Source organism: Triticum aestivum, chromosome 2D (genome assembly GCF_018294505.1).
Source record: "Triticum aestivum cultivar Chinese Spring chromosome 2D, IWGSC CS RefSeq v2.1, whole genome shotgun sequence".
Classification (NCBI taxonomy): domain Eukaryota; kingdom Viridiplantae; phylum Streptophyta; class Magnoliopsida; order Poales; family Poaceae; genus Triticum; species Triticum aestivum.
The window spans coordinates 18624053-18695290 of record NC_057799.1 but is presented as its reverse complement, the minus strand read 5'-3'; the positions used below and the strand labels follow the sequence as shown (position 1 = coordinate 18695290).

Here is a 71238-nt window from a genome sequence, read left to right as displayed (position 1 = left end):
GTCGGCGAGAGGACGCCGCTGACCGACGCGGACCACGAGCTCAACGACGTGACCGTGCTGGCGTTGAAAATCTTGCAGCATTGCTTAAACAACGGGGCAAAATGAGCAAGTAGCACGAGGCCTTCTTCTACCTCCGGAAGAAAATGATCGTCTTTCCGGAATCCGGACAGCAAAATTTGTGATGTGCAACAAATATAATAATAACTTGCAAAATTTCCAATGGAGATTGTAGAACGATGTGGTCTTATCAGTATTTATTTATTTATTTTAAAAATGACGCTGAAGATTTTCTCTGATTCACAAGAGTTCATTCAGATCAGGCGAGGAAGGTTACCCTTTGATTTTCACTGACAATTAGCTTTTTGATTGAGGGTTCAGTGATTCTCCAGCTACATGTCTTGCGTACGTGGTACCTTTCTCTGAATCTCCTTTTCATTATGTAACCTCTCTGGCCTTTACAAAAAAGACGTTCTCATAACTAAATGTCTTTCTTGTGATTCTGATAGGCCCACCTACGACACATGCATGTACACCATGTTTCTCTACTGTAATTTAATGTTATATTTAGATGTTACAAAAAAATCATTTACATGTTACACAAAAGAGTTCAGGGTTCACTCAGAGAAATAATTACTTTGCAGGTATACATTTCCTGAAAGAGACTGATGTGCTCGGAGCGCACTTTCAGTGCACGGCGGCATTGGCGTACTTTATCCATGGCGTGCCCTATATGCATCGTGATTGGTCCAATGGGCACCATGCTCTAATATATCAGCAATACGCGAGGTATATATACAGCATGGAGGTGGTACGTTTAACTCACTTTACGGTCCAACTGCCCCCCTTCGTCGGGTACTTGTTCCACGGTTGCTCGTACCCGATGTGAAACCTGGCACATGTCTGCTTTGCATGCGGCGTGTGATATGGCCCAACCAAGACCTGCTACATGTTTTGGGACGCGCATTTGTTGGTTTGGACCTATTCTTGGCTAGCAGCTAAAAAATCACATACTGCGCGGGGAGGGGGGGGGGGATACATCTGGATATGTTTCCTTCTGGCATGAGAAATTGAGTTCGTCGACATGGAGGGTCAGCTAAGGTGAAGTGTTAAGAACTTATTTGTTCTTGGTTGGATTTTGTTTTTTTCTATCCTGATTTCTATTTCCAATACTTAGATCGACAGGCGACGAGACAACGCAGCCCCCGAAGCACACCAAGTCGTGGGCGTCTCCGCCACCCTCGCCGCCCGACCGGAGCCAATTGCTACACCTAGGAGCCCACCCCGACAGCAAAAGCCTAGGTACAGAGCCACCAAACTACGCTATATACACAACCCACACATGGATCTGGCCCCCCTCACCTCACGACGCCGACGAGAGCGGCGGAAGCTAGGGGACCCGACGAGATCGACGGCGGGAGCCCAGGCGCTGAGGTCGCCAAAACGGAGAGTTAAATGGTGCATGCATCAGCCAGCCCATTAATTGAATATGTACGAAAAGAATGCATGGAATTTCTTGTGTAGGAAAACATTCAAATCCTCCTGACCTGTGTGGTGACTAGTGCTATTGTGCTAATGACGATTAGCACTGGTGGAATGTGCATGAGGTGGAAATTAAAACCGAGTCATAAAGTGCCGCATTGTATGCCAAAACCTTACTCTTCGCTAATGACTATTACAACTTGCATTGTGTTGATGAAAAAAACATGGATCTGTCTTAAACTGTACATTGAGAGTTTCATAAAACTTGATTACTGCCTTCAGACTCATTAAGCGTGGTTCACCATGACGAATTGTACATTAAGAGTTTGAAAAAGAAATTGCATCGCCTAGTCTGCAAACAAAAAAGAAATTTATTGCATGCTCGAGTGACAAGACGGCCGAGCGTGGTAGGACAGGCTAACAAGGGACAAACTGTGCTGAGTGTGGTGCTTGTTGCAACCAGTTCCAGATTTCGTCATACTAAGGGGATGGATCGGGGAACATTTGCTACTACTAGTGAACGAATCCAGGACCAAACAATGTGCTTTACCCGTGATATACCGCATGCTGTAAAAGAACCGCTACGCTAGCTGTTATACATTGGTTCATAATTGCGCTATGGTGATCCACATACAAACGAGTGGTGCCGATAAGCATACCACTGGACGCCGTGCACCAAAGGAGCTTTTCGCTGATGTGCTGAACTTTCCGGAATTCCGATTGGTCGCTAATATAACCTTTTATCCTTTTGTTGAAATGTTCGAAGGAATTTCCCTTATTTTAGGTTTTCAACTTGAGGGTCATACTTTTGGAGTGGAGCCATCCACATATATAATATTATTCTCAAAAATTCATTATGAGGTAAAATCATTATATACATAATGTTTCCTGTATTTTTTATGTGAGTAGGGCCAGCTTATTGTATGATTAATAAGACATTTTTGTGCAGTCCACCATTTATTTTATTATGTCTGTATAGACAAGATGTTTTTTTGTTATTTGGCCTCACAAATGTTCTTTCTTGAACAGCAACCAGCAGAGAACATGAACAACGATAGTGATGAGAAAGGAAGGAGCCGAGTATGCCACACACTGATACGATGGTTTCCCTTGTGTTCTCTTTGGTAACCCACTTTGTCACTGACTCAAATTGTTTACTGGTGAGCTAACAAGACGGTATTGTGTCTTCCCTCTTTCTTTGTAAGTGAATGATTTCAGGTTCTTGGGCATTATTCAACTGCTATACTTGTGGAAAAAATGTACTAAACTTGTGAGATGGATTGATTAAACATTTTGTGCTAAAAAAAGGTTAAACAATTGACAATGTAATATTTTTGCAACATATGCATGAGGGTAATATTTGTGCCCTGTTGAAATGCACGAGCAATTATCTGGGATGATGGAACTTAACAAATTGTCAAATTTGGAGGGAACACCAGATAGATTTGGAGCGGGCTGACAACAAAGTGAAGTAATAATAATAGACTGACCGAAGAGCTGAAATTGAGGAGCTCGTGATAGATCCATTTGTTGGCCCGTGGCAACGCACGGGCGTTCTACTAGTTTTCATTAATAGATCTATTTCCCCTCAATCTCTGAATAATTCTTTGGGGTGTGCTACGCGTCGGCCGGCGGATCTTTTTAAAAGATCCGTCGGGTTCTGAGCCGTCAAATCTGACATGATCTCGCGGCCGAGCGTCTTCCTCGCTTTTATAACAGAAGTCGTGTTGTGAGAACCCTTTTGCAACATAGGTCTTGTTGCATAAACATCGTAGCGTAGCACAACACTAGCACACTTGCGGGAACTGTTGTTATGGCGGCACCAGCGGTTGTGACTGAGCTCGAGGAGGCAACAACCATGGATGCTTGTCCACGCCGGTGCTCCCTCGGGAGGGCGGGGCGACGGCAGACGCTGCTCCCCGTGGATGCGGACGCCAGTGCTCCCGATACGGCGGACGCGACTTGAGGACTTGGGGCGGCTACAGATGGAACATGCGTCCTGCGAGGATGAGAGCTCGGAGAAAGAGAGGAAAATGGCTGGGAGAAGACAACGGAGGTTTTTGAAGATAAGGTAAGGGGCACATGGCTGGTTGGGGCTAGTAAAAACATATGTGAACGTGTGCGGTAGGATCAGATGGGATCCAATGCTGTGTGGGCGGCGGAACACTGTCCGTGATCGGTGAATGGTTTCTCTAATTGTTTTTACCATTTATTAATTACATTTGTCAAAATTTTATTGTGGATATGGCTACGTCTCAGTCGACTGAACCAAGTCTCAGTCAAGTGATATAGTGATATAGTACAAGGAGAAAAAGAAAAAAAATGAAGATTTTTCCTTTTTTGCATGAATCTTCATGCAAGATCAAAAGAATATAGTATCGATTGAGATGTAACAAAGTCTCAGTCGACGGAGTACTTAGCGAAACTGTTTTATTATACATTCAATTTTGTTCAATGTGATTGTAACAACTAAAAGAGTTTCACTTTGATGCATGAGCAACGAATGGAAACGTTTGAAACCATAAACACAAATTTATAGCGCCAGCATCTAATTACTCCTTATACTCTTGTTATATATAGTTCGAGTCGGACAGAGAAACAAATCAGACGACCATGGCCCCTCTCCGAGCTCTCTCCTCCGTCCTCCTCCTGCTCCTCGTGCAGCACGCGCGCACAGCGAGGGCGAGCACGCTGGAGGACACGTGCAGGCTCGTCGGCACCGGGGGGGCGCAGGACTACGACTTTTGCGTGAAGACGCTGGGGGCGGACCCGGCGAGCGCGACGGCTGACGAGCTCGGCCTGGCCGTCATCGCGTTGAGGATGGCCAGGGCGACCGCCAAGGCCACCGGCGACCACATCGCCCAGCTGCAGGCCGCCGAGACGTCGCCCCGGTGGCGCCTGGGGCTGGACGAGTGCGCCAAGGATTACGCCTGGACCGTGAGCCGGCTGGGGCGCGCCGCCAAGGACTTCGCCACGGGCGGGGACGAGGACAGGCTGACGGAGGTGACCGCCTTGCTGGAGGTTCGTGGCACGCCGGTGCGCTGTGACAAGATGTTCGCCTTCTGGGCCGGCGAGAGCTCGCCGCTGACCGACGCGGACCGCGAGCTGGACGGTGTGATCGAGCTGGCGTTTAATATCTTGTGGCATGCCGTAAACAATGGGGCAAAATGAGCAAGTAGCAGAGGCCTTCTTCTACCTCCGGAAGAAAAATGATCATCTTTTCCAGCAGTGAAATATGTGATGTGCAACAATATAATGAGTAATAATAAATAACTTGACAATTTCCAATGGAGATTGTAGAAAGCTGTGGTGTTATCAGTATTTATTTATTTCAAAAATGAAGCGGAATATTTCTCTGATTCACAAGAGTTCAGATCAGGCGAGGAAGGTTTACCGTTCGAGTCGCAAAAATGGCAATCCTACTCTTACTCTAGACCTTTCACTTCCAGTTGATCTCAACCAAAATTCTACTGCTTGGCCTGTCTGAACTGAAGCATCTAAAAACACGGAGGAGGCCTGAAGAGATCTTTACATACAGCTCAATCAGACGGAGAGCTGCCCCTCCGCTGGCTCGGCGACCTTAGGCTTCGGCTTGGGCTTCTCGACGACGATCGCTTGCGTGGTGAGGACCATTCCGGACACCGAGGCAGCGTTCTGGAGCGCGCATCTCGTCACCTTGGCGGGGTCGATGACGCCCGACTCGATCAGGTTCTCGTACTTGTCGGTCATCGCGTTGTAACCCATCTCCCACTCGCTCTCCCTGATCTTCTCGATCACGACCTCCCCTTCCACTCCGGCGTTGTTGGCGATCAGTGACGCCGGTGCTTGCAATGCCTGAAGAATCGACAAATTAATGTAAGTACTGTACACAGGTGTTATTCCACATTTCTAGAGATATACAATCCCGACAAGTACTAAAGTATTGTGGCTCACATCCTTAGCCTGAAACCTTATTCAGTCAGAACATCAACTTTTAACATGTCTAACTATCCTAAATGATTGTCCTTGGTTGCATTCTCTATCAGTATAGACAAGCATGTGTGGAACATACCATTATCAGGTTAGTTTTCTGGTAAATGCAATTTCTACCATCAGTTTCCATGAAAGAGATCAATGTAGTTCAGTCCATCAACATATCGATATGTAAGCAAGTTACCTTTTGAATGATGTCAGCACCAAGGCGCTCATCATGGTCTTCGATGGTTTCTTTGATCGCGGGGACGTAAGTAGACAGGTGCACATACGCCGCACCACCACCGGGAACAATGCCCTCCTCGATGGCTGCGAAAGTGGCATTCTTCGCGTCCTCAATCCGCAGCTGACGGTCCTCGAGCTCTGTCTCGGTTGTTGCTCCAACCTTGATGACGGCCACACCACCAGAAAGCTTGGCAATCCTCTCAGCCAATTTCTCAGAGTCATAGATGGAATCAGTTTCAGAAAGCTCCTTCTTTAGCTGTGCAACCCTCGCCTGGATCTCGTCTTTGCTAGCCGCATCTGCTATGAGGGTAGTTGTAGTCTGATGGATTGTGATTTTCCTTGCTGTCCCAAGTTGATCTACTGTTGCATTCTCAACCAACAGACCAAGATCCTTCGCTAGGTACTCAGCGCCTGAAAGTAGTTGTAGGATAAGTAAATGTTTAAGAAATCGGGAAAGATAACAAGATTAAAAAAAAGGGCACTCCTTGTAAACAAACTAAGAACGAAAAGAACGTCAGTACTGGTTGCAGGACGAACCTGTCACGATGGCAATATCCTGAAGGACAGCCTTCCGCCGCTCACCAAAACTTGGGGCTTTGATCGCCGCAACATTAATAATACCTCTGAGCTTGTTAACAACAAGAGTCGCCAAAGCTTCACCAGTAATGTCCTCAGCTACAATAAACAGCGGGCATCTCAACTGTGTAGTCTGCTCCAGAAGTGGAATGATTTCCTTTATGCTTGTGATCTTCTGATCAGTTATAAGAACTCTAGCGTTCTCAAACTCCACAATAGATTTCTCAAGGTTTGTCACAAATTGAGGGGAAATGTAGCCTCGGTCAATCTGCGCCAAAATTTAAGAAAGCTTCAGGAAGAGAGAGAATGTGACAGCATATATGCATTGATAACACGTCTAAACATGTGAAACTGCTATTTGATATAAAGGAGATGAAAATACAGGCTGAATTTTCAACAAACCTCCATTCCTTCTTCAACATCAACAGTAGTCTCAAAAGATGAAGATGACTCGATCGAAAGGACACCATCTGGGCCCACTTTGTCAATGGCATCAGCAATCATGGCTCCGATAAGTTCATCGTTACCAGCAGAGATAGAGGCAACAGCTGTAATACAGATCAGAATCCAAGTTAGGAACCTATTATCTGAATCATCAAACAAAGGCAACAGCCGCACTAAAGCACAAACGTCAAATTAGGCGCCTATTATCTTCTGAATCCTCTTTTTTTTTAAACTCAAGCCTCACTTTTAGAAAGACTACCTTGTTGTCACAAGGCTAAGCTATGTACAATAAGAAATACAATGTAGACCATGAGAGAAACAACTATCACCTTTGATATCACCACTGCCCTTGACTGGTCTAGCTTTTCTTTCAAGCTCTTCGATCAGACCCTGGACAGTTTTGTCTATTCCTTTCTTAAGCGATACAGGGTTTGCACCAGAAGTTACACTCAAAATGCCCAGCTTGATGATTTCTCGAGCAAGGACACAAGCAGTCGTAGTCCCATCACCAGCAGAATCATTGGTCTTACTAGCAACCTTCAATCATGAACAAGTGGACAACATGCATTAGGAATTGTGATTGCTGGAATAACATAAGAATATAATATACATCTTAATAAAAAGCAAGTCACCTCACGAATCAGAGCTGCACCAGCATTTTCCATTGGGTTAGCTAGCTCAATAGCACGGGCAATGGTAACACCATCGTTCACCACTTTGGGGTTGCCATACTCATCCAGCACTACGTTCCTCCCTGTAAAACGTTCAAAGATTAGAGCTTGCATGACAAAGATCTGCAATTTAACACCAACATTTCTTCTTTCGTTTCAGAAAATGAAAAAAAAATCATTGCCTCCGCATTGATAAATGCACACAGCCTCAGGTTTCATACAAAGTCAATTGCCAATTGGCAAACAAAAATTAAGTAGCTAGTTAATTTCTTTTTATTCAGTATGAAAAAATTGTACTATTGGTATTTATGCAAATAATACGAAATGTGCGTGTGTCTGTGTGTTCGGTGTTGTTTGGTCTTGTATTGCTTAGTAATCTTATAACAAGTCCTAGATTCTATATAACACTCTTGTGCAAACTATTGTCCTGGACTTTGATATGGTACGGCAATTTGGTACAGTGTGAAAGAAATCTAGAAAGACAGGTTGTGTTCAATCTTGGTACGCCTTAGAGTCTAAAACTGTTTCTAGATTGTACGATTGTTGATTAGAATTCCTTAACTATGCATGTTTCAATTCGATCCATGCTTGTGACATATTTTGTACAGTACTCTGTTTTAATTCAGAGTCTTGCAGTCCAGTAAGCATTATGCACCATCACCACCAAGGGGACAGTGTCAAACCCCAAAATTACAATGTTCTTTGCTTCATGCTATTTTGTGGCTCTGTTAACTCAAAATTGGGTCACACAACAGACCGCGGCGCGCAGAAGATGCCGATTATGAAATGAAAAATTAGCTAGCACGTAGTCAGGTTTGGCAGCAGATACTGAACATGTGGAACTTTCTGACAACCTTATCATGAAGCTAGCTAGGGGACACCACAGTAACACGGAAAAGCTAGTGGTTCAGGAATGAAAGGCGAGCTGCAATTAGATAGGCGGCTGAGCATCACCTCGCGGGCCGAGGGTGACGCCGACGGCGCTGGCGAGCTTCTCGACGCCGGCCTGGAGCGCGGCGCGGGACTTCTGGTCGAAGGCGATTTCCTTGGCGTCCGCGCGCACCACCAGCCGCGACGAGCGGCCGTTCTTGGACCTCCTCAGCCTCCCCTGCTCATTACACCCAACAGCACATGTCACAACCTTTACCAATTTCACATCAACCCGGGGAGAAAAATGGGGACAAATTCGAGCGGGCAATCACAACTTCGCAAGAACACACAATTCATGGAAAAAACACATGCGGAAATTCGGCCAACGAGGCCGCAGATTGAGGGGCGAGCAGGGGAATGCGGGACGGTGTGGAGGGACGGCGCGTGAGAGAGGGGCGGGCGGGGGTTACCTGGGAGGAGAAGGAGCGGAGGAGGGAGGCGGTGGAGATGGCGTTGGCCGACGCCATTGGGGGCGGGGGCGAGCTGAGCTGAGGTGAGGTGAGGTGAGGATAAGGTGGAGGCAGGGGAGGAGGAGGGACTTGATGAGGCAGAACGGTGAGGGAGGGGGTTTAGGGATGAGGTTGCGTGGCTTTATATGGGGATGGAGGACAGGGTTTGGAGGCAGAGGGGTTGAGGCGTCTCGCGAACGTTCAACATATTTTTTTGTTACATAGGAGTATTTAGGGGGCTTTTGGCATGGGCAAAGGTGAAAATGGTGTGGATTTGAATTTTGTATTCTAAGATGTAGATTATGGAATTGATTGTATGCATGAGCGCAATATATTCGAATTTGGGTTGGTCGATTCATGGGAGAAGGAAGGAGGAGATGAGGAGCGGCACTGAGGCCGCGAACGGGGGCGCTGGGGCAAGCGTAGCGATGCCTGGGGGCACGCTGGCAAGGCCTTGTCCAAGAACGAACCATGGTCAGAGACGATGCAGCTCGCAGCGATGTCTCAGGCGGAGGCGGGTCGGAGCTTCACGATTCAATTGCGGGCTATCCGGAGAAATATAGTGCGCGCGAGCTTTAGGGGGATGGTCGAGGGAGACGAATGCACGACGATGGGTGGAGCTGAGGGAAGGGTGGGGCCACAAGGCTAGTGCAGGAGGGGCGGTGGCCACAAGTGACAAAGGCAGGTGGATCGACCGGTGGCAGTAGGGGAAACTGAAGAAAGGAGATAAGCATTAGACTAGTTGCCGCAGACAAGGGCACATGAGTCGTTGGATTTCCGTCACGGGGCTGACAAATCAACTGACCACCAATTATTTTTCAAACAACTTGCGACCAGCCGGTCCCCTACATGAGATATATGCATGATCAACATTCGAATAAAGTTTGATACTATAGTTATAGATAAGCATGCGAGATCAACATTTGAATAAACTAATTCTAGATTATTCGAATAAGCAATAACCTTTTGTTTGGCTCATATAGGACCTAAGAAGCAAAAAAGAGAACCCTAGCATTCAGTTCCATTTTTGATTACTTGTTTGATTTCACTATAATTTCTTTTATGATGACTTTTATGTATGTGTTGCATATTGATTAAGTCAGTCATCGGTTCATAATTTGCTTTGGGTTGGTTCATATTAATATTTTCTATAGGCAAAATAATGTATTGAGAAATGTGTTCTCTCTTTCCCCTCTCTGTTCACTCGCTTTCCCCACCACCCGAATAGCGTTCTCTTCTTGCCTAGAAGGAATGTTACCCCTGACCACCCAAAATACCGTTCTCTTCTTGCCTAGAATCAATAGTAGGCATATATTTAGCCAATTTTATGCATAACTAGCATTTTTGCAATGAAAAATAGACCCTTACCTTTTGTGATTTGGCACTCACACTGACATGAAAATTCTGACATATGTTTATTCATCACTTATTATGTACTTTGTCATGTTCATAGAGTGATGTGGCCTCTCCAAGGCTCTTCTCCTCTTCAAAGTCCGCATTTAGCTCGTGTACATGTACTACTCTAAAATTTTGTAGTGATATTAGGGTTTCTAAGATCAAGCATAATGATTTTTCATAAGTTAAATCTAAAGTTCGATGTCTCTTGGAAATTTAAAATGTTATCATTTGTAAAGAGATGATGTGGATGTTAACCTTGTAGAAACTTTTAGTATAACTTACAAATATTACCAAATTATTTTATGTTCTTCGTATTAAACTTTAGCTTGTTCCTTCTTCATCATCGATTAAAAGAACTGATTTGTTGAAAACTGAGTAATATTTGAAACAAACTGATACAAACAAAATTGATGGGGTTTGCTATGTGATGGAACCATTTGGTTTGATGTTTGATTTCTATTTCGTGAGAAAGGCTTTCTCTAGTAGCATAAACAAGGGAAGCATAAAAAATGTCGACCCGGGGGGTGGCGGTGAATATGTGACTACATGTTTTAATCTTTTCTCAATTAATTTTATGAACTGAAGAATTATAAGTTATCTATAGGTGTAAAAAAAGATACATCCTATATCAGAAGCAACCTATCAAGCTAAATTACACTCTAAGCACAAATAATATGTATGGGGGGGGATAACCAAATAGACACATATATTATGATGTATCCCGAAGTTCAGGTCCTTAGAAGAATGCTAGTCTTCGTTGGAGCAGCAAAGGCCCAACATAGCACCTACCAACACAAAAGTCTCACTGTATTCTCCTCGAGCTCCGGTCAATCAAGCATAAGCTCAACCACTAAGGTGACATCCAACATTCACAAACTTGGAGGCAATCCACAAACTTGGAGGCAATCCACAACTTGGAAGCTCACTTTGTGACACCCGACTGCCTAGGAGTGGCCAACCTCTAAGCAGGGATGGCGCCAGCTATCTCGCAAGGTTTGGCAGCTGCCATACCCAATACTTTCTGCAAGTACGCCTTAGTATACATACTAGTACATGCATAACTTTGAACCGGTAGGATTCAAGCATGATGCATTGGTCTGTACTTGTGAGTTGTAACTTGACTGGACGCTGAACTAAACCCTCATGAAGCTGTAATTCTATGTGGAGGTGACAATAGTTAGCGAGCGGCGAGCAGCGACCGCCAGCTGGTGAGTTAGGTCGGACAGTGAAGATGTGGGAACGACTGAGATGCACATGGAAGGTGCCAAAGAAGAAGAGGAAGTGCATAATAAAATATAATCAAAATTAAAATTTAACTTCGGCTTTGAAGCAAATTTGGTTGACGTTGATTAAAATAAGCACCACTATTCTAGTGATCTCCTGTTACAGTGTTACTAAAAACTAATCGATTAGTTTTAGGTTATACACCACAAAATAATATATATCTAGTATTTAGTAACCTAGGTGAGCTTGGATAACAGACCATTTTTGTAGGAGAAAACCTATGTAGTCGCACTATTAAGACCTAGGTGACCCTCTAGCCCTAAGATCAAGCAACCTAGGTGAGCTTGGATGTTGGCCCAATTCTTGGAATCAGCCATGGTCATTCAAGTGTACATCTAGACCATTTTGGTTTGCAACCTGTGATACTCCAGCCCTCACTAAACATGAACTTGACTAAGGATTTGTTCCCAATGAATTATGCTTAGATCTTTTGGGCCATGAGGGTGACAAGATGAGCATGGATAACATTGAGCAAGCAACTTCCCCATCATTGTCTGTCTTAATAGTGCCACTTCCCCATTGACTCAAAGACGATGCCACAAGATCATTATTAAAGATAGATAACTAATAAATAAATCATGTGAAAACACTATTTTCCTTCGGTGGGTGGGGGCATTGACGCTCACAACCTTCGCACCGGAGGACCAAAGTATAGTTAGCACTTACCACATATATTAGTCCCTTATTTTGTCGTCATCAAAATTAAAATCCACTTAGGGGCATATATGCTCTTTCAATGAGAAAGTGTATAAACCAGAATCCACATAATAGAAGATATTATAAGACTCCGAAACACCATATAAAGAAGATTATGCATTTGTCGGGTTCATATGATTTTTTGTCAATATATATACTTTCCTATCATAGTGCTATGCATAATTAGATGAATAATTTCACCAATTGATAAAGAAAATGTGAATATTGTATGAATGTCACTAGGTATAGTGAAACTCTAGACATACCACAATTTTGTGTGAGGAATGAGGTTTATTTTCATGGAATAGTGGGTTGCATTAGTACATTGGACCAACTCGGCACAAAAATGTTCAGAACAATCAAACAAAAATTACACATATGGCACTTACAGAAATTACTTGTATAATGTGAGCTTTGAAAACTTTTTTGGCAATGGAGGTTCGAAAACGTAGTCCTAAATATCGTTCAATATCCCCACTTTAGTATTTCCAAGTCACACTCTTATCCATTTGCAATATTATGCACGTGATGTGACTTTTTTTGATAAAGTAAATGCTTAAATACTCATGTATATACAATGTTCATGTTTTATTAGTGTCTATTTGATATCTATTTGCAATATCCTATACATGTTGGGACTTTGTTAAGCCAAATAACTCAACCAAAAGTGGGAGTAGTAGTTTATTGTTTCAGAGAAGAGTATGTGTTTATTTGTAAGTAAGCCCAACTTTTTTGAGAAGTAAGTTTAACACAAATTCTATTAAAATGACATATTTGTAGTTGAACTTTTTCCCTGTAAGGTATCAAATCCTATATACAACTACAAATCACACTTTTCGATTTGGTTGTATCATTTGTTTAGCGCACCTTTTATGTTCTTCTCTTAGTGACTACCAAGAATGTAGTGCAAACATGCACATCCCTGGTTCCCTACTATAGATGGCTCCAGAGGACGACCTCTAGGTTGGAGACCAACAACATGACTCCATCTAGACTATAATGTTAATGGTACAAGATAAATACGCTTTTGCATCCATGTGCTTGCGTTGCCACTGTACACATGCTAAGCAAGTTCATCTAACACATCCAAAAGCATGAGAAAAATATTGTTTTACTTTGTCAATTACATTCTTACCTTGAAAACTTTTGACGAAGAAAAGAGTATGAAGAACATTTAGTTGTGTACACTATAAGCCATAATAAACTTAAGTATATGTTACTTGAGCATATTACAACCATAAGAACATTTTAATTCATCACGTGCCAGTCATTGTTGGATTTCATGTCAGTATGAAACATTGTTTGAAATCTTACATGCACACCTCAAGAGCAAATACATGATCAATCTCTATTAGCAAACGAATTATAGCGCATTCAAAATAAAAATCAAAGAGTACCTACGAGACATTAAATACAATTAAGAGGCTATGAATATATGCGTAATTATACACTCCAAAAAAATACACTTCCGTGATGATACGTGTTTATCACAGTAGGTCACATTTTCTGTCATGCATGTACATCCATGACAAATTTATGACAGAATCAAGATAGTCATACCTGTGCTGTCGTAGAAGTGTTCCATGACATTACCAAAATTATCATCACGGAAGTGTCCACTTCCATGACGATAAATCGCGCGTCACAGAAGTGCTTTCGTCAAGGGTGACCGACACGTGGCATCCACCGTAACGGAACGCCGTTAAGCTATCGGGTCCGGTTTTGGATCCGATAACCCGTTAACAGCCCCGACCAATGGGGATTTTCCACGTGTAAAATCATCATTGGCTGAAGGAAACACGTGTCGGCTCATCGTTGGGACAGATGTCATCCCCTCATTGGACCCAAAGCGCCTATGATACGTCGACACGTGGAACGGCCCAACATAGGCCCATTCCTGTGAAAAGGCCGGCCCGTTTGACTTGGTCAAAAGGTGGCGGGCCGGCCCACGGCAAGCCTGTTAATGGCCTGCTCGCATATAGCCCATTTACAGCCCACTAACCCAGGGCCCGTTTACGGCCTATCCGAATTAGGCCCAGTAGCGTCATCTGGGCCGTCCAATATAATTCCAGCCCGTTTTAACTTCCGGCCCATGTATGGCCCGTGACGTCTTTCGGCCCGTATGAGGCCCTTATTACTCTCGGCCCATTAACGGCCCGTGGTAAAACTGGCCCGTAATGAACAGTGTATCACTTTATACCCATTAACGGCACATGGTGAAATTGGCCCGTAATGAACAGTGTATCACTTTATACCCATTATTCCGTTGGGCCGTTTCCAGCCCATGTTATCTTTCGGCCTTCTCGGGGCCCATTTATTCTTGGGCTCATTTCCACATTCCTTTACTTACGGCCCGTTACTGTCATTTTCTGCTTGTGGGCCAAATTCAGCCCGTGGTTACAGTCGGCCCGTTTGTGGCCCGTTAATACGTCGGGCCGTTTTCATAGCGTCATCAAAATACGGCCGATTAACGACGGCCCGTTATGGTCGGCCCATGAACGGACGATTTCAAGTCTAGCCCATTTACGGCCATAATGTGGTCTGTTATTGGCCCATGTTTGGCCAACCGATCATAAGCCCGTAGAAGGCCCATTGATGATACGACCCATAGAAGGCCCATTGTGTCTACAGCCCGTATAAGGCTCATTGTTTCTACGCTACGTAGAAGGCTCATTGTTTCTACGGCCCTTAGAAGGCCCATTGTTTCTACGGCCCGTAGGAGGCCCATGTTAACTACAGCCGGTGGGCATCAAAGTTCGCCACCAGTGAAAATATAGGGAACACCCTACACTATACAAAAATGGCTTGCTGTTTTCTTCAGCTGGTGGCTGCATGTTAAAAACAAATTTTGTATCGCACCAAAAGAAATTACAACTATAAAACAAAAGGAAGGTTGGCATAAAAGTTAACAGTCTAGCAGATAAATGCACCACCAGAAGTTCAGAAGCTCAGTTCATTTGACCTGACTGTTATGTTTTCATGCTGTATTGTCCGATGGAGCACCATAACCTTCGCCTTCAGTTCTCCTTGAAGGAAATATGCCCTAGAGGCAATAATAAAGTTATTATTTATTTCCTTATTTCATGATAAATATTTATTATTCATGCTAGAATTGTATTAACCGGAAACATAATACATGTGTGAGTACATAGACAAACAGAGTGTCACTAGTATGCCTCTACTTGACTAGCTCGTTGATCAAAGATGGTTATGTTTCCTAGCCATAGACATGAGTTTTCATTTGATTAACGGGGTCACATCATTAGGACAATGATGTGATTGGCTTGACCCATTCCGTTAGCTTAGCACACGATCGTTTAGTACTCTGCTATTGCTTTCTTCATGACTTATACATGTTCCTATGACTATGAGATTATGCAACTCCCGTTTACCGGAGGAACACTTTGTGTGCTACCAAACGTCACAACGTAACTGGGTGATTATAAAGGTGCTCTATAGGTGTCTCCGAAGGTACTTGTTGGGTTGGCGTATTTCGAGATTAGGATTTGTCACTCCAATTGTCGGAGACGTATCTCTGGGCCCACTCAATAATGCACATCACTATAAGCTTTGCAAGCATTGTAACTAATGAGTTAGTTGCGGGATGATGTATTACGGAACGAGTAAAGAGACTTGCCGGTAACGAGATTGAACTAGGTATTGAGATACCGACGATCGAATCTCGGGCAAGTAACATACCGATGACAAAGGGAACAACGTATGTTGTTATGCGGTTTGACCGATAAAGATCTTCGTAGAATATGTGGGAGCCAATATGAGCATCCAGGTTCCGCTATTGGTTATTGACCGGAGACGTGTCTCGGTCATGTCTACATAGTTCTCGAACCCGTAGGGTCCGCACGCTTAAAGCTCGATGACGGTTATATTATGAGTTTATGTGTTTTGATGTACCGAAGGTAGTTCGGAGTCCCGGATGAGATCGGGGACATGACGAGGAGTCTCGAAATGGTCGAGACGTAAAGATCGATATATTGGATGACTATATTCGGACATCGGAAAGGTTCCGAGTGATTCGGGTATTTTTTTTGGAGTACCGGGGAGTTACGGGAATACGAGAAAGAAGTACTGGGTCTTAATGGGCCTTAGTGGGAAGGAGAGGCAGCAGCCAGGAGGTGGCGCGCGCCCCTCCCAAGCCCAGTCCGAATTGGACAAGGGGTTTGGGGCGCGGCCCCCCTCTCCCTTCCTTCTCCTCTTCCCCCCTTTCCCCCTTCTCCTAGTTGGACTAGGAAAGGAGGAAACCTACTCCAACTAGGAGTAGGAATCCTACTCCCTTGGCACGCCCCTCCTAGGGCCGGCCTCCTCCTCCCTTGCTCCTTTATATACAGGGGCAGGGGGGCACCCCATAGAGACAACAATTGATCCTTTGGATCTCTTAGCCGTGTGCGGTGCCCCCCTCCACCATAGTCCACCTCGATAATATCGTAGCGGTGCTTAGGCGAAGCCATGCGTCGGTAGAACATCATCATCGTCACCACGCCGTCGTGCTGACGGAACTCTCCCTCGAAGCTTTGCTGGATCGAAGCTCGCGGGACGTCATCGAGCTGAACGTGTGCTGAACTCGGAGGTGCCGTGCGTTCGGTACTTGGATCGGTCGGATCGTGAAGACGTACGACTACATCAACCGTGTTGTGCTAACGCTTCCGCTTTCGGTCTACGAGGGTACGTGGACACACTCTCCCCTCTCGTTGCTATGCATCACCATGATCCTGTGTGTGCGTAGGAATTTTTTTGAAATTACTACGTTCCCCAACACTCCTAGGCTCCTGAACAACATAGCAAATGTCTGATAGTCTGGTTTTAAAACCATGCATATCTTGACAACATCGAACAATGTCTCTCCTTGTTTCACAAAGGGTCTTTGTTAGGGAATGGACTTGTGTCTGGAGCGCAGATACAATATTGTTTTGAGCTTGCATATCTTGATCATGAGGCAGTTTGGACGAGATTGCCTTAACAACCAAGCCAGTATTACGCAGGAACGTGCTTTTGGCACTGTTAGTGGACATGTACTGACCCACTGCAGCAAGAGCTGACATTGCGGTTATAGTTGCCTCACCACCTTCAGAAGGTGGCGGTTCCACCATTTTTTCCATAGCTCGCTGAAAAGTTGTGGTTTTACATTAGTAGTACACCAGAACAGAAGATATTAAGGAGGCAGCAAAACCAAACAAAATAGCTTTGGTCTATATACAAAACTTATTCTGGTGAACCCATGTAAAATAATAGTTGTATTTTATTGCAAAGTACATAATAAACCAGGTTCCAAACATATGACCATGTACCATCGCTAATGTATTGTCTATTTCTTCACATTATATTGAGGGCTAAGGATAAAGAGACGAAGTTTATAATACGGTAAGCATAGTATGACATCATTCATATCACAAAACAACTGAGAACAGACAAACTGGCAATTGTAACATTGTGTGGGCAAGTCCAGCACGGAACTAGATTACAGGTCAAGATCAAAGGAACATCACTCCTCTCTTTTAAACCTTGTGAGGTGCAATGATACGCTAAGACAATTGTGTATAAAATTGAAAAGAGTAATAGACATTGGCTGCAAACCATGCAATTCAAGGCACAAGTCAGAGTAAGTAGTAGTTAAAAGGCATGATGATTAAGGACTTACAACAGCGGCTTTGACTGGTGTAGTCATGCCCTTCTTCTTGCTGGTGTGACAGTCCTTGAAGATTTTGACAGCATTTGGTCAGGTACTTTTTGGTCCTTGCGGGCTTTCCTCTGCATTTGGAACAAGTCAATATATATTTGATAATATGGTACAACGAAAAGAGTGAAACAACAGCTAATTACAAGAGCCTCGCAGTGTGCAATATAGCTACGAGATCTTGTCGTCTGTTGGAATTTCACTTTCGTACGGTTGGCCTTGTTCTTTGAATAGTTCACCTACAAGAAGATAGATTTGTGTGGCACATGCGTAAATAGGACTTCAACATGTGATCTGATCACATATATATAATGTACCTGATACTTCAGATCGGACCAGTGTTTAACGAGGCCTCTCCAGTCTTCATCAGATATATTTTCCACTGGAGATGTTTGGGCAAGTTCATTGTTAGCCTTGCCTTCAAAGTGAGTTTTTCTCAAGTTATACCGATACTGTCGCAGAGCAGACTTGAAAACATGGGTGCAAGCATGTCTGGTTGCATCATCTTGGCTATCCAACTTGAACCTCATTTGTTGAAAATTATGGGAGTCTCATTATAAGCAACCTAGAAAGTATTGGACAGAGCAAGACGATATTACTAGTCTCATTATCAGCGATGTAGGGCTGTTTTACGAGACCCTGAGTTCTCGGAAGAGGCATTCAATGCCTTCAGCTTGACTGATGCGTACATCTGAGCTGCTCGAGACGGGCTTAGTAGAGCCACAAAGCAGCATTTAACAGACGTGCGGGTAAGTTTTCTTTGTCCGAATAGGATAGCCATATGCCAATAGCCCCCGGGACTGAAAGCAGTTGGTACAACTGATTTAAGGACCGTTGTATCACCAGGTTCTTACAGAGAAGAACAACCTGCTAACCCAAGAGCTGGAACAGTGTCAGGCGCAGCTAAATGCTGCTACCGCCGAACTGGAAAACTTCAAGAAGCTGTCCACTGGTAACGTTCCCCTCCATCAAGGAACAATAATTGTATACCAACTATGCTAATACTGCCACTGATCGCATAATAGGGTCGCCTGATCAACTTGAAAAGAAGTTGAAGATCGCCCAAGAGGGAGAAAGAGAGGCAAAGAGGCAACACGCTGCAGGCGAGCGTGTGCTGACCCGCGTCAGGGACGAGAAAAACAAGCTACAGGATTCCAACACTACGTTGGGTGAAGAGCTGAAAGATGTGCGGGCCCAGCTATCCGACTCCGTGAAGGAGAACAAGAAGCTGCGGGGCGGCATATTCAGTATGTTTCCAAACTTTTTTTTTGTTTTAAGCAGTTCAGAGATAAATGGAACTGATATAGCTATGTTTGCAGGTATATTGACGGGCCGTCCTGAAGAGGAGGTGTCCGGATCATCAAGTGATCTGCTGCAAAGACTGTCACAAGTGCACGAGCATGCTCGGCTGGCCATGCGGAGTGTTGCCAAGGCCTTATGGCCATTCGCCTCCCCTCCAGGAAGTATGGAGGAGCTTGTAGAGCTGTTCAAGGGAGCGCGGCGGCGTATCCGATTATGGAAGATATCGGCCTGCCGAGAGGGTGCGCGAGAGGCCTGGGCCATGGTGAAAACGCGATATACCAATCTGAATCCTAATCACATGGCCCGGGTTCGACCGTTAGGGCCAAATGGGGAAGAAATTCCCGTTAGTTTAGTATATGACCAAGTAGAGGTGGCCGCCAAATATTCCCAACAGGATTGTAAGTTAGACTGCCTGTTAGATGCTATAGAGGAGGAAGTGTTTGAGTCCAAGTGACTATGTACTTTCCTCACCATGTGGAATTCTAGCTAATTGTATATCATTTGTCATGGCAGACCTTTTCGCTTCAACCTCCGGACCCGAAGGTGCGGAGTGTTTCCGAATACCGTCACGGCCGAATAGGCCGGGGTATGCGTGGAAAACTAAGCGTAGGGGTCGTAGTTGCTTGAACAGATAAGTTGTATCCGGCTAGTTATGTTATATTACATTGAGATTGTAAGAAACATCTTCCAGGGAGAATAGTTCCGTTAAGGGTTCCTTTCCCTGGGTGTGCATGCATTAGTAGACATGTCCGAATTGTGATGTGAAAATCACAGTGTGTATAGCTTTTGGGGGTTCACAATAGAGTGAGTGCAAAAAACATTTTTCATCCACCGACCGAAAATTCCCTTAGAACGCTAGCTTTCGGCTTCACCCAATCTGAGGTACACATCCGGATGACCCGACAGTAACAATCGCAGAGGTGCTCCCTTTACCACCTAGCCAAACAATCGGGAACGTAGGGGTAAGCACAGGAGCCAGGCAACCCAGCTTGGCCAAAACTTAAGTCATATCGATGCATATAATGGTGAAGAAAAGACATACGCGAAAAACGCGTATGTGTGATGAGCTTGACGCTCGAAAAATAATATTAACAAGCTTTTGTTAAAGAAGCCCCCAGGTATAATGGATGTACATATGTAAAGATGTGTACGTCAGCGGTGTTTGGTCGAGCCGTATGAGAGCTTTAAAGCGAAAAAAATAAAGGTGGAAAAGAGAGAAAAAGTAATGGAAACAAAAGGGGAGAAGGGGACGAACAAAGAATTCAGCGCTAGGCATAAAACCTTCAGAGTCTGGCCGCGTTCCAGGGGTTCGGCTCTAGGCGATTGTCTGATGCATCACGAAGACGGTACGCTCCGCCGGTAAGAACTTCGTCGATTATGAAGGGACCCTCCCATTTGGGCTTGAGTTTGTCCTTTTCTTCTTCGGCAAGCGTAGAACAAGTTCGCCAACGTTGTAAGTCTTGGCCCGTACTTCTCTGCTTTGATATCTTCGAGCCTGTTGTTGATAAAATGCGGAACGGGCTTTGGCGACGTCGCGCTCCTCCTCCAAGGCATCTAGGCTGTCCTGCCGATCCAACTCGGCCTCTTTCTCTTCATACATACGCACTCGAGGTGAGTCATGTATAATATCGCAGGGCAACACAACCTCTGCACCATACACCATGAAGAAAGGTGTGTATCCGGTAGTACGGTTGGGCGTGGTCCGCAGCCCCCAGAGTACGGAGTCGAGCTCCTCAACCCAGTGCTTGTCTGATTCTTTCAAAGACCGCACTAGCCTGGGTTTGATGCCGCTCATAATAAGACCATTGGCTCGTTCGACTTGACCATTTGTTTGCGGGTGGTAGAGAGAGGCGTAATCGAGCTTAATGCCCAGATTAGCACACCAGGTTTTTACCTCATCGGCTGTGAAATTGGAACGTTGTCGGTGATGATGCTGTGCGGGACACCATAACGGTGCACCACGTTGGATATAAATGCGATCACCGGTCCGGACTCAGCCGTTTAACTGGTCTAGCCTCTATCCACTTGGTGAATTTATCCACCATGACCAGCAGATATTTTTTTTATGGCTTCCCCCTTTAAGGGGTCCAACCATGTCCAAGCCCCAGACCGCAAAGGGCCATGTAATGGGGATTGTTCGTAGGGCGGTTGGGGGCATATGGCTTTGGTTGGCGAAGAGTTGGCATCCCACGTAGCGCTTGACAAGGTCATGCGCGTCCGCTCGGGCCGTAGGCCAATAAAATCTTGTCCGGAACGCCTTGCTGACAAGTGCCCTGGCTGCGGCGTGGTGCCCACCGAGACCGGCATGAATTTCTGCCAAAAGTTGCCGCCCCTCCTCCTCGGAGATACACCTTTGAAGGACTCCGGTAGTGCTTTTCTTGTAGAGCTCCCCTTCGTGAACTTTATAGGCCTTCGAACGCCGGACAATGCGGCGAGCCTCGTTCTGATCTTCTGGGAGCTCCTTCCTATCAAGGTAGGCCAAGAATGGTTCGGTCCACGGGGCAATGACTGCCATAATGAGGTGGGCCGATGGTGTTATTTCGGTGGCTGAGCCTCCGATAATATCGACGTGTTCGCTATCTATATTTGTGTTCGGAACGGGACTGTCGTTGCTGTCTCCCCCTTGCCACACCACGGATGGCTTAAAGAGCCTTTCGAGGAAGATGTTAGGTGGGACGGGGTCGTGCTTAGCGCTGATGCGAGCAAGGACGTCTGCCGCCTGATTACTTTCGCGGGCGACGTGATGAAATTCGAGCCCCTCGAACCGAGCCGACATTTTTAAGACGGCGTTGCGATAAGCTGCCATCTTTGGATCTTTGGCATCAAAGTCTCCATTAATTCGGGATATTGCGAGGTTTGAGTCCCCGCGCACCTCCAGGCGTTGTATGCCCATTGATACGGCCATCCGAAGGCCATGTAGCAAGGCCTCGTATTCGACTGCGTTGTTGGAGTCTGTGAATAATATTTGGAGTACGTACTGGACGATATCTCCCGTGGGTGACGTTAATATGACGCCCACTCCTAGCCCCGCCAACATTTTGGAGCCATCGAAATGCATAACCCAGTTGGAATACGCGTCGTACTCTTTAGGGAGTTCGGCCTCTATCCATTCGGTGACGAAGTCAGCCAGTACTTGGGAATTTGATGGCTCGATGTGGTTTGTACGTGATGTTGAATGGAAGTAGCTCAATGGCCCATTTGGCAATCCGGCTTGTGGCATCCCGGTTGTTTATTATATCATTGAGGGGCACTTTGGAAGCCACCGTGATCGAACACTCCTGAAAGTAGTGTCGTAACTTTCGAGATGCCATGAAGACTGCATATGCTATCTATTGATAGTGAGGGTACCGGGATTTGCATGGTGTGAGGACGGTCGATACATAGTATACCGGCTTTCGAAGCGGAAATTTGTGTCCGTCCTGTTCTCGCTCGATGACGAGTATGACGCTCACCACCTGGTGTGTTGCCGATATATATAGGAGCATTGGTTCACCGACATTTGGCGCGGCCAGGATTGGATTGCTTGCCAGAAGGGCTTTTATTTCTTCCAGTCCGGCCGTCGCCGCGTCTGTCCACTTGAAGTTATCGGAGTGCCGCAGGAGGCGATACAGTGGCAGCGCCTTTTCCCCCAACCTGGAGATAAAGCGGCTCAAGGCTGCCACACACCCAGCGAGTTTTTGGACCTGTTTAAGTTCGTTGGCGTAGCCAATTGTGACAGAGCTTGGATTTTGGCGGGATTTGCTTCGATCCCTCTGTTGGAAACGATGAAGCCCAACAGTTTTCCGGCGGGGACGCCGAAGACGCACTTTTTCGGGTTAAGCTTGATGTCGTATGTGCGGAGGTTGTCGAATGTGAGACGGAAATCGTCTATTAGTGTTTCGACGTGTCTGGTTTTGATGACGACGTCGTCCACGTAAGCCTCCACTGTCTTGCCGATTTGTTTCTCGAGGCATGTTTGGATCGTACGCTGGTAGGTGGCGCCGGCGTTCTTGAGCCCAAAAGGCATGGTATTGAAGCAAAACGGCCCATATGGCGTAATGAATGCTGTTGCAGCTTGATCGGACTCCTTCATTTTGATTTGATGGTATCCGGAATATGCATCAAGGAAGCACAGCGAGTCATGTCCTGCGGTAGCGTCCATGATTTGATCAATGCGAGGGAGGGGGAAGGGATCCTTAGGCAAGCCTTGTTAAGGTCTTTGAAATCGACGCACAGGCGCCAGGATTTATCCTTCTTTGGTACCATTACCAGGTTTGCCAGCCTGTCCGGATGTTTAATATCTCTAATGAATCCGGCCTCGATGAGTTTGGCCAGGTCTTCCCCCATAGCTTGTCGTTTGGGTTCGGAAAAGCGCCGCGGTGTTTGTTTGACCGGTTTGTATCCCTTCAGTATGTTGAGGCTGTTCGGCCAGCTCGCGCGGGATTCCTGGCATATCTGAGGGGTGCCAGGCGAATATAGCCCAGTTTTCGTGCAAGAATTCTCGTAGTGAGGCATCGACTGTGGGACTGAGCTGCGCTCCGATAGATGTTGTCTTCTTCGGGTCTGTTGGGTGGACCTGAAATTTGACTATTTCTTCTGCTGGCTTGAAGGAAGTGGATTTGGGTCGTTTGTCTAGGACCACGTCATCCCTGTCCACCGTGGAGCGCAGTGCGGTTAATTCTTCGGCCGCGAGGGCCTCAGATGCCTCGAGGGCTAGGGATGCGGTTTTGTTTTCGGCACGGAGTGCTATGTCCGGATCACTGGCGAGAGTGATTATGCCATTGGGCCCGGGCATCTTGAGTTTCATGTACCTGTAATGAGGTATAGCTTGGAAGCGTGTAAATGCATCTCGCCCTAAGAGGGCGTGATATCCGCTGTTGAAAGGGGCCACTTGGAAGGTTATCTCTTCGGACCGATAATTCTCCAGCGTGCCGAATACAACGTCAAGTGTGATTTTTCCCGCACACCGCGCCTCCCGACTGGGAATGATTCCTCAGAAGGTCGTACTGCTTTTCTCGATGCGGCTCCTGTCTATTTCCATTTTGCGGAGAGTATCTTCATAGATGAGGTTTAGTCCGCTGCCGCCGTCCATGAGAACCTTGGTGAGCCGAAAGCCGTCCACGATTGGGTTGAGGACCAAGGCGGCTGGTGCTCGGACTGTCCTGTATTTTGGTTTGTCACCCGCGTTGAAAGTTATGGCCGTGTCGTTCCAAGGGTTTATTGCTGCGATTTGGCAGACTTTGGCGAGTTCGCGGAGTGCCCTTTTGCGCCTATTGTTTGAGGCGAATGTCTCGAAGACCGTCAGTACTTCGGGGTTGTCGTTTTTTGGGGGGGTGTTGTTCTGGTGTATTCTTGGTGAGGATATCCTCGCCGCTCTTGGCCACTTGCCGGAGTATCCAACATGCTCTAAGGCTATGGGTTGGAGCGTTATCCGGTGTTGTGTGTATTTTGCATGGCCCATCGAGCCATCCCTCCAGAACGGTTCCGCGCCCCATAATGGGTTTTGATTTCTTTGTTGTTCAGTCAGACGTCCCGAGAGGGTGTGTCCTTTTTGTTCGGACGAGGGGCCATGTATCGGCCGGTGGTTCCCAACGAGCTGCCTGAGTTTTCCAGGCGCTTTCCATTGCACAGTACCTTTGTATGATGGTTGCTAAGTCAGCAAATTTCAGTATGCGGCGGCGATTGATGGCGTTAAGGATTCCTTCGTCCGCGCAATTTTTGCAGAACGCTGATATTGCGTCCTCGTCATGGCAATCTTTTACCTTGTCCTTGACAAGGAGGAATCTGGCCCAGAAGTGGTGGACCGTTTTCTGGGACTGCTGCTTTATGCTCATGAGAGCGTCTATGTCCGGGTGGGTGGGTGGAATTAAATCTGAACCCTGACCTGACCGATTATCCGGAGTCTGGAGAGCCTCCAGACTTGTCAGTTCAGGCCCCGGAGTATCTTCTGATTGTTTAGGACTGCCGTCCGATTCTATGTTCGGAAGGCCGGCCGCATCCTTTCGCTGGTGGGTATCCGGTTCTTCCTGGTCGGCGATCCGGAAACAGTCTATCTTCGTCATAGAAGAAGACTCACCGTCCTGCTCCTCGACTACCGCTATCTGATGGGTGACCGGTGGAGTTTTGATTTCTCCTTGAACGGTTTTAGGCCCGATCCGATCGTAATCTATGGCGATTCTCAAAGCGGCGATGCGATCCAGGAGCTCGTTTAAGGACGAAAACTCTGCCGGATCCATCTGCTTGGAGTGTTCGGAGTTGATGCGAAGGGGTTTTTCGATGGCCCGAGAGGTCATCGTCGGCTCGACAGCCGAACGGGCGATCATGGTGAAGCCGCCCAGCCGGAGGATCTGGCCTGGGGTCAGGACTCCCCCAGAGGTGATGTCGTCTTTAAGGACAAGGCGAGCCATCGAACCTTTTGTCGACGGCACAGTGGAACTCTCAATGAAAGCACCAATGTCGGTGTCAAAACCGGCGGATCTCGGGTAGGGGGTCCCGAACTGTGCATCTAGGATCGATGGTAACAGGAGACGAGGGACACGATGTTTACCCAGGTTCGGGCCCTCTCTATGGAGGTAATACCCTACTTACTGCTTGATTGATCTTGATGAATATGAGTGTTACAAGAGTTGATCTATCACGAGATCGTAATGGCTAAACCCTAGAAGCCTAGCCTATGAGAATATGGTAATGAGTCTCCCTATCCGGACTACGCTCTCCGATTTATATAGACACGGGAGAGATCTAGGGTTACATGGGGTCGGTTACGTCAGAGGGAATCTACATAGTCGGTTGCCAAGCTTGCCTTCCACGCCAAGTAGAGTCCAATCCGGACACGGGTACAATCTTCGGTCTTCATGTCTTCACAGCCCATCAGTCCGGCCCACGGATAACAGGCCGGACGCCCGAGGACCCCTTAGTCGAGGACTCCCTCACCCTCCACGGGGTGGTCCTGTTCATCCAGCCCTCCACGGGGTCCTGTTCATCAGCCCCAACCGGCTCGATCGATCGGGATACTGTTCATCTAGAGGTAACACCACGGGGTCCTGTTCATCCACCCCCACCGGGAACTGTTCATCCAACCCCCCCCGCAACGCTCACTGTTCATCCAGAGGCAGCATCGATCGGCTTCAGTTAGCAGCAGTAGCGAAGGAATCACAATCGGGTTCAGTTAACAACCATCGATCGATCGCTCGGGTTCAGTAACGCGTAGCCTGCAGTGCAATCGCTCGGGTTCAGTTAGAGCCCAACGCCTCGCACACACATGCGTACGTACGAGAGAAACGCGCATCGCTCGGCCCCCGACCACCCACCGTAACCGGGGACTCCCCAATATTTTCCGCGCCCTCGCTTCTACCACGGTTTTTTCCGTCATGGACGGCCCAAAGAATGTCATGCAGCTGCATCTCCGGCCCGCCCAGGACGAAAAGCCCATTTTCTGTTATGATTTTTTGTCATAGAAGTAGGACCCCACCACATCTATGATGATACCGGATTTTGTCACAATTATCGTCATAGAAGTGTCATAAGTATGACATAATTTTTTTTCATTCGGCCCAAAAAGTCACGGATGTGTCTTTTTTTTGTAGTGATAGGATGGCATAAAAGTTTACTACAACCAATAGCTGGATAATCATGAATTCGAATGAAGAGAAAGATTACTAAGAACCCAACTTAGCCTATTTTTTTAGTTGATCTAGATAACCTATATTTAAATATTTTAATTTGCATGTGTTTCTTACCTTGAAAACTTTTGATGAAGAAAATAGTATGAAGAACATTTAGTTGTGTATACTACAAGCTACAATAAACTCTATACATGTTACCTGAGTATATTACAACCACAAGAAAATTATAATCCATCACATGTGAGTCATTGCAAGATTCTATGTCAGTATGAAACATCGTGTGAAATCTTACATGCACACGTCAAGAGCAAATACATGAGCAATTTCTGTTAGCAAAAGAATTATAACGCATTCAAAATAAAACCAAAGAGTACTTATGAGACATTAAATACAATTAAGGGGCTATAGATATACGCCTCATTATAGGATGATATAAAAATTGACTAGAACCATTAGATGGATACTCATGAATTCGAATAAAAACCAGACTACTAAGGAAAAACCATCCCAATCTTAATCCATTTTTTGTAATCGATCTATACAATCTATATTTAAAATAGGAGGTCATAATTACATGCTCCCTCCATTCACTATTATGAGACGTTCTAAATTTTTTTTGAGAGATGTATGTAGACGCTTTTAGTGTCTTTGTTCACTTATTTCAGCCCGTATGCGGTCCAGATTGAAATATCCAAAACATCTTATAATTCTGAAGGAAGAGAGTACTCACAAAGGCAAAATAACAGTATCATTTTTAGGTATAAATAAATTTGTTTTTACCTTTTTTAGGGACATAAATTTGTTTTTACTTGAAAAATAGAGTTTGTTCTAGGGAAGAGATTTATCTTGAGATGGAAAATGGAAATGAAACAAGTGAAACGGCCCAACCCACCACCCCCACCCCCAAGAGGCCGAGGGCCTTCCATCCTATAAAACCACCCCGTAGCCCCACCACGGCCGCGCACCCCACCACCGCTCGCCGGCCCCACCATCCAGAACCCACCCCACCCCACCCCCACCCCCCAAATCCAATGATGTCCACCGCACCCTCGGAACTCGTCCTCTACAACCTCGTCCCCGCCCAAACCCTAAACCCCAGCCCCTCCCCCGCCGCCGCCGCCGGCGGCCTCCCCTCCCCCCTCGCCGCCGATGGCTCCTCCGCCTCGGCCGCCGCGCGCCGGGCGCGCCCGCGCCGTTCATCGGACCGCCACGCCAAGGTCGCCGGCCGCGGCCGCCGGGTCCGCATCCCGGCCATGGTCGCCGCCCGCGTCTTCCAGCTCACCCGCGAGCTCGGCCACCGCACCGACGGCGAGACCATCGAGTGGCTGCTCCGCCAGGCCGAGCCTTCCATCATCGCCGCCACCGGCACCGGCGTCACCCCGCAGGAGGCGCCCCCCGCCGCCGTCCCCGTCGCCCCGTTCGTGCAGGTGCCCTACTACACCGCGCTCCTCATGCAGCCGCCCAGCGCCGACGAGCCGCCCCTCGCGTCCGCGCCGCCCGCCGGCGAGGAGAACAAGTAATTGGCACAGGGGAGGCTAGGGTTAGGGGCTTGTTAGTCTTAGAGTGTTGAGGGGCCTATTGGGCTCTGTAGTATCAGTCTCCCCCTCCGGAATAATTGAATCTTATTGCCACGGCACGGGTTAGGCCTTTATATGATTGGTGATTCGAGTGATCAGGGGAGGGGGATTCAGATCGTAGAATTATTATTAGTGGCTTTAAAAAAGACAGATTTCTGTCTGTGTCTGTTGAGCGAGTGCTCTTGATGTTGGAAACAATGTCCAAGTTCTTGTGAATGGTTTGGTGCTCATTTTAATTTAAATGGTGCTTAGCCTTTTATGGCAATGTCCTGTTTTCTGCATGTTTTTGGCGGTAGTTGGCCTTCTGATGAATACCTGATCTGACTGCAGCAGAAGTTTGGCATAATACTTCCTTCATGCTTATTATCAGATCAACCTGTGATAGTTGAAATTGGAGATCAACCTGTGACAGACGAGATTGCTGTTGGTTGGATTGATCATTATAACTGTTTGCTTAATTGTGTCTGTTCCGAACTCACGCAAATAGCGAAGGAATGCGTTTTTCTTCACACGAATCTGCATGTCGGTTTGTAGTCAGGTCATATGTTCAATGTGGTTGTGTACCGTTGCATTTGGAAGGCCAGGACAGTGTTGAATATACCATGCATGCTTTGCCTATTTTTGGTAGCACGGAAGTCAGGTAAGACATTTTTTTTTTTTTCCGGTAGTTAACAAACTTTTTGTAATCCACTTTATGGTTAGCTCAAGGATCAGGTTTCTTTAGATACTTTAGAATTTAGAATACTACCACCATGAGTTTTGTCTTTCATTTGCTGATGTTTAAGCTTATTTTCTGTTTTAAGTTTTGCCATGATGAGAACTCAAAATGATGGTCATATCTGACCAACAGCAATGTAGGATTGCACTCAATGTGCCCCTGAAGCCCAGTCAGTTTTGTGACCCAAATGCTTGGAAAAGATCATGCACTTCTACTAACTAATATGGCTGCGAATCCAGGTATGAATGTACTGCTATTTTACTTTTTTGGAAGTGCTTTTTGGCACGATGTTTTATGCTATATTATCATGCTGCAGACCGCGTGTAGTATGCTGTACTCCCTCTGTTCCAAAATATAAGCAAGGTCTATTATTTTTTTCAGAATCTGTTCTAAAATTGAAGTGTATTAATTTTTTTACTATAAACTTGGTCCAACATAGAAAAGGTTGACTTCTGAAATAATTAATATGCCTTGTATTTTGGAACAGAGGGGAGTATTGTTATAATTTTACCCAGAAGTTATCAGTTTACCCACAAGTTAAAATCATTGATAACAGAAACATATACATATCCATATTTGTACTGAATGACAAGTCATGGAATTGCATGTATCTGATATGAACAGAGTTGAAACTGAAAATCTCACATATTATAGCAAGGACCTATTTAGAGCTGATACTATTTTTAGCCATGGCTGTAGTTGATATGGTCCCTTAGATCGTAACAGGGGGATCATAACAGTGTACATACTGCCCAGAGGACAGCTTTATCAAACTAGCTTCTTTAGGGGAGGGGAGACTAAACTACCAAAGTTGAGACAGAATATACAGGACTCAATCTCCATAGATTAATTTTTTCTCGAAATACACCAGAATGCGTAATCCTTTTCTTGTTTTTTTTCATCGTTTTCTTCGTAGTTGTAGTCCCTTGATGTAAAGCGTGTATAAAAAAAACTAGCAAACTTTTTCTGAAATTCGAGTTGTTAATTGAATATTGTTTGTCACTGCTCCAAGATATTGCATACGATTGTTTTCTGTCAGGAATGTTTCCATAACTAGCAATGACCATATATAACCTAGCAAACTACAGAAAACATCTTGTGAAATTCGATTGGTTTGCCAATGCTCCATTTTGTAATGTTGCTTAAGAGGACATTTTGTGTTATTTTGGAGAACACTTGAGCTGTTTTAAGCTCAAGTAATTGGCACAGGGGAAGCTAGGGTTAGGGGCTTGTTAGTCATAGAGTGTTGAGGGGCCTATTGGGCTCTGTAGTATCAGTCTTCCCCTCCGGAATAATTGAATCTTATTGCCACGGCATGGGTTAGGGCCTTTAGATGATGGGCGATTCGAGTGATCAGGGGAGGGGGATTGGGATCGTAGAATTATTAGTGGCTTAAAAGGGCAGATTTCTGTCAGTGTTGGTTGAGCGAGTGCTATTGATGTTGGAAACAATGTCCAAGTTCCTGTGGATGGTTTGGTGCTCATTTTAATTTAAATGGTGCTTAGCCTTTATGGCAATGTTCTATTTTCTGCATTATTTTTGTTGGCATTTGGTTTTGGTTCTGCAGCTGAAGTTTGGCATAATACTTCTTTGTGATATCAGAGAAACCAGTGATAGTCGAAGTTGGAAATCAAATGGCTTGTTTGCTGTTAGTGTGATTGGTGGTTGTAACTGTTGGCTTAATTGTGTCTTTCGTACCCCAAATGCAAATAGTAAAGGAAATGTTTTTTCATGGCGCAAATGTGCATGGCTGTTAGCAGTCAGGTCATATATTCCACGTGGTTGCATATTGTTCCATTTGGAAGGCGATGACAGTATATGCATGCTTGCCTATTTTTGGCAGCATGGAAGTCAGACAAGATATTTCTGTTTTTCCATTAGTTAACAAACTTTTCCTAAGATACTTTATGGTCAGCTCAAGGATCAGGTTTCTGTAGGTACTTCGAAATATATCTATGTCCATGAATTTTGTCTTTCATTTTGCTGATGTTTAAGTTATATTTTCTGTTGAACTTTTTACAAGAGAACTCCAAAAGATGGTCATATTTATTTCTGTCTGAACACATTTCAGATCAACAGCATTGTAGGATTGCACTCAGTGTGCCCCTGAAGCCCAGTCAGTTCTGTGACCCAAATGCTTGGACGAGATCATGCACTTTTCGCTAACTAATATGGCTGTATGAGTTCAGGTATGGACGTACTGCTATTTTACTTTTTTGGAAGTACTTCCTTGGTGCGATGTGGTATGTTGCATTATCATGCTGCAGACCAAGTGCAGTATGAAGTACTCCTTACGTTCCATATGTGGTGTTTTATTTTTTTCATATAAACTTAGTCAAATATAGCAAAGTCTGACTTATGAAAATAATTAATACACCTTATATTTTGGAACAGAGGGAGTATTGTTACAGTTTTACCCAGAAGTTACAATAATTGATGACAAAAACAGATACATACCTTTATTTCTTTAGTGAATGACAATTCATGATATTACATATATCTGATATGAACAGAGGTCAAACTGAAAATCATACATAAGCAAGGACCTATTTAGAGTTTTATATTATTCTTAGTCACGTCTGTAGTACTCCCTCCGTTCCTAAATATTTGTCTTTCTAGAGATTTCAAATGGTCACCACATACGGATGTATATAGACATATTTTAGAGTGTAGATTCACTCATTTTGTTCCGTATGTAGTCACCATTTGAAACCTCTAGAAAGACAAATATTTAGGAACGGAGGGAGTACATGATTAGGAAAACTCATGTAAAGCTGACTGTTTGGTCCAGGTGGTATGGTCCTTAAATCGTAACAGGGGATCATAACAGGGTAAATACCCGGAGAATAGCTGTGTCAAAAATCTATGCATCACCGATACGGGGTTATGGATATGAGTATGGGGACACGTGATATGACATTTAAAAAAACAGTCATTTGGGGATACAGCAGGGTATATAAGTATTCAGAAAATGGATCTGAATATCTAGCGAACGTCAGATTTTTAGGCATGGCAAACGAAAGTTTTTCATGGCAAATTATGTTTGCCGAGGAAGGCAAGTTTAGTTGGTGAGCATGGCAAATCCGCCTCAGTTCATTTATTTGCTAGGAAATTACCGTGCTTGCAAACTAAATTTGCCAACCTCGCGCCAATATAAATTGCCATGTAAAATGTTTGATTTACCATGTCCAAAATTTTGATGTCAGATTTTTAGGATTTGCGTAGAAAAATAAACATCAGGTAATAAAGATTTAATGATAATTTTTAGATTTTTTTTTGAGGGACTGATAATTTTTAGATGGGAGATTTTTTAGTTAGTGTCGTGGGGAGAGCTGGGCTTGCGGGAAATGACGGTGGCGTGCCGGCGACCAGAGAAGTTCTAGGTGCTGGCGAATGGGTCTCTGGAGGCTGACTCTCGAGTCCCCACCACGTCCACAACGTATCTAAGCCGTATCCCGATTTGTTCCCCTTTTTTAAATTCAAAACACATGGAATACTGCAGGATACGTGTATTCCAACGTATCCGCACGTATCCCCGTACCCCTCCCCCCTTGGGTACTAGGACGCCAATTCGGCTAAATCTGACGTATCAGTGCTTCTTACATAAAACTAATATACTGAAGTTGACGCAGAATATATACCAATTTCCATAGTTTATTTTTTCTTAACATGCACCAAATGCGTGTCGTTTTGTATCAGAAGAATAATGCCAAAAGGCACAAAGATTTACAAGGGTGAACCTGCAAAACCAAAAAGATCCTAACAGCCTATGCTAGCCAATAACCTACTCCCTCCGTCCCATAATGTAAGATGTTTTTTTCCACTACACTAGTGGCAAAAAACGTCTTACATTATGGGATGGAGGGAGTAAAAGTTAGCCACAGCAAACTATTAAGAAGAATAAACAGCTACCGCTAAACTACTGCAGGTCAGTGGCAGGCTCCTGAGGGCTTTGTCACCTGGCCCAATGGTTTTTAATTGCTTAGTGAACATAGAGTAGTGTGCTAGCGCACTATATTGATGAGATTCCAATGCCTCGTATACAGGACCAAATCTTAATCATACCCCTAAGCGATAGAACTAATCTGTTTTTTTATATCTAGTAGATACAACAACAAAATGTGCTAAATAACTGATACGAAGGATGTCCTAGGAAGGTGTCTGCTGCTTAGGCTTCATGTCACCTCCTTAGGCTTGGTCTGTTCCCAATGGTGGCTACATTACAGCAAAAACTGTAGTTAGCAGAGATGGCTGCACAGCCTCAACATAAGGTGGTTCTGCTTTCAGTCGGCAGCTACGCATATGCTCTGGAATTCTCTTTGTACCTTGTGGTATTGTTAGGCTAATTCTGGTATCATGATCTGTCATCAATGTGAAACTTCCTTGATCATCCTCATTGTTGTACCTTGTGGTATTGTTAGGCTAATTCTGGTATCATGATCTGTCATCAATGTGGAACTTCCTTATCATCCTCACTGTTGGAGGATCTGGCGCATGCTCACCGACTCTGTTGTCAATTGAGCCCAGGCCTGGCACACTCCATTTTGAATATCAATAGAGCAGTAAAAAAATGATGGCAGATCGGCAGTTACTGGCAAACTAGTATTTTGCGTCATGGCAGTAACTTGGGAGCTGGTGAAGTAGTTTGTTTAGGGGAGTTTTTCTAAAGCTTTGTAATCCCTTCTCTAGTTATTTTTCATCACTTTCCTAGCTGTACACCCTGGATGTCTGTGGGAGCGTCTCTAAGTGACCGTGACCCTGGTGACTTCCGTTCTGTCAGTTTAAACTGGTGCCCCTGTTGTACCGTTACTTTGCTTACTTTATAAGGCAGGGCTTTAAGCTTGATAAAAAAGCCCAGCAAACATTTCCTGAAATTCAGTTGGGTTAATTGATGTTGTTTTCAACTGCTCCAAGATATTGCATATGAATGTTTTCTTCCAGGACCGGCTGCATAACAAGCAATGGCAATAAAAAAACTAGCAAACGACAGGAACACATCTCATGAAATTTGATTGGTTTGGCAATGCTCCATTTTGTAATGTTGCTCAATAGGACGTTTTGTATTTCTTTCTAATGTTGCTCTGTTTTAAACTTCCTGGTTGTTTTCCTGGTTATTTTGTAATGTTTGGTTAATTGAATGTTGTTGTGCTATTCTGGAGAACACTCTAGCTCTGTAAACTTTCTGGTCGTCGTATCTTTTTGCCAAAGGATGTTGTTAATCTCATGAGATTTATGATTATTTTGTGTAAAAAAATTCTGTATACAATGTAATTTAGGAAAAGATGTAATCAATCATTCAGAACTTCATTTCCTTCCTTTTTGTAACATAATCTTCTACTGCAGTGTTATGGAGAAACGCTTTGCTTCTCGCATTTCTGGAGCATGACAATGCTTTGCAGGTTTCATTCATGTGATAATTGGTTATTTTTAGACGAACACTAGTGTTTTACTTGCGTTTAACATATATGTAACTTCTGAAAGCTAATATTTTCTCGGTTCTACTGTTTCGCTGAGACCTTTGTTATTAAAGATTTTGTATGTAGAAATGAGATATCTAAATGTTCGTGCTAATGTGGACCCACTCTTTGGCTGATTCATGCTGTGGCAATATATTTTCAGAGAAACCCTTAAGATGCTGGTGATGACGATCCGGTTGTCGAGACGATAGTGATGATGTTCTAGTTCTGCTACTACAATAACATCGCTGCAACTCTAAGAATATTGGTTTACCAAGTCACCTGCCAAGGCAGCAGTTCGGTGATCGAAGTTTGTTTGCCTGTGAGGTCGCAAGGAGGGGAGGTGCAGGTTTGTATATAAAGCTACTTTCAATATAAGTGAATGAATGCAGTTGTGTGTTCTGGCACAGAACTGAAGTAGTTCTTGTCAACATTTAAGCCAAACATAGAGTATTATTGCTTGTTTTTCCTGCACAATGATACTCCAGAATGTAAGGGATTGAAGAAGCACCTTCATTGAACTGATTTCGTTTGATGAAATATCTAACTGAATCAAATGACACATGTCTGACTTCTGATTTCTTTTTCGTCAGTCCTTCACTTTCTTTGTAGATACTGTGCATCTTTTCATTAAGCAAGCGAATTTATGGCAGTTCTGCCACGCGGTTGCTTTTTAGATTACAAAAGATGAAGTGGGTAAGTGCCTGACCAAAAATACACCTAACGAACGCACACAAATCATGACTAGAGCAGGAGCTGATGACAATCGATGAATAATCAAGTCATAAATGTGCGGCATGGTCCATTCTCTTTTCTGCCCACATACATAACAAAAATGGATCGACTGAGCTGCCAGTCTATGAGGCTTGATGTTTTCATGGAGACAACAGAGTCATTTAGCAAGAAAGGCACACCATTGGCCGGTGTTAGGCATGCGAGGTATTTGGATAAGGAAATCCAGCTGCATATAAAGGAGCGTAGTTAGTATATGCTGTTTTTCTTCCTCGGTTGTCTCCGCTACAGCTAAGCTCCTGCCTCTTGCGCCTTCACTCTCTGCCACGGGTGTCCTAGTACCTGCATCATCCAGTCTTCGCGGGAATACGCCCTGGCCATGGAACATGACCTGGGCCCTTGATTGGGGTCGATGAACCTGGGACGGTGGCCATGGTGTCAACTCACATATTTCTGGCTACTATGAGCTTGCCTCCATTTGATAACAGTAATGACACATTTGGTTTATAATAATTTCATAGGATTGAAATCCTTCAGAAATTAAGTCTATGAATTTCTTTATGAAAATTTCCTTTCCTTCATAGTTTGGAGGATTCTAAAAATGCGCTCAGGTAAAATTGGAAACATTTTTCTGTGAGTAGATACTTATTTCAGCAGTCTTATCTTCTGATTTTGTGGACTTTTGGTTCGTTGAATCATGTCCAAACTCTGTTAATTAGTGATGTTAGGGAGATATATTTTGACTGTATATTAGATATTTTTTACAAGTCCAAGACAAACTGTGTCTATCTCTCCTACCATCTCTCTCCAATCAAGACACTATTCCCTGCAAATCTTATGTAGGGCATCAAAACCGTAACTAAAGTGCAATTTATGTTTTCCCATTTTAGTAGAATCCACAAGACATAACAATGAATTTCCATTTATTTTCTATTTCTGTGTTTGGCCAATATATTTGATCTATACATGATTAAAGATTTTGCTGAGACCTTTGTTTATTAGTGATTTTGTATTTTGAAACGAGATACCTAAATGTTCAGGCTAATGTTTACGCCATTCTTTGGCTGATACATGCTGTGGCAATATATTTTCAGAGAAACCCTTGAGATGCCGGTGAAGAAGATTCGGTTGCGGAGATGATAGTGATGATTTTCTAGTCCCGCTCCTGCAAGAAAAACGGGTGCTACTCTTAAGATTTTAGTTTTATCATGTCACCTGCCAAGCCAGCAGTTTGGTGATCAAAGCCTGTTTGCCTGTTTTGGTCGACAGGAGGGGAGCTGCAGGTTTGTATAAGGTACTTTTAGTACAACTGAATGAGTGCAGTTGTGTGTTCTGGCATTGAATTGGTAGTTCTTGTCAACTCTTGAGCAAAAATGTAGACTATTATTGCCTTTTCCCCTGCCCAATGGTACTTTTAGAAGGCAGGGGATTGAAGTGGTAGCTTGATTGAACTCATTTCATTGGTTGAAGTAACTCACTGAATCAAATGGCACATGTCTGACCTCTGATTTCTTTTCTTCAGTCTTGCGCTTCCTTTTTAGATACTCTGCGCATCTTTTCAGTCCGTGTTCTCCCACGTGGAGGTTTTTTGCATTACGAAAGATGAAGAGAGAATGAGCCCAACATCACACAAAAAACCGCGACGAGAGCAGAACTTGCATCCGAGGTGAAATAAGATGCTCATTACAGAGATGATGAAACCCTGGCCAACTTTATCAGCACACGTTTCCTTTTTTTGTGTGCAAAATTCCTATTAGTATACTTCCAATGTTTACATTTTCTAACACCTTGATCAATGGACGGCTAAGTTTATATTCTCGTCTTACTTCCTAGGAGGTCTCCTTTCTTAAAAGCCCATTTCTTCCATTTCATTTACTTTCGAACGGAGTGGTGAAGATGAAGTAGAGCAGTAGGTGAATCATTGAATAATTGTGTATAATCAAGTCAGAAATGTACAGCAGGGTTCAGTCTGTTTCTGCTCACAATACATAACAAACATTGGTGGACTGAGTAACCAGTCTATCAGGAGTGGTGTTTTTCATGGAGATGCCACAATCATTTAGCAAGAAGGCCACTCCTTTGGCTATTGTTAGGCATGTGAGGTATTTTTGGGATCTTTTCCGTAACAATGATATCCAGCTGAGTAGCTGTAGGATTAAAAAAAACACGCACACCTATAAAATGGGAAGTCAGGTAACTAGGTAGGGTTCAAAGATCACTATGATGACCTATAACACATATATCCTGTATGTAGAAAACAATACTGGTGACTGTTTCTCTTGTTTCTGTGGGTTTCTATATGTAGAAATGATGTAATTTAAAGCTGTGGGTTTCTGTGTTCTACTGTTACATTGGTGACAGTTTCTCTTGTTTTTTGTTGGCATTTACAGAAAATTTTGCCAACACGGGATGCTTAAATGTTCATGCTAATGTGGATGCCATTCAGTCTATTTTTCTTTTGACCGATTCATGCTGTGTGATATATTTTTCAGGTGAACCCTTGAGATGTTGGCAATGGAAGATCTGGTTGTCGAGGTGATGGTGATTATGTTTTAGTTCTTATCCGGCAAGAATATCATGGCAGTTCTAAGATTTTTGGTTAACCAAGTCGCCTGCCAAGCCAACAGTTTGGTGGTCGAAGTCTGTTTGCCTCTGAAGGTCGCCAGGACAGGAGCTGCAGGTTTGTATAACATAGTTTCAGTATAACTGAATGAGTGAGGTTGTGTTCTGACATCAAATTGAAAGGAGGCCTTGTCAACATGTAAGCTAAATGTAGACTATTATTGTTTTTTTCCTGCACAATTGGTACTTTAGAGGATACGGGTTTGAAGGGGCAGCTTCATTGAACTGTTCTCGTTTGATGAATTTTGAACCCAATAGCGCATGTCTGATCTCTGAATTCGGAGAAAGTGAGGAAACTTTTCATTAAGCAGGAAAGTAAGAGAACTTATGGCAGTTCCGCCACGTGGTGCCTTTTTTATTTACGAAATAGGAAAGAGAAACACTACTAGAGAAACCTTATACACAGAATCTTAGCAGCAGCATGGTTTAAAAACAAACGCTACTGCTAATTAGCAGTAGCGAGCTTCAGGAAACCGCGCTACTAATAGCCCAGTAGCAGTATATAGTAGTAGCGCCCTTCTTCTGGATGCGCTACTGCTAAAGTAGTTAGTAGCAGCGTTTTTCTTCAAAACTCGCTGCTGCTAAGTATTACCCCCTTGCAATTAATTAACTAATTAAGTTTAGTCCCATACTGCTAAGTGAACAAGGTGTTTACCATCTTAAATATGTTACTTCTCAAACTATCTCGAGCACTTGGTCTTCATTGAACTATATGTTTAGGATTTGTGCCTGCAATATGAATCCTCGCGCCTGTGCTTATACAGGTACGGTGAGGATTCATGTTGACTATTTAGATTCTACACAAAAAGATCAATGATGATCAATGTATATTTTTGATGTTTTTACATGCTTAGACTTAGCAGTAGCGTTTTTTTAGGACAAAGCGCTACTGATATTGGGCTTAGCAGTAGCGCGCTCCCTGTACCCGAGCTACTGCTAAAGCAAAACAAAACACGTGGCCCGGCCGGCCCCTCGCACGCTCATCTCTCAATCGTCCGCCTCCGCCCGATGCCGGCAGCTGCGGTTAGGGTTTCTCCTCCGCCACCGCCGCCGCAGGTAATGCTCCTCCCCCCTCTCGCCGCCCCTCCGCTGCTCCTCCACCCTCTCGCCGCCCACTTTGTCGCTGCCCGCGAGCTCTGGCCGGGCGCCTTTGGCCGACCGCCCTCGATCCCCTCGTCGGCCGCTGTCGTCGCCCCCTCTCGTAGGAAAGTCACCGGCCTTCCCCTCGTCAGCACCCCCGACCGAGGTCACCATGCCATCCCCCCTCCTTGACAGCACCCCCCGAGGGCTGCCCTACCTAGATGCAGCGAGGGCTTACGAATTTCATATGGATAACTAGATGCTTTTGTTTTTCGGTAATAAGTTATTTTTTGCAAAATGTAGGTGCCAATTTAGTTGAAATGCTTTAGTAGGTGGTATCATGATCTGCTAGATATTGGTTTTGATACAAGTATTTAGTTTGCAAGTGCTAAGTTAATCCCAATTAAATTTGTCACTTGTTTTTTTAATCAGTTATCTTAGGCAATAGGGGCCAAATTAGATGAAATGTGTCTTGGTAGGTGATACCTTGATTTGGTAGATAACTTATTACAGATCTTAGGATTATACCTTTGGTAGGGTCCAAATAGTTTTTTCGGCAATAGGTGCCACTGAAATGCTTTCATAGGTGATACCTTGTCATCTTGTGTGTTACTAGATCTTAGGATTATAATTGTCCATCAAATTGCTTCTCGCGGAAGAATCTCTTCATCAAATTGAGAGCTTGTTGTTTACTTTTTGGGATCGGGTTCCACTATGAAAATATAACTGAAGAAGAACCAAAAATATCACATGCTACTGTTTTCTTTCCTGTGAAGTGGATCGTTAATCCTTTGCTCATATTGCTTTAGGAAAATGGCGCCACCACCACCACCACCATGTCGACTTTGCAAGTCAAGGTGCGCCAGCAGCCTTGCAACTGGCAAGCTGTTCGGCATTTATTTCCAGCTGAGTTTTCGTCATGCGGCGGTAGGAAATTAGATGAAATGTAACAACTATTTTATTTTTAGTGTTGGCATTACTGCAATGTTTCATTTTTCTTTTTTACACAGATCGTCCCATGCAATGTGAGGTTGAAATTCAACAAGCTGACAGGAGACACTGTGACATTTGAGGCTCTTGGGGGGCCGTACACTATGGAGGTCGAGAAAGGACGCAATATGTCGCAGATTGGAGGAGATGGATGGGCCCGTTTCCTCGCCCGCATGCGTCTTACTGGTGGTGAGTTGATCAGCTTCTCCTTCAGAGCAGAAAGACCCAAGCTGGCTGTCATTTATATCAACCTGGTGGAAGATGATGAAGATGACAAAGATGACAAAGATGATGAAGATAATGAGGACCCACTCGATGAAGATGATGAGAACCCACTTCATGAAGCCATCATAGCTCAAAGAATGAGGCTGAGCGAGAAGGAGGTGTGCAACCTATGGGACATAGTTCTGCCACGTGATGACTTTGTCGGGGTGCCATTCGTGACCCGCCTGACAAGTACCATGGTCGATCGGCATGAAATGATATGTTATACTGACTGTAGTAATTTGATGATATATACATGCTTTATTGTTATACTTACAAATGCAAATTATCCGATGATATGCTTAGTGAATCCGATGATACTCTTAGTGTAGAGTCCAATGATATGCTGTGTGGAATCTAGTCGATGATATGCTTTAGTGTAGAGTCTGATCACATGCTTATTAGTGTAGAATCCAAGAAACTATTAATAGTGTAGATAATTCATATATACTTATTAGTAGAATTAATGCTTAATTAGTACAAATGTGTAGTACTGTGTCTTTTGATAGTGTAGAAATCTATACTTAATAAAAATATATTTGCAAGAGTATGTGCGAGGCTATTTATTAATTGATATGTTTTTCTTATTTAGAAATTGCCAAAGAACCTATCTGTGAGTTGTGGTATCGAGCCTGATGAAGAAGGCTCAGCTGGACTATGCCTTACCGCAAGGGGCTCCGTCACCACCTGTACTTACCGCATGGACACAGACGGTCGCACACACTTAAACTCGGTTGGGTCGAAGAGATTCCTCGTTGGCAAGAATCTTCGTGTTGGACAGACCATCCTAATTACTATCAGGAACACCCACCGCCCAGGCTTGAGGATGATGATCGTCGTCGATATCATCTAAAACTACATATGTGTGTGGCTATATCATCTAGAACTACATATGATGATCGTCGTCGATATCATGTAGAACTACATATGATGATCGTCGTCGATATCATCTAGAACTACATATGATGATTGTCGTCGATATCACCTAGTATTGCTTGAGGATGCATGTTGAGTATATATGAAATTGTTATCTAGTACTCCCTCCGTTCCAAATTACTCGTCGTGGTTTTAGTTCAAATTTGAACTAACTAGTTCAAATTTGAACTAAAACCACGACGAGTAATTTGGAACTGAGGGAGTACTACCTAGTACCTATAATGCTTTATGAAATTGATATCTAGTAGTACCTAGTATCTGGAAATTGCAATTTATTGAAGCTGAAACGGGGTAGGAAGCCAGGGGGAAATGATGAAAGATATAGCAGTAGCGCGGGCTAGGAAATCGCTACAGCTAATTAATAGTAGCGCGTTCCGGAAAAGCGCTGCTGATATAGTCAATAGTAGTAGCGCGGGTACAAACCGCGCTACTACTAACAGTTAGCTGTAACGCCGTAGTAGTAGCGCGGCTGCCCGCGCTGCTGATAGCCTCAAAACCCGCGCTACTACTAGGGTTTCCCCTAGTAGTGAAAAAGCCAACCCAAAAATACACCTAACCAGCACACAAAAATCGTGACTGGAGCAGGAGATGATAACACGTCATAACTGAATTTGTTCATCTTTGGATTTAAGTGGCTAGGGAGCGCCGCACTGCCATATATAGTAACTGCATGTCCTTGTGTCCAGCTGTCTATGTTAAAAAAGAAAATTGTTTGGTCACATTCCATAGCGCACATGGCTGCCGATTGAATCAGTCTAAATCATGTCCTCAGTTGCATTTATTTCGGGGTTTAATAAGTTGTAAAAGCCATAACTTTTGATTCAAGAATCGAAATCTAGTTCCGTTTTCATTGTCAAGTTTCCGACGACGAGTTCTTTAAAACTAGATCTCATATGAGTAGGTTTCATCAAACTTTATTTCGAGGGTAACTTTGGTGCAATGGAGGCAACTCTAGTGCTGTAAGGAAGCAACTTCTTTATTTTGGCCTAGTTGGACTGATTATTAGGTTGATTTGCGTAAAACCGAGAAAGATCATTCAAAACACAAGACATCTTTAGTGCTACATACAAAACAAAGCGCAAGCCCGACTCCTTCCCCTCCCGAGGCGCTCCCGCGGGCGCCCCCGGGAGGCACCCTAGCGCCGCCGCCCCCAGGCCTTCTCCCCGACCTCCCCTCCCTCGCCGTCGCCGATGGCGTCACCGACCAAAGGCCGCTTCGCGTAGGCGGCGTCGGGGTGGTTTCTCCCGTGTGCGGGTGGCAGGCGTCGCGGGGCGCCTTCCACTGCTCGGCGGCGTCGGGCCCCGGACTGGCCCCTGCTCTGACTCCCTCCTCCTGACGACTTGTGGCCCTCCGGCGCTGCTTCCTCCCTTCCCCCTCTAGCAACGACTAGGGGGGTTCCTAGGGACGTGCTGGCGGTGGATCTGGGAGTCCCTTCCCAGATCCAGTTGACGTGGCGATTGGTGGTGGCAGGGGTGGTCGGCGGCCATGATACGGTGGCGGTGATGCGGCTGGTGTCCTGGTGCTCTGGTGTGGTGTGGCGGGGTTCCGGGTGGATCTGGACAGGGCGTGGATGCGTAGGTACGATGGTGGTGGTTGGCGCCCCAGAGGCTTCTGTTGCTATGGTGGCTGGTGGATGGCGTGGGTTGGGGCAGCGGCTTGGCATGGTGGCTGTTCTGGCCGTGGGCGAAGGTGGCGCGGTGAGCTCGCGCGTGGCCTCCCTGCATCATGTCGCAACACGGTAGCTTGGCGCCTTCGGCTGCGACGACAGTCGACTTCTCCAATGTCGTCTCATCTGCAGGCGGACCGTTTCGGCCTCTACATCCTCTCCTCGTTGTGCATGTGCTGTCTTCGCCGGAGGGCTGATCCTCTCCCAGTCATCGTCCACCGTTGAGGGACGATTCCCCCGCCAGGAGGGCCACGGAATCATCCTTGCCTCCCTTCGGTTGGTGGTATGCCACCGGGGAGCTCGTCCTTCGGCCGGGAGCGGCAGGGCGGGGCGTTGGTGGCCAGACCTGGCCGTCCTGGAGGTGGGTCTCGGTACTGTAGGGGGATGCATAGGGGTGAGAAAAGAGGATCATTTCCACCCGTCTCTTTGCTTGTCATAGCTGCGCATCTCAAGTGGGGGCGGTGTCGGGGTCTTGGATTCCAGGGCGGCGGCCTTGGTGGTGGTTGCAGCGGTGCTCGTGGGCGGAGCTCGCGACTAGGGTGTGGACGGGCTGCCATGGTCGTGCGGGCGACATGGTGGTTTGTGTGCGGCGGCCGGTGACGGTGGTGCGGGTGTACTCCGTCTGGGAGATGCAGAGGGCGGGCTGGGGCGAAAACCTATTCTAGCTATGCCAGGTCGACGGCGGCGGCACCTATGGTGTCGTTCCCTTCTTGAAGGCGCGTTGCGGCTCTTCTTCGTCTTCCTTGTTGCTCCGGGGAAACCCCGATCCCTAGATCAGGCGATGGCGGCATCTTGGTGTCATGTCCTTCCTGAAGGCGCTGTCTTGGAGCTCCCGGTTCGCCATGCCGTGCTTCTCCATGTAGTTGTTCTTATCACCCCTGTCGTGCCTTGTGTGTGTGCGTTGTGGTGCCGAGTGGGGTGTGTTGAGTTGTATGATGATTGGTCGTTGCTTTATATATAAAGCGGGGCGCGAGCCTTTTTCGGCTACATACAAAACAACTTCACTGCACTATGTGTATCCGTGAGCTTTGCTAACATCATTCTAACTTGCGTATCATGGCTGCTCAATTGCCTGTTGTTGATGCTTAGTTGCCTCCGGTTGATATTCAATTGCCTATAAATGCTATAAATTGCCTATAATTGATGCCTAGTTGCCTGCTATTGGTAATTAGTTGCCTACAATTGCTTCTCAGTTGCCTAACTTTGCAAAAATAGTTTCCTACAATATTATGAAGTTGTTTATCATTGTTTTTCTAAGTTACCTACAAACACACTAAAGTGGCCAAGAGTCACCATCACGTTGCCTACCATAACTAGCAATAGCAGACACAAAAGCATCATCGGTAGACGACATCATAGTATTATAGGCAATTTAGAAACAACGACGTACGAGTATGAACAATAGGCAACTTAGAAGTACCGGTGAGGAAGTAAGGAGAATGTGAGTAAATAGCATAAAACTACCACTTTTCGCGCTATGGTTCCAAAAACCTACCAGATTTTTATTTATCGCTGATAACTACCAGAATTGGAGTCGGTTGTTCCAAAAAACCCAAATGACCGTATGTTTTACAATTGATTGCAATTCTGACATGTCGGGCCCGCACGTAAGAGCTCTGATCGTTTGACCGTTTGTTGACCGTTATGTGGCATAAAAGCAATCAGGTCCCTGCCAAAAAATAAAAAACCAATCGGGTCCCTGTACTTAATCAAAGAAAGCAATCGGGTCCCTATGGAGGTCGTCCTGCAGCTCACGCACCCGCGTAGTGACCTCGTCGGACTCCCTCCGGCCGCTCCCAAGCCCGGCGACGCTCGCCCTCCGGCCGCTCCCGCGCCCGACGACGCTCGGCCTCCGACCGCTCTCCGTGCCCGGCGAGCGCTCCCTCCAGCAGCTCCCTGTGCCCGGCCGTGCTCCAGGCGAGCCGCGGCCACAGCCGCAGCCGCGAGCCGCTGGAGCAGCCGCAGCCTCTCTTTGCGTTCGGGCCGCCATGGCCAGGAACTCAGGCTGCCGCGCCCAGGAGCTTCAGCCGCCGCATTCCTCAAGGCGGCTTGGTCCTCCGAGCAACCTTGCAACGCCCGTAGCCGCCGCGGAGCAGCTCGACGGGCTCGGTTCCCATGCCCAACGCCGGCAATCTCCTCGCCGGCTGCGTAGAGGGCAGCAGCAACAACGGAGGCGGGGCTCCACGGGCGCCAACTGTGTGGCCGACGGCCATGGCTGTGACGGAGTTCCAGAGAGAGGAGAAGAAGAAGGAGAAGGGAGGCAGAGAGGAGGAGGAGAAAATGAGGAGACACTGACATGTGGGCCCTACATGACAGTTAACGGTCAAACAAACGGTCAAAGGGACTGTTTGTTTAGCTGTGGGCCCGACATGTCATAATCGTAATCAATTGTAAAACACACGGTCATTTGGGTTTTTTGAAACAACTAACGTCGATTCTGGTAGTTATGAGCGACAAACAAAAATCCGGTAGTTTTTTAAAACCCTAACGCGAAAAGTGGTAGTTTTATGCTATTCACTCGGAGAATGTTAAACAAAATTAATGAGGACACAAAATGTAGTGAAGTTGCTTGCTTTTAGCTCTAAAGTTGCCTCTTGTCGAAGGAAAGTTTCTTACGGAGGTGATGTGATATACTCTACCTTTGTTTCAAAGTTTTTTTTGTATTCTTAGTTAGTTGCTTATTGTTGCTAATTAGTTACTTTTAGGAGTGAAGTTGCTTCTGTTTAGCACTAAAGTTGCCTCATCTAGAATCAAAGTTGCTTTTGAAAAAAAAATCAAAAAAACATATTCATGTGGGGTTTAGTTTGGAAGAGCTCGTCGCGACCTGACTAGCCTACTCATGTGTGTTTTCCATCATTAAATCTGACGATTTTAATGTTTTTTGTAGGCAACTCGACCGAAAATTAAGAACTTGCATAGGTTTATGGGAAATTGTCTGATCCGCCCCCTATGAAACTTCTCATTACCCCCTATGCAACTTCTCATCTAACACCCGTGACCTGGCTAGCCAATAAGCGCGGCTAAATAGCGTTAGCAACTTAGGTCCAAAGTCGCCTATGTATGAAACTAAGTTATATGCAACTAAGGATGATGTTAAGCTACTAGCTAGTCATGGTAGCCACCTTAGGACACTGTTAGCCTACTTTAAAAACTAAGTTGCCTACAATACTATGAACTTAGAGGCGAAGCTTGTTATGATAGATTACTTGCTAGTTATGGTAGGAAACTTAAAGGGTGAAGCTAGTTAACTTGGTAGTCATGGTAGTCAACTTCAAGGTGATTTTCGTTGATAGGCGATCATATCACGCAGACTAATAAGAAATTGTTTTTTATAGCACTAAAGTTGCCTCTGCAGCATCCAAAGTTGCTTTAAAAAACGTTTGTCGAAACATACCCATATGTGATCTAGTTTTGAAGAACTCATCGCGACAAACATAATGGTGAAAACGGATTTGAAATTCGACGCTTGAGTCAAAAGTTACGGATTTTAAAAAATTTTGAAGCCTCAAATAAATGCATGTACGTGGGATGTTGCTGAATAGTGGGGCGGAGAGAAATGTGAAGACACGACGGGATTAGCCGATTAGATGCTTTTCCTCTTTTGCCAGATATCGTCTTTTGAAAGGTAGGAGACTAGTAGCAATACAATCGCATTAAGAATACTGAGATCCAACGGCTTGGACGGGGTGCTCGCTGCAACCAAATAGTGCAGCTGCACCAACAAGCATTTAGGAATAAATGCACGTGGAACATTTCTGACTGATTTTATGATAGCGTACGTGGTCATGGGGAGGTGGTGGGAGGGGAACCAGTGCCTTCTCATTCTAGTACTGTCTTTAGGTCTAGGTGATCTTTTTTGTTAAAAAAGGAAGGTCTGCCCGTTTAGACGAATAAGCGCTCATGCGCTCCCTAGCCATGTCCTTCTTTCTATACTCGCAGCGACAACTTGCATGCAAGGTGAAATAAGACGCTCATTACAGAAAATTTATTTGGGAAGTATAGAACAATGAGTTAACAGAGATACTGTTAGCAATTGCTTCACCTTTATCAATTCCGATCTCTCATAAACGATAACACATATCTGATATCGAAGTACATGCCAGAGTACTTAGAGCACAAAGCATGCTCACTTAAAGAAGTCGTGGCACTAGCCAGGGCTCAAACGTACCAATAATCTCACATGTGTCAAGTATGAAAAACATGAAAATTACGTCTGCTATATGGTTTCATTAGAATCCCTGGAGTTAGCTAGTCGCAGGGCAAGTTCTTTTAGGCGGCCTATAAAATAAGCCGCCTCTTTCCAGCTTAAAAAATAAGTCGCCTCCGAAATTTGTCGACACTTTTCTAGGGAGCAACTAGTTAACGAGCGCTCCTTCAGAAGCCTCGCAACGATCATTTGCAGTGGGGCTGAGAGCGTGTCACTAGGCGCGCTCTCAGCCGCCTTCACGTGTCGCACCCTGGGTCCTTCCTCCGAATTTTTTATTTTTCGCATGCGTTTTCGGCTTTTGAGATGATTTTTTTCAACTTTTCGGTTTTTCACTGGTCTTCTTAGGTTTTTTTAAAAAAATTCAGAATTATTTTTGCACGAAAAAACGCGTTTTTTTGCTTCTTGAAGAGGCACGGTTTTACTTTCACGAGAGGTATGATTTGCTTTCGCAAGAGGCACGGTCGTGCCTTTCGAAACGAAAAAAAATGCGTTTTCACTTTCTTTTTCTTCCGTGAGAGTCACGGTTTTGCTTTCGTGAGAGGGACGGCCGGCCGTGCCTCTCGGAAGCAAGAAAAAATGTGTTTTTTTTTGTTTCGCGAGAGGCATGGTTTTATTTCCAGAGGCACGGTTTTGCTTCCATGAGAGGGACGGCCCCGCCTCTTGGAAACGAGAAAAACATGTTTCTTTTTCCCCCGTCGTGAGAGGCACATTTTTGCTTCCACGAGAGAAGAGGCACGGTTTTGCTTTCGTGAGAGGCACGACCTTGCCTCTCGGAAACGAAAAAAACGTGTTTTCTATTTTTTTCCGCGAGAGGCACAATTTTTTGCTTCAGCGAGAGGTACGGATTTGCTTCCGCGAGAGGCATGGCCGTACTCTCAGAAATGGCTTCCGGAAAGGAAAAAAATACGTGCTCCCGATTCAGTTTTTTCGTGAAAAAAAGTTTGTCAAACTTATCAACATGTGATCTAGTTTTGAATAAACGGATCTAGAAAAAAGAAAAAACTCTCAGGTTGCGACATGTGACGCACATACAGCGCGTCACTTGTCACAACCTAAGGAGGTGTGAGTGATCTTTAAAATGAGTACTCCTCAATTAGTGATTTCGGTTAGTTATCCCATAACTAGTTTGGAATCCCCAAAGAATAAGATAGACATCTGAAAAAACTGAGAAGGAGGTGGCTTATGCCTTAAGCCGTTTGCTGTATATACATATATGGAGGAATTTAAGGGTTATCCTACTGATACATACCATTAATTCTTCATGATCTCACGGTTTTCAAGTATATTTTTCCACTACATGTAAGAAAATACGCGAACCAATATGTGCTTGGATGGTTAGAGCAAGTATAATAAGATGATGTAAGCGGGCTGTAAGGATTTAAACATTGTATTATTGCTTATTAGAAGAGAGAGAAGAGAGTGAGAAGGGAAGCGGGCTGTAGACTTATAGCCGGCTGTAGCACGAGCTCCAAGAAGATTTGTGAGAATTGAAGGTGGTTCATATGTTGACAAAATAGTACTTTCTTATAGCCAACTATAGCAATTATATTGGCTGTAAATGACATGGCAACATGCTATAGCCAGCAGATGGCTATATTATTAACAATGCTCTTAGGTGGACAGTGGTATCTTCAGTCCACCAAGGTTCAAGTCCTAGTGCTTGCATTTATCCTAAATTTATTTCAGAATTTTTGGCGATGCGCGTTCAGTGGGAAGAGATGTTACTGTCGACTACGAAGCGCCTACGGCCGGCTCAATCTCTCTCGAAGCTGCTCATAGGGGTAGGATGTGTGCGTTCATAGGGGTGAGTGTATGCGCGTATATTTGAGCGTTTGTGTCTGTACTGATGTTCAAATAAAAAATATAAGGAAATGCAATTTGCGATGACCACCTAGCTAATTGTACGCCTCAGAAGAGGCTGCATGCGCATGCAATTATTTTTGGGAAGTTATGCGGATGCAATTATCAAGCCAAGTCAACGTCTTCACACAGTGAAAATTATATACGTAGTACATAGGGGACAAGTTTACAAAGGGATTCCTGGTCATTAAACTCCTGCCAAGGCGACTTGGGAAAGCCTTCCTCCACTCGATCTTCGCCGGCGAGTTTGTGGATTCGCCTCCCCTCTGCCTGTCGGACGGATTGTGGCGCTCCTTCTTCGAGTTAGTCTTTCGGACTCCAATCCTCCTCAAGTTCGTCTGTTGGGACAGATTAGATGGAGCTTCGGCGTAGATTCCTACCAGCTCTTTGAGGTGGCGAGGTTAGGGTTTCTCGCCGTGCGTATGCAACGGCGATATTTGGTGTTAGGTTCTTCAAATCGATTCAAGGATTCAAAGGTGACGATTGCGGCTCCGGTCCTTAGGGGCACGTGCATGAAGACTTTCTGGCTATCATCGACAAGGTCGGGCCGGCTCCGGTATGAGAGCGGCGACAACGACACGTCAACGGCTCTTACGGGCGGCGGCATTGGTCGTTCGGTGGTCCATGGACCTTGATGTAGTTTTTATTATGTCTGAGGTGATTTGTACTTTCGGTGAATCTTTATAATAGATTTGTTCCTTTTCGCGAAAAAATATATACGTAGAACATGTGTTAGGAATATTCCGTCATCTATACAAATATGTATATAAGAAGATGGATGGTATGCAGAAGTGAATAAGCAAACATTTATTCTTGATGATTTCACTAATCTGGAATCAACGGGCATTGCATAATCTTATAAATCGTCGGAAATTTAAGATACAAATAAACACTACAAAAGAGATGAGCGTACGGAAAATAAGGATGGATCATCTCAGGCTACAAACACACTTATTGTTTCAAAATAAGGAAATGAGAAAGCGTCTGGTATCACTGATGATACAGCTAGTAATACTAGTCATATTGCAATCACGCAGACGTTAATTTTGAGAAATTTCTGGCTGGCAGTATAGATCATGCATCAACTTCAGCTTCATTTATTCTTTCAATCTTAAACCTGTATGAATTAGGCAAATGTAATGTTGCAGTTAGAAAACCACACAATCAAATAACGGTGTACAACTGTACAAGAGAGTATAAATTTGAGAATAGATATAACAATTTTAAAACACTGTGATTTATCAAGCTTATGTAGTGCATTAACATTGTTTCTATTCCATTCAGTACTCATCATTTTTTATCATGTCTCAAACAGATAAAGTATATGTTCACGGAGTTCAATGTTCTGGATATCAGGAGATATATGCTTCTCAATAAACAGTTTTGATCTTTGATGTATAGTAAACATACCAAAGTCAAACATAAGCCAAAGATACAAAACTCCATATCCAATATTCAACTTACAGCTTGTGGGGTGTAGAATGCATGAATATCAAGTTGTCTATAATTCTCAACGCTCGTCACTATCTGGGGAAACTTGTACTTGATGATACCACGAGCCATTGCTAGCTTTCCAGTCCCGCCTACGATTGCCCACTCACCGGTAGCTTCAGGGCCAATCATCCCATTCACTTGTAGGGTAGACCTGTTGAACCTACAACATATTTAAAACAGCAGAGAATATATCACAAGATTGACCGGAAGGATACCTCAATGTTTGTAAATAACACCATGACAACTGTAATTCGACTGGTAGATGCAAAAACACATGTATAATTTCCTAAGCTATGAAAACACTCGTGTGGAATATATTTGAAATCAAGGTTGTAGTTTTCATTTTTTCAAGGGAAAGCCATAGTGAAGATGTAATAATGCTGGCATCAGGGAATAGTGAATAAATTTTTAAAGGAGAAATCACCATGTAATCTGGTACGTAATGCACACTGAAAATTCGAGCTTCTCAAATTATTACCTGGAGTCCTGCTCCTGAAACACCATGCTGAATGGAGAAAACCAGCCACCACCTTCTTGGCTAGCTTGGATATGCAGGCCTTTCGCGCGAGCAATAATGTTTGCATTTGGCTGAGGAGCATCGAGTAGTGGCCAGTCGTTGACGCCTGTTGTGCCAAACCCATTAGCAAAGCTGGGACTGACAATCTGTTCTTGGTTATGGTTTGGCCCAGCAGCAATTTGGTGGAGGTACAAGGACAGATTGAGCTCTTTCTCACAACTACTCTTACACAACCCTACACAACTGTCACACAGAAGAGCAGTAGTGTATGTGACTAGGGCTAACTGAGAGATGAACAGGAAGACCAGGACATGGCTAGCACATGCCATTGCAAGGATTGTTAATCCGAGTGTGATAGGGTTTGCTCAATGTCTACTGATCTTTGGGTGTGGAGATATGAGTAGAAGATGGGCTGTATTTATAGAATGAAAAGACTAGTAGGCTATATATGTACTGTTTCCCTGGAGACCAGCACAAGGGGGTTAGTAAGTCAAGCAAATTGTGTCGATGGTAAGAATGAACACAGGAAAAACCAATTCGTTTTCTCATTTGGTACACTTGTCGCCACACCAGCGACTATATTGCCCGCGAGGCGCTAGTCGGGTCGCCATCCCGGGGCAAGCGCGGCTTCAAATCCTCGAACCTTGCTCTAGATACCAATTGTTGGAAATTCTCCCACAGGATCGATCACATCAAACTGCACGAACACACGCGCACGAAAAACTGATAGCCAAGGGCCCTTGTCGTGCCCTTATTTTCTCTTTATTTCTTTCCTGGTTTTCTCTCTGATGTTACAAATCTCATGGCCTGGTGTGTGTATATATATGCACGAGCAACCAACCGATCCAAAGCTTTCTAGACCTAGACGGACACGTACTACTACTACTAGCTATTCCAGCCGGAACTAACTTGTAAACACATCAATCCGACTTGGACTAGACTAGCTAACACACGTACCACAACCCCACTCCAACTACAACTTCCGACATGTCATGCAAAGTCCAACCAGACAACGTTCTAATCAAACTTATCTAATCATAACTAACATATGTTTGGATTATTCCAACATTGATTATGTCCAAGAAACAGCACATGGTCAGGCAAGCGTTTTATGCTCTTAAGTTTACTTCCCAAAGGATCAAATTCATACATTATATATCCAAAGCCATATATATCCAAAATACAGATGATCCAGGATGAGGATCGAAATTGTACTGGTCAATATTTCTCCAAATAAGAAGCAGATCGCCCGATGAAGCTTGAACAACGTACGTGTACCCAAAGCCATATATAGAGTCCATTCTTACAATCATCTCCGTTGTGATGACAGGCCCACTAAAATCAAAAGCATGTAGTTCTCCGGTTGTAGTCACCTCATACAACAGGCCATCCTTGTAATTGCAGTCACTATATCGTTCATGAGGTGGCAGCCAAGTCCAGTTATCATCACCTACTCTTGCAAAAGAGAGCTGACGCTTTGGATTATGGATGAGCACGACGATGTAGCTTCCCGTGGATGTATCAGGGAACACAAACGCCTTATAGTGAAGTTTGTGGCGCAGCTTGTCAATAGCAAAGATAGACGGAGAGTAAGGACCGGCATCCGTCCCAGTATGGCATGAGTACTCATACTTATGGACAGCACCGTGCTCATCAAAGATGGGCTTCACCTGCTCGATGGTGATCACCGACGGAAGAGCGATCTGTTCACATGTGATGGGGTTGACAAGGTGCATCTCAGATCTGTCATCAACAGTTACCAGCCAGCCATGTGATGACCCGATCAGACACCTACTGTGGATAGGTGGCTCCGGGAGGGTCAACTTGTACGACCTCTTCTCTGTGAGGCTGTAGAGGCACGCAACGCTCTCACCGGCGGTTTCGGAAGTGTAGAGGAGGCATGGCGTCTGGGTGCGTTTGTACTGCCCAAGGCTTCGGAGGCTGGTATACGCGGAGCGCCAAGAGGAGCAGACAGAGCCGGCACGCACGAGGTCAGGGATCTCAAGGGTGGCAAAGATACCATCAAGATGTCCGGAGGCAGCTCCGGCATGTTGCCCCCTGTCGTCATTGTCTGAAGATTAGAGAGCACAAATATGTCCAGTGTCCAGCTTTGGCAGCCTCAAGTGTATTTTCCTGGCGAGGCTACAGGATTCGATGGGAGCAGAGTCTTACTCCAAAGATCAGGAGCTTCAGCCGAACTGACAAATTTCTTCAGTGAAAGTTGGATAGAAGAACTGCCGCCTGCTTGCAATACTTATAGATCACCACGACGCCGCTCCTAATTCCAGTAGGTTAATAATAGATCCGAGTCCACGAACTACACAGACGCAGAATTAATGGACTGAAACTCGACAAAGATTCGGAGTTTTGGTTGGCAAGCAAGGTCAAAAAGAAGAACACTAACCGGCGGCAGGCGACACGAGGGGATTAATCGGCCGGGAGAGGAGCAGGCGATGGCAACGGCGAGCTGCTGGCTCCGATCCGTAGACAGCGAAGACGGGGATTCGCACCGTGTATAGGAGCAAGCTAGCTTCGCGTCGCCGGCGGCGGCGGCGGCGGCGACGGGAGGATGCGCTCGGAGGCGTCAATGGGCTCAGCCCACCATGGTCATAGATAGGCACCCCTCATAGGGCACCCCTATATTGCCTTCAGCGAGTCTAGCTTCTTTTTTCTGTTTTGTTTTTAAGTTTTCTGTTTTCTTTTTGGCTTTATTTTTGGATTTTTTATACTTTAAGATTTGCAAATGTTGAAGAAGTATTAAAAAATTATTGAACAAGCATTCAGAAAATGTTGAACATGTACAGAAACATTGCTCATGTATAGAGACATTGCTGCTCATGTATTAAGAAAATGGTGAAATTTTTTGATCATGTATATAAAAAATTTAATCAAGCATTCGGGAAATGTTAAATGTGTATAGAAAAATGTTGACCATGTAAGAAAAAAATTATGAAAACTTTTTGTCATGTATATAAAAATGTTAATCAAGCATTTAGAAAAAATGTTGAACAACTGTTTGAAAAATTGTAATCAAACATTAGAAAAATGTTAAATGTATATTAAGAAATGTTGAACATGTATTCAAAAAATATTAATCTTTTTATTTGAAAACGGATAATCAAGCATTTAAAAAAAAAGGGAAACACTTACCATCACCCGGCAGATCGCAGCGGCCGCGTCCGCCATCTTCCCTGCATGACACGCATCCAAGTGAGGGCCCGCATATCATCATTCGTCGAACATGCTTCTGCAACAAGGGTTATGCTTCTGAAACATATGTGGTGCTGTAATGGTCTACGACAGGTCTATATTTTTACAATAAAACCTTTGTTACGGAATTCTTCTGCAGCAAGACCTCATTTGTAAAAAGTTGCAACAAAACCTCAGTTGCCAATTTTTTTGCAACAAAACAGTTGTTACAAAAAAATCTGTAACAAGACCTGTGTTGTAGAAATAATTCCGCAATAAGACCTGGGTTGCAATGGTGGAGGCACGGTTGGTCGCTCGATGTGGCAGATGTAACGGCTTGCGATCCGGATGCATAGCACACCCCTTAAAAATATTAAAAATGTATAGGAAAAATATTGACCATGTATTCAAAAAACGTTAGTCTTGTTTTTGAATAATGTAAGCAAGCATTTGAAAAATGTTAAAAACGTATAGAAAAAATGTTGACCATATATTAAAAAAAAGTTACTTTTGTATTAGAAAAAATATTAAACATGTATCAGTAAAATGTTATTGACATAATCAAAAATTTAGAATGAAAACCAAAAGAAACAAAGAAACCCCGAAAATGAAAACCGAAAAAGAAACAAAATAAACAAAAGAAGAATGAAAAATAAAACATAAGAAACAAATAAAAAAGAATGAAAAAACTGAAGAAGAGAAAAGAAAAGAAACAAAAGAAAACGAAAAAAAGAAAGAAAAATTGAAAAACGAAAAAGAAACAGTGAGAATGCAAAGGAGACCATGGCTCAAGTAGTCTGGCCTTACTACTCTATCAAGAACCTAGGCAAAGGCTAGTGACTAGCCGCGCTTGCTCGAAACAAGGACACCATGGCTCAATCCCCTTGCGCTCCCTTTTTTCTCTTCTCTTTTTTTCATTTACCGTGCGCGAATGGGCCGGCCCGAGTATTGTAGACCCTTTAGAAAGTGATCCCTCCATCTCGCTTAACGCGAGATATAGCTCTCGGTCCCCTCATATCCAGCCCATACATGGGACGAATATAGGGACGGCCCAACGTGTCCGCCATATCAGACTGATGGGTGGGACCCATGTGAAAACCCATTGGTATGCTGGGTTCCTCCTTTGATTTGATGAGGACCCATTTATGTTGGCTCTCCAACGCGCCACCCGAGGGACCAACTCCGGCTATTTAAGCCGAACCGTGAGGGTAACCCTAGCCTCCCCCCATTCCCCCCTCCCCCCCCCCCCCCCCGCCGGTCCGTCTACCATGGTTTGACAAAAGATAATGTACTATAAAATGCTGACACCCAAGCGTCTGGCAGAGATCTCCGCTGAGATGCGCACCCCTCAGGAGTGTCACATCACCGAGATGCGAGCCAAGGAGGTTGTGTCGCTCATATTGCAATGAAGGATGGGTAGTTGCCGAAGGAGGTGGTCGTGGAGGACATGGAGGAGCAGGCGGAGGAGGTGTCGGGGCCTGGAGGTTGAGCCTGGCGGCTTTGGCATGGAGAAGGCCGAGGCAGAGTTCCAACACGACGAAGTCGGAGAGGCGGCGGTGCAATTCACAGTGAAGGAAGCTACCATCCTCGACTCGATCCAATCCGAGGGAGAGGTGGCAATGAACAAGCGCCGCATTGACCACCTCGATGTGAGGCTGGAGCGGCTCTTCACAGATCTCGACAAGAACAAGGAGGAAGATAATCCGAAGTTGCACCCCGCCGCCAATGAACAGGAGCTAGGTTAGTCCATCTGGCATGGGGACCAGCTACATATCCGAAGATGAGTAGAAGTAGGGTTGTTTTCATCAGAATGTAGCTTATTTTATCTATGTATATGAACTGCGTGTGATGAATTTACATTGAATGGATTAGTATGAAAATAGGGGTTTGCAAATGGGGGTTGTGGTCATAGAGCCAGGCAATTGAGGGGTGACCGGTTCCTGCCGGCAGGCATATAGGGGATAGATTTGCACATTGTGGTTGTAGAAGCTCTTAGGGAAGATGGTGTTAGCGCCCTGGCACCCAAGAAGGCTAATGGAGGTAGCAAATAATGGTTGGGGCCAATGCCGACGAGCGGGAGTGGCAGCGGCAGCGGTGAAGCATCACGGGCTCGACCCATGATGTTTTCCTTCTCATGTCGTTGTTGCATGTACCGTTGTTTAAGGCAGTGTATAGGAGCTTGGGAAAGTGAACCCCTGATTTTTTTTACTTTGTCATCCGGGGCCACAATGCCAGTTGTAGATAGCTGATAAGTAGTACACCAATGGAGCATGCATGTAACCTATTCTCATGTCTCATCGACTCTCCTTTCCGGTCTCTTCTGAAAGCTTCCCAAAGCCTCACGCGCCCCCTCTCATCCCTTCCACATGGGGCGTCGCGAGTAGGGGAGGTGGTTGGAACGTCGTTGTAGATAGTAGGGCTATATTTAGGTGTAGATTGCATGTGAGTTGATGTCCTACAGTGCACATAGCTAGTTGAAGCAAAAGTTTAGGAAGTATTATCCCAATTTCATATCATCTCAACGAAGAGTGTATGCAAGTGTTACAATGAGTTTTCTAGTCACACTCGAGGTGTCACTAGTCATGTGAATTACTAGATTGGTATCTGCAAAACTTGGAATGGTTATGGTGAAAATGAAGAGTTGCTAAAGGAAACTAGGATAAGGAGAAATAAAGTATTGTAAGTAAATAACGTAACGCACAATGCTCTGGTCGGAAGGCACGACGCCGATTTGGCAGCCGTTTGCTCTTGATCTAGCGGTGTGTGCTTCGTGCGGGCGCGCGATGGGGATCTGCCTTTCATGCTCCAGTTCTAGTCATGTCAGCCTCTGGGTCGACAGGCTTGGGCAGGGCTCTCTTCGACTGGGTGATAGTCGGCGGTGGTGTGCTCCGCCGTTTGTGTTGATTGTTGTGATGAACACGCCGGCCTGCGGCGACGGCCTCCCTGCGGACTGCGGTGGCTACCGTAAGGTCTTCGTGAGGGTTCGACCTGCGAGATCCGATGGTTCACTTCGACGATGAGATGCAAACTACAGAAGATGGTTGGACGCCGAGGGATGGTTGTGCAGTGGCGGTGGTCGCACATCGTATGTAGCTGTTGGGATCGTCGAAAATGGTGGTGACAACACATGCATGACGTCGATGGTAGTGCTACTCAAGTATCTTCTCTCGAGCTCTAGGGTGAAAACCTAGGTCTGTCCTAGCAATGGCGATATATTTATGTCATGACCTTGTTGAAAGCATTGCTCAGATATGCTCGGACTAGTTCTTTAGGGTGAAAATCTAGATCCTGACCTTGAGTGGTTGGATCCAGTGATGGTGGCGCTTGAGCGTTGCTCCCTTCATGAAGGCGTTGCTGTTGAAGAACCCTGACGTTCGTGTGGTGTCATGAAATTGTTGGTGCGAATATGATCATTGTTGCAGTTTGCCAATCACAGATCTGGTCGTTTTTTTCCTCGCCTACACAAAGCTTTGGCCTTATATGGCTTTGCTATTTAATGGCACTTTTTTGTGTGTGTGTTGGTGTTGGTTGTGTGCGTCTTAGTTATGCAGAAGCCGGGTGTGTGCTTTTGATGTTTGTATCCTCTTGATGCTTCATTTTGAGTCAATAAAATCAACCCTTTGTCGAATAAAAAATAACGTAAAGTAGATGCAAAAAGGCTCAGTTCAAGACAAACAGTAGAAGTGCCTTCTCCGGTAGTAATTTGGTGTTAACTATCGTATAGGATGTTCAGTAGGCGAGTCACCATTTAATAACTAAACTCCTTCTGTCAGGATTGCTTGACTGTATTGTTTTGTCTTTCGTTACCATTACCACTGGTCGGCTCAACAATTAAGATCTTTAGATTGGACCAACGATTTAGGTGTTGTGCCTTCTGATCAGTTGACTCCCATAAGGTGTTGAAATTTCAAAGGTTCAACAAAGAGTGATAACAAATTTAAAAACATTAGGCTTGCATAAGTACATAATGTTAATGTAAGCTTATAGTACATTCTTAGAGCATCTATAGCCGGGAACCCCAGATATGCCGCAAACGTCCGAGCGGGCTGCCTGGTCACTAACTGGACGAAAAACAGCACCCAACTAGGTTTCCCACAATCGGCCCAAATGCCCGAATTGACCAGTACTTACCATATCTAGCCCAAACCTGGGGCGGATATGAGGACGCCCAGACGTGCCTACCACGTTGGACTGACCGCTAGTGCTTGCGCCAACTTGCCCATATCCGTCCCCCTCCTTGTCCGACCAGTCCTCTCCTCTTCTCTTTTTGTCCTCGTCCGCACAGCCGTAACCGATCAATGTCACCACAGCTGAACGCCACCCCAGGTTCATTATTTCTAGGTCATCGATGAATTCGCCGTGGAATGATGTCTACAAGAACTCGTATGCAGATGGATTCTCTTTTGTAGTAAAAAAATATATTCAAAAGTAAGACAACAAAGGGTGAGTGGGAAAATAATTTAACTTAAACTCTCTCTCTCAGAGTGAGTAGGGCCATCAATGGTCGCTTTGTGAAGGGTACGAACTCAAGCGGGCATTGATCGCTATACTGAGAGAGAAGCTTACCGCCTTTCGACAACACGACTAGAATAACCCCTAACCACCCCCCCCCCCCCCGGCTCAGCATCGATGTTTACATCCACACTAGTGGTGACTAAAGTCGGGTCGGCTCGAGGAGTACCCGCAAGTGATTCTGATGAGGGGGCTGAAAGGACAGGTGGCTCCACCCCGGTAGAGGTGGGCCTGGGTTCCTGACGGCCCCCGACAGTTACTTTGTGGCGGAGCGACAGGGCAGGTTGAGACCACCTAGGAGAGAGGTGGGCCTGGCCCTAGTCGGCGTTCGCAGATACTTAACACGCTTAACGAGATCTTGGTATTTGATCTGAGTCTGGCCATTTGGTCTATACGCACTAACCAGCTACGCGGGAACAGTTATGGGCACTCGACGTCGTGGTATCAGCCGAAGCTCTTCTTGACATCAGCGACGGAGCGGCGCGCGCCGGATTGGACTGGAACGCCTGCTAGGTTAGGTCTGCTTCCGGCCGCGTACGCAACGTGCAGGTGTGCAATGGGCGATGGGCCCAGACCCCTGCGCGCATAGGGTTTAGACCGGCGTGCTGACCTCTCTGTTGAGCCTAGGTGGGGCTGCGACGTGTTGATCTTCCGCGGCCGGGCATGACCCAGAAAAGTGTGTCCGGCCAAATGGGATCGAGCGTGTTGGGTTATGTGGTGCACCCCTGCAGGGAAGTTTATCTATTCGAATAGCCGTGTCCCTCGGTAAAAGGACGACCCGGAGTTGTACCTTGACCTTATGACAACTAGAACTGGATACTTAATAAAACACACCCTTCCAAGTGCCAGATACAACCCGGCGATCCTCTAACAGGGCGACGAGGAGGGGATCGCCGGGTAGGATTATGCTATACGATGCTACTTGGTGAATTTACCATCTACTCTCTCCTACATGCTGCAAGATGGAGGTGGCCAGAAGCGTAGTCTTCGACAGGATTAGCTATCCCCCTCTTATTCTGGCATTCTGCAGTTCAGTCCACCGATATGGCCCTTTACACATATACCCATGCATATGTAGTGTAGCTCCTTGCTTGCGAGTACTTTGGATGAGTACTCACGGTTGCTTTTCTCCCTCTTTTCCCCTTTCTATACCTGGTTGTCGCAACCAGATGCTGGAGTCCAGGAGCTAGAGATCCCGAGGATGATTCTACATGGAGTTCGGCTTCGAGGAGTAGTTAGGAGGTCCCAGGCAGGAGGCCTTGCCTTTTTTATCGTTGCTACTTTTGTGCTAGCCTTTTTAAGGCAAACTTGTTTAACTTATGTCTGTACTCAGATATTGTTGCTTCCGCTGACTCGTCTATGATCGAGCAATTGTATTCGAGCCCTAGAGGCCCCTGGCTTGTATTATGATGCTTGTATGACTTATTTATGTTGTAGAGTTGTGTTGTGATATCTTCCCGTGAGTCCCTGATCTTGATCGTACACATTTGCGTGCATGATTAGTGTACGGTCAAATCGGGGGCGTCACACCTGTGCCTACATCAACAGCACTACCTCAGCCTCCTCGTCGACACACCTGATCATAGTCAGGTATTGTCAAAGAAAAAGAGTATACTAACGGTATGGTACGATATGACAGAGTCAAACATGCTTTTCTTAGTAGTGTTGGAGAACCAAATCTTTTGCATGATGCTCTAGCTCATAAAGAATGGAAGGAGGCTATGGATAATGAATATGATGCACTCATGAAAAATAGAACTTGGCATTTAGTACCCCCAAGGAAAGGTAGCAATGTTATAGATTGCAAATGGGTATATAAGATAAAAAGAAAACCTGATGGAAGCATAGATAGATACAAGGCTAGATTAGTTGCCAAAGGTTTTAAGTAGAGATTTGGTATTGATTATGAAGGTACATTTAGTCCTGTTGTTATGGCAGCTACCATTCGACTTGTATTGTCTATTGCTATTTTCAGAGGTTGAAGTTTACAGCAGCTAGATGTTCAGAACGCGTTTCTTCATGGTGTTCTTGAGGAAGAAGTGTTCATGCGGTAGCCACCTAGATATGAAAATCAAAGCACACCACATCATGTCTGTAAGTTGGATAAAGCTTTATATGGTTTGAAACAGGCCCCAAGAGCTTGGTACTCAAGGTTGAGCATGCAGTTACAACAACTTGGGTTTACACCATCTAAAGCAGATACTTCATTGTTCTTTCATCATAAAGACAATATTACTATATTTGTGCTTGTTTATGTTGATGATATAATTGTTGCTGGTTCAAGTTCAGATGCTACCACTTGTTTGCTTAAAGATCTAAAGTTGGAATTTGCTCTCAAAGATAGAGGTGAAGCAGATCAAGGATGGTATACTTCTTACACAGGAAAATATACTACTGATATACTCAGGAGAGTAGGACTGCAAAATTGTAAACCTGTGAGTACAGCAATTTCAACTTCTGAAAAACTTACAATTGAGAGTGGAGAAGCACTTGGACCAGAGGATGCAACTAATTACAGAAGTGTTGTGGGTGCATTACAATATCTGACTCTTACACGTCCTGATATTTCTTACTCTGTGAATAAGGCATGTCAGTATTTACATGCACCTAGAACAACTCACTGGACTGCAGTCAAGAGGATTTTAAGGTATCTTAAGTTTTCTGAAGGACTTGGACTTCAGATTACCAAGTCTCCATCTCTACTTGTTACTGCCTATTCTGATGCAGACTGGGCAGGGTGTGCTGATGATAGAAGATCTACAGGTGGTTTTGCTGTGTTTCTGGGAACTAATCTTGTATCATGAAGTGCAAGGAAACAAGCTACCATCTCAAGGTCAAGTACAGAGGCTGAATATAAAGCTTTGGCGAATGCTACAGCAGAAGTAATATGGATACAAACATTGCCCTATGAATTTGGAATCAAGGCTCCACAAGCTGCTAGATTATGGTGTGATAATATTGGCGCAATCTATCTTTCAGCTAATCTCGTTTTTCATGCACGCACCAAGCATATTGAGGTTGATTTCCACTTTGTCAGAGAAAGGGTAGCTCGAAAGCTACTTGATATTCGGTTTATACCTACTGGAGATCAACTTGCTGATGGCTTCACAAAACCTCTCACTATAAGGAGGTTGGATGAGTTCAAGTACAATCTTACACTAGTGCAGAATCGGGCTTTAGCACCGGTTCATAAGACCCTTTAGTGCCGGTTCTGCAATCGGCACTAAAGTGTGGGGACTAAAGCCCCCCCTTTAGTACCGGTTCAACACGAACCGCCACTAAAGGGCCACCACATGGCACAAGGCGCGCCGTGGTCTGGGGGACCTTTAGTCCCAGTTGCTAACACCAACCGGGACTAAAGGATTTTTTTGAAATGAAGCAAAAACAGCCCACCTACTGGGCCGGCACGGCCTGCATACGACTAGAAACCCAACCTCTAGTTGGGCCAGGATGCAGGCCTGTACGGCCCAGTAGGCCCCACAGGGCAAAAGACTTGCAATAGGCCCACAAAGGCCTGCTTAGAGAGGAGCTCGACACGGTAGCCGCGGCGGGGCTTATAAACCGGTGCTAACTCCTCTCAACTAGCGAGGCGGGACTAAACATTGTGCACTGCGGGTGGCAGCACACCCCTTTAGTACCGGTTGGTGGCACGAACCCGTACTAAAGGGGGCTCTTTAGTACCGGTTGGAGCCACCAACCCGTACTAAAGGCCACCACCTCTTTAGTACCGGTTCGTGGCATGAACCGGTACTAAAAGTTCGCCACGAACCGGTACTAATGAGCGTTGCCCGCCTAGCCGTTGAAACCGTCACTAATGGTCACATTAGTACCGGTTCAATTACAAACCGGGACTAATGAGCTTCACATTAGGCCCTTTTTCTACTAGTGTTAACCTTGCGAAAGTTTCTTGAGGTTTAGATTGAGGGGGAGTGTTAGATGATATTGTATAGAAATAGGAGAGGTGTTAAACCATATATCTTTCTATCTATTCTTCTGTTGTAACTTCCCCAATCTCCTGTAACGATCACGATCGATCTCCTCATCGATCTCTTGTAAGCCACGGCACATATGATATAAATACAGACGCGGCCCGAGAAAAGAGTTCAACGCTTCCATCTACTTTTACACGGTGAACAGGGACACGTGTCCACCTGTTTGCCGATTTTTTTTTTTTACTTTTCCGTGCACTCGGCATAGTCAAGGCTTGGCCGAGTGTCCCGCCTTTGTCGAGTAATTTTCACGTGCACTCAGACAAAGGCTTGGTCAGTCAGCAAACACTTCAATTCCGGTAGTGTTCTCTCCAATCAAGAAACGCTTACCTACAAACACTTCATTTCTGTTTTTTCTCCTATTTTCCTGTCCCAAATTAGGTCAATATATTTTGCGTATACGAGACTTCCACGGATTGCTGTTTGACCATGTCTGCAATATCTAATATATATGTTCATTTTCATACCATTGTTGTACTCAGATTGCTTCCACGCATCTGCTTTCTCTACATTCCATTTAACTTTCTTTTGAACGAGGTAACTATCATAAAGATGAACTAGTGCGGTAGGTGGACCATCAAGTAACTGTGCATCATGAAGTTGTAAATGTAAGGCATGATCTTTTTCCCTTTTCAGCCCCTATACATAGCATGCACCAATGGAGCAGCTAGTGTACGAGCATGATATTTCCCACGGAGTTACTACTGTCCTGCAAGTAAGTATGATGAATCATTTAGCAACGAGTCCACTTAATTGGTCGTCGCCAGGCATGCGAGGCATTGGGATCAGTTCTGCAAGAGTGACCGGCCTGCATAGGATTCAGATTCCAGCGAGAGCAAGCCTCATCCATCCGTTCAGTTTCAAGTTAGAATTTTGATCACATAGATGTGTGCACACCAAGTTTTGGGTACTATAGTGTTACCACAAATGGGTAGTGTAGGTTCTCTGATTTGCTGCTCTCTCGTCAGCAATTCAAGCTGAAGCTGCTGCCTTCTTTTATCATCGAAAATAGCTTTTAGTCTGTGTCTGGAGGATGTTAACTTCCTCTCCGATAACAAGAAGCTTGGCCAAGCAGGCCAAGTGCAGCATCTTCACGCCTGTCCAGGTCATTGGTGTCATAACTTTCTTTTAAATGGGTGTCATAACTCTGAAAGTTTAGTACGGCGCACTGTTATGCTATTCAGTTAAGTTCACTCCTGATTCCTGAATGAGTGTATCGCTCCGCAAAGACATTAATAAGATCGAGCGGTGAATATCGAACTTGCATTGGCAAGCCAACAGCTAGGATCATCTCAGGAGTTTTTTTTTCTGAAAAGATTCACTGCTTATCTTCTTAGGCCTTGTACAATACAAGATGCATAGAGAGGTGTTTATATAGAGAAATAAACCAACCTTTTCTTAAGCATCGGTGCTCATTTGCAGGCAGTACACTCTTAGTTAAGCACTTCTCCTGTAGAGATAAGTACTGGTGCTTAAAAAGACTACATTTATTTTACTAAGCACTACTCTTAGCACCTTGCATTGTACGAGACCTTATAAGCTGAACTTAAATTGAGTCCGTCCCTGAACAAACCAAACGTCCGATGAACCGACCCAGGCGACTCAGGGGGCACCCCATGTCCCAAACCCTAAGGCGCCGCCTCCTCTTCCCCGCCCTCTATGTCGCCGTCAATGGCCATCCGTCGGCCGGTGGCGGCAGCGGGGCCACTCCTGCGCACTCCCCTGTGTCCCTACTAGTCCTCATTATGGCCCTACTCCCGTTTGGTGGTTATCGCACGCTAGTGGTTGTGTCTTGTGACGTGGCGGCAATGGCAGAGCAACAAAGGTGGAGAGCTTTGAGTGTGGATGTCAGCGCAGTCCTTGCAACAGTGTTCCTCCTTGCTGCGGTGGGCATCGGGCTGTAGCGGCTTGGCTCGCATGAGGAAGACCGGCGGGTGCTCTGCATGGATACATATTCGGGCGTTCCGGTTACGGATCTGGCTTGCGGCGTTGGCCTGCAAGCAGTCCTGCTGCTAGACACCGCTTGCTGCATTGCTCCCCTCGGCACTCAGTTGTGGTTGGGCATTCGGGTGTCGATCCACACTGGTTACGGCCACCGTAGCAACCAGAGGATCTTTTTAAGGTTCCTCTCTCCGGATCTGGTGGTTGCAGCTATCGACTTGAACTGAGCTTGCGGGATGTTGCTGGAAGGCCTCTTTGTTGGGTTTCGCGGCTCTCGCTTCGGTTAGTCTACCTTCAGAAGTGAGGTGCAAACTATGGATGGTGGCTTGGCACAGAGGATATGGTTGTGCGGCGGTGGACGTGGGATTTCTAACTCAAGACATGTAGCTGCTAAGATCGTGGAGAAGTCATGGCGACAACACATGATTGACTTCGGTTTGATGGTGCTTTTATAGAACCCGGTCTCGAGCTGTGGATGAAAACCCTAGGTCTGATCCGAGTCCGTTTTATCTGCCAATGAAGATGTTTTTACGTCGTCACCTTGTTGAAGACATTTCTCGGATATGCTCGGACTTGTTCTTTAAAGTGAAACTCTAGGTTCTGGCCTCTAGTGGTTGAATCCGGTGACAGCGGTGCTCGTGCATCACTCCCTTCCTGAAGACATTTCTGTTGAAGAACCTCATTGTCCTTCTGGTGGCAAGATATGGTTAGTGTGAATATGGTCGTGGTTGTAGTTTGTTGATCATTGTTTTGATCGTTTAGATTTCTTTTTTCTTTTTCTTTGCTTAGGCATAGCTTTGGTCTTGGATGACTTTCCTCTTTGCCGGCGCGTATTTTTTGTGTGCGTGCATTGGTATTGGCTATGTGCACCCTACCTGCACAGAGGCCGGTTGTGCTCATTGTGTTTGTGTCTACTTGATGCTTCATTTTGGGTTAATAAAACCACCCTTTGTCGGGAAAAAAAAGGTGTGTGACGCATCACCGCGGCAGCTACACATATGCTTTGAATTCCAGAACCCTCGTCACAGCTTGTCATTTCATTAGGATAAATTTCGTATCATTATCTGTCATGAGTATGAGATCATTTTCGCCATTGGAGGATCTTACGCATGCTCAACTACCGTGTCAACAATGGAGCTAGTTTTTCGTTTTTTGCGGGAATTGGAGCCAGGCTTCGAAAGAAGTAGTTTATATCAATCACAGAATGCCACATAGTTTTTTATACGAGTTCATTAGTTTCCAGACATTGACCTATGAATTTCTATAAAACTTTTCATTCCTTCATAGTTTGGAGGATTCTAAACACGAGCTCAAGCAAAACTGCAAAACTGGAAACATTTTTCTATGAGTAGATATTTATTTGACCATCTTTTCTTTTTATTTTGTGAAGTTTTGGTTAAGTCGCGTCCAAACTCTCTACACATTAGTGATGTTAGGAAGATATTTTGACTGCTTTAGTTTTTTCTTTGAGATGTGCAAGACAAGCTGTGTCTATCTCTTATCTTCTCTCTGTCCAATCAATAAACGTTTTCATGCAAAACTTATATAGGGCATCCAAACAATATCTATGTGTACTTTATGTGTTTCCCATTTCCATAGAATACACAAGACGTAACAATTCCTATTTTTTCTCTGTTTCAAAATGGGCCTATATATTTGTTGTATTTTTTTGGAAAAGGAGGAAGCACCCCCGGCCTCTGCATCTGGGTGATGCATGCGGCCATTTTATTTATTATTCACAAAGACCTTACAAAGTAATACAACAGTAAGCCCGAGGCCACCATCTAGACGACACCTGTCGCTACTCCTATCCTCTTGATGAAGGGGTGCCGAATGTCCGCGCCAAATACCAAACAGACATCGCACGAAAGCCTAACATCTAATGCCGGATGCCCCATCCAAGCCACATAGGCGGGACTGGGTAACACTCCGGACCGGCGCACTCTCAGTGAGTACCACACGCACACGCTGCAAAGGGCCGTCACCTCCGTCTTCCATCTATCCATCCTCAAAGCATATACTGACGCATCGACCTTGTCAGGCCTCTCTGCCATCGACGCCACCACGACGCCAGACAACGTCGACCTCCTGCGTGTGTCCATCGCCACACATCCGACGCCAAGCCTCCACTGCTCCATGCCGCCGAGAACCACCGCCATGAATATGTAGAAATAAACACCGCTCCACCGAAGAAGTCGTCCGCTGGTCCCTCGAGCCCGAGTGCATCTCCAAGAATGCCGCCCCCAAGAGGGTAACGACACATGATTGCCGCCGTCATCCGATCAACTGATCTAGGGTTTCCCCCGGAGGTATTGGGTGGGGTTGGGAGCTTCACCTCGATGATGCCTTAATGGAGGAAACGATGATAAGGGCATCATCATCACCGGCTCTGGCCAACGACCGAAGACCAAGTTCACCCGGATCCGTCGCAAGAAATCCACCCGACAACCAATGCACTGTCTCGACCGCCTTCAAAGCCCCAGATCTAGCCGCCTAGATCCGGCGACCAACCGCAACAGCAGTGCCACCGTAGGAGCCCTGGCGCACCGGCCACTGCCTGAGTGTGCCACCACTGGAGCCTGGGAGGAGGGCTCCCACCCACCTCGCCAAACCGAGAGAGCCGCCGAGATGGATCCCGCACGCTCGTCACCGTCTCTGATCTGGACCAATCCGTAGCAAAAACCACGAGATCGCCGACGCAGATCCGCCTTCGACAGGGACTGCACCACGCCACGCCGCCGCGGGAAGCCCGAGCTTCACCCGCCACCACCTTCCAGGGCCGCCGCCCCGGGATCCAGCCCTCGCTGCCCGCTGGAGCTCACAACCCCACCACGGAGGCACTAAGCCCCACCTCGCTGTCGCACGCCGCCCGCCGCAAACCAACGTCCGCGACTCCACCATGGAGCCGCCGAGCACTGCCCGCTGCCGCAGCGCGCACCACATCGAGGGACAACGAGGGCGGAGAAGCTAGATCTGGCCAAGCCCGACTAGGATCCGGCCTCTCCCCGCGCTGACGCCGCTCCCGTAGCCCTGCATCTCGCCCGCACTCATGGCGCTGCAGACAGCGAGCGCGCAACGCCGCGGAGAGGGGAGAAACAGCCATGCCGCCACCTTCCTTGGGGCACGCGCGGACTTCGCCGGCAGCCCCTCCAGCGGCGGCGCTGCGGCGCTAGGTTTGTGTGATGCGGTTTCATATATGTGTTGTATACATGATTACAACTGCATACCATAGATTTATGTTTGATCATGTTCGCAACACCCAAAAGATATGTTCATTCCCATATCATTATGCACCCAGATTGCCTCCATGCATGTACGTACTTTCTGTAAATCCCCTTTAACTTTTATTTAAACGGTGTAACTATGATAGAGATGAACTACTGTGGTAGGTGGAACATCAATAAGTAATTGTGCATAATAAAGTCGTAAATTTAAGGCCCTTTCACTTCCTAGCCACTATACATAAATACATACTGAGCACCGATGAAGCAACTAGTATACGAGACATGATATTTGCCACCAGGTTACTGCGATCCTGCAAGTCAGTACGGTGAACCATTTAGCAACAAGGCCACTTCGTTGGCCGTGAACAGGCATGCGAGGCACTGGGATCGGTTCTGTAAGAGTGACCGGCATGAACATGATCCGGATTCCAGCGAGATCAAGCCTGATCGTTGTATAGCCTGCCCTAAGCTCTTTATTCAAAGCTATCTACGCATAGACATAGAAAACGCTGTCCACTTGAACAACATAACGTGAACTCTGAACAGGTCACAAGTCACAACAGAGGAGGCATGAAACCAGCCTCATTGGGCAGGGACGCGTGAAGCGTGCATGCATGCGCCCTATTGCGACTTCACCAGTCCACTTTAGACGGCAGCTAGCTACATATTTATACCCTGTACTGCCCGCTCCATAGCTCATCAAGCAAGCAGCTCCATCAACCACTCTCTACTCCACTCCTGTGCCTGAGGTACCTAGAAGGCACGAAAAATGGCTGCCCAGAACAAGGAGGTGGATGCCCTGGTCCAAAAGATCACCGGACTCCACGCCGCCATCGCCAAGCTGCCGTCGCTCAGCCCGTCCCCGGACGTCGACGCGCTCTTCACCGAGCTGGTCACCGCGTGCGTTCCACCAAGCCCCGTGGACGTGACCAAGCTTGGCCCGGAGGCACAGAAAATGCGGGAGGGACTCATCCGCCTCTGCTCCGAGGCCGAGGGGAAGCTGGAGGCGCACTACTCCGACATGCTCGCGGCCTTCGACAACCCGCTCGACCACCTCGGCATGTTCCCCTACTACAACAACTACATCAACCTCAGCAAGCTCGAGTACGAGCTCCTGGCGCGCTACGTGCCCGGCGGCATCGCCCCGGCCCGCGTCGCCTTCATCGGCTCTGGCCCACTGCCGTTCAGCTCTTTCGTCCTTGCCGCACGCCACTTGCCCGACACCATGTTCGACAACTACGACCTCTGTGGCGCGGCCAATGACCGCGCCAGCAAGCTGTTCCGCGCGGACAAGGACGTGGGCGCCCGCATGTCGTTCCACACGGCCGACGTCGCGGACCTCGCCGGCGAGCTCGCTAAGTACGACGTCGTCTTCCTGGCCGCGCTTGTGGGCATGGCCGCCGAGGACAAGGCCAAGGTGATCGCGCACCTCGGTGCACACATGGCAGATGGGGCGGCCCTGGTCGTGCGCAGTGCGCACGGGGCGCGCGGGTTCCTATACCCGATCGTCGACCCCCAAGACATCGCCGGAGGCGGGTTCGAGGTGCTGGCCGTGTGCCACCCGGATGATGACGTGGTGAACTCCGTCATCATTGCACAGAAGTCCAAGGACGTGCATGCCATTGGACTTCGCCGCGGCCATGGTGGACAGTATGCGTACGGCACGGTGCCGGTGGTCAGCCCACCGTGCAGGTTCGGTGAGATGGTGCCAGACATGGCCCAGAAGAGAGAGGAGTTTGCCAACGCTGAAGTGGTCTTTTGATCGATCGTCCAGACTCCAGAGGGAGTAATGTGTGATCATCATCCATGCCTCGCTGATTGATCGCTTGCAACCGTACGTGTTATTTTTCCTACTACTACTACTACTACTGCATTTCAAGTCATGTGTTGTTTGTACTATCTCTGTTTATTTCTATACGACGTTTTAGACATTCAGACATTGTTCATAACAGTACAAAGCAAGCTGTCCGAAACGTCTTATAAAAACAAACGGAGGGAGTACCGAATAATGTAAGTGTGGTGTTTACACGCGAATTTCTTGTACACCTTTGTACGTCTAAGTGTCGAGAATGATGAATTTTAGTTCACAAATAGTATGATGGATTCGGTTACATACTCGTACGGGAGTACCATTTTTCCAGTGTCAATTAGAGAGGCGATATAAGGAAATTCCTATTTGCAGCTCGTTGCGGCAAGTAGTCGACGCGACACACAGGGGCAAATCTGATGAGCGTTCAGATGGGCCAGCCCGTTCAAACAATTGTGCGAATCCGGTTTTTTTCTGGTTTTGGGAACCTTCTAGAAGGTTCCTGAACCGGTTTTCTTATTTCCTTTTTGTTTCTTTTCTTTTTCTATTTCTTTTTCATTTTAATTTTTTCTATTCTTTTTCTGTTTTCTTTTCTTTTCTTTGCTCTTTCCTTTTTTCATTTTTCATGTTTCTTTTGTTTCAGGATTTCAAATATTTATTCAGAATTTTATAACATATTCTTGTTTTCAAAATTTGCTCTCAGTTTCAAAAAACGTTCAGAGATTTCATAAAATGTTCCCATTGTCAAATTTTCTTCATAATTTCAAAAAATGTTCGTGTTTCAAAAAGTCTTTCGGGAATTACAAAAAATGTTATTCTTTTAAATTTTGTTCCCAATTTAAAAAAAATTGTAGTAAATTCAAAAAAATATTCTTGTTTTCAAATATTTGATACGTTCATGTTTTGAAAAACTGTTCAGCAATTTCATAAAATGTTCCTGTTTTCAAATTTTGTTCACAATTTCAAAAAAATGTTTGTGTTACAAAAAGACTTTCAGGAATTTCAACAAAATAATATTGTTTTAGTATTTTTCATAATTTCAGAAACTGTTTGTGTTGTAAAAAATGTTCCATAAATTCAAAAAAACATTCTCGTTTTGCAATATTTGTTACGTTTTGAAAAATCTTCAGGAATTTCATAAAATGCTCCCATTTTCCAATTTTGTTCACAATTTCAAATAATATATGTGTTTCAAAAAGTATTTGTGGAATTTCAAAAAATGTTCTTGTTCTAAATTTTGCTCACAATTTAAAATAATGTTCAGTAAATTCAAAATAATGTTCTCATTTTCAAATAATTTGTTACGTTCATGTTTTGAATTGTTTTTCAGGAATTTGATAAAATTTCCCGGTTTTCAAATTTTGTTCACAATTTCAAAAAATGTTCATGGTTCAAAAAGTCTTTCAGGAATTTAAAAAAATGTTCTGGTTATAAATTTTGTGCAAAATTTCAAAAAATGTTCATGTTTTCAAAAATGTTCATTAATTTCAAAAAGATGTTCTCGTTTTCAAATATTTTTTATGTTCATGTTTTAAAAAAGTTTTTCTCTTTTTCAAAATATGTTCAGAATGTCATTCATAAAATATTCATGTTTCAGAAAATGTACAGGATTTTCAAAATATGTTCTCATTTCCAAAATTGGCTCAAAAGTTCAGAAAAATGTTCACGCTTCATAAAATGTTCAAGAATTTCAGAAAATGTTTCTTGTTTTAAAAAATATTCACAATGTCAGAAAAGT

At 45.2% G+C, this 71238-nt stretch overlaps 4 protein-coding genes, 1 long non-coding RNA gene and 2 pseudogenes across 5 annotated transcripts; 5 read left to right on the top strand and 2 right to left on the bottom strand.

The window, feature by feature from the left end:
• The window catches only part of LOC123055526 (putative invertase inhibitor), a 490-nt pseudogene extending 468 nt beyond the window's left edge, over nt 1-22 (top strand).
• A 4070-nt stretch (nt 23-4092) lies between these two features.
• Nucleotides 4093-4567, top strand: LOC123055524 (putative invertase inhibitor; annotated as a pseudogene).
• Nucleotides 4568-4773: 206 nt separating this feature from the next.
• Nucleotides 4774-8899, bottom strand: LOC123051176 (ruBisCO large subunit-binding protein subunit alpha, chloroplastic-like). Its single transcript, XM_044473981.1, has 8 exons — nt 8708-8899; nt 8322-8475; nt 7329-7450; nt 7026-7233; nt 6655-6800; nt 6214-6520; nt 5636-6087; nt 4774-5313 (listed from the first exon to the last, which is right to left on the bottom strand). Exons 1-8 carry the CDS (start codon nt 8762-8764, stop codon nt 5023-5025), a joined length of 1737 nt encoding a protein of 578 aa, XP_044329916.1. The 5' UTR covers nt 8765-8899; the 3' UTR covers nt 4774-5022.
• An 18841-nt stretch (nt 8900-27740) lies between these two features.
• LOC123051174 (transcription factor PCF1) lies at nt 27741-28561 on the top strand. The gene has a single exon (XM_044473979.1). The coding sequence runs from the start codon at nt 27751-27753 to the stop codon at nt 28237-28239; it is 489 nt and encodes a 162-aa protein (XP_044329914.1). The 5' UTR covers nt 27741-27750; the 3' UTR covers nt 28240-28561.
• A 704-nt stretch (nt 28562-29265) lies between these two features.
• Nucleotides 29266-37985, top strand: LOC123051175 (uncharacterized). Its single transcript, XR_006423961.1, has 4 exons — nt 29266-31203; nt 34634-34819; nt 36297-36496; nt 37695-37985. It is a non-coding gene; the product is annotated as an uncharacterized lncRNA (long non-coding RNA).
• Nucleotides 37986-49658: 11673 nt separating this feature from the next.
• On the bottom strand, nt 49659-54070 carry LOC123055523 (uncharacterized). Its single transcript, XM_044479517.1, has 5 exons — nt 53989-54070; nt 53243-53461; nt 50800-50944; nt 50292-50481; nt 49659-49944 (listed from the first exon to the last, which is right to left on the bottom strand). The coding sequence occupies exons 1-5, from the start codon at nt 54068-54070 to the stop codon at nt 49939-49941; spliced, it is 642 nt and encodes a 213-aa protein (XP_044335452.1). The 3' UTR covers nt 49659-49938.
• A 14337-nt stretch (nt 54071-68407) lies between these two features.
• LOC123048357 (probable nicotianamine synthase 2) lies at nt 68408-69789 on the top strand. Its single transcript, XM_044471475.1, has one exon. It carries the CDS (start codon nt 68463-68465, stop codon nt 69453-69455), a length of 993 nt encoding a protein of 330 aa, XP_044327410.1. The 5' UTR covers nt 68408-68462; the 3' UTR covers nt 69456-69789.
• The last annotated feature ends 1449 nt before the right edge of the window (nt 69790-71238 follow it).

Coding starts and splice junctions, on each gene's coding strand:
- LOC123051174 (XM_044473979.1), top strand. CDS start 27,751: ATGATGTCCACCGCACCCTCGGAACTCGTCCTCTACAACCTCGTCCCC.
- LOC123048357 (XM_044471475.1), top strand. CDS start 68,463: ATGGCTGCCCAGAACAAGGAGGTGGATGCCCTGGTCCAAAAGATCACC.
- LOC123051176 (XM_044473981.1), bottom strand. CDS start 8,764: ATGGCGTCGGCCAACGCCATCTCCACCGCCTCCCTCCTCCGCTCCTTC. Junction 7,234..7,328: donor GTGCAGCTCTGATTCGTGAG/GTGACTTGCTTT, acceptor TCATGATTGAAG/GTTGCTAGTAAGACCAATGA. Junction 5,314..5,635: donor GTGCTGACATCATTCAAAAG/GTAACTTGCTTA, acceptor TCGATTCTTCAG/GCATTGCAAGCACCGGCGTC.
- LOC123055523 (XM_044479517.1), bottom strand. CDS start 54,070: ATGATGATATGCGGGCCCTCACTTGGATGCGTGTCATGCAGGGAAGAT. Junction 50,945..53,242: donor CCTCGTGTCGCCTGCCGCCG/GTTAGTGTTCTT, acceptor TTGGCACAACAG/GCGTCAACGACTGGCCACTA. Junction 50,482..50,799: donor TTTCAGGAGCAGGACTCCAG/GTAATAATTTGA, acceptor AATATGTTGTAG/GTTCAACAGGTCTACCCTAC.